Below are 52500 nucleotides of genomic sequence, written 5' to 3'. Positions count from 1 at the left end.
GTTAGACAGATAGATAGATAAGGATGCTGACGTTCGTATCTCATCATTTCCCCATCTATTAGTCGACACAGCCGTTAGATGATAGTGATGCTCATCATCCCATACCGTCCAGAATTACATTACATTCATCAGAGTTCTTCGGAAAAAAAGGAGAATTACCTTATGCCTTAGTAGTCAACATTCAGAGAGCAATATCATACTTCTCAAAGGTAATCCTGTTTCATCGTGGTTTCAAGTCAAACTTCGTCTTTGTAACGTCGAATGTGTCAGTTCTATTTTCCTGATTCATTTCTTCGACAGTTTCTACGGTGGAGCAAGATTTTGGTGGTGGTTGTCGTCGTCTTCGTGGTGGTTGTCGTCGTCTTGTCTTCGAGCCATCTTGAAGTTCACCGTAGGACCTCGAGAGGCTGCTCCAACTTCCTCCCACAATGGCAGACTAAGCTTTCCGTCGGCGTTCAGGGGTGTCGGGCGTGTGTGTGTGTGTGTGGGTTGGGTAGACCAGCGGGAGATGCCAGTCACATGCGATACTTTAGCCAGAACTTCTGCTGCGGCAGGAAGTTCCTCCTCTTCCTCCTCCTCCTCCTCCTCCTCCTTAACAGCTGGGAATGACAACGAAGCCTTGGAGAGGGAGGGAGGGAGTGGAAGGGGCGCTTTAGCTTCGGCTGGCTTTCGCTTGGCGCTTGAGGATAAACAGAGGTGCGTGGTAGAATAAGAAGAACCCTTAAGCCTGTCTCTATCTCCTTCTGTTTTATCTTTTTTGTGGAGGTTTGAATAAAACTGGGTCTTGGACGCCTGATACATCTTTTGTGTAGCTAGAGGTCATTTTCGACACAATGCTCTTTCTTATAGACCTGTCTTGCCATGCGTGAGCTGGAGTTTTGTTTGTTGGGATGTTTGGACCACTGTGCTATGAAACATACCCATCTCTACCCTCTCAGATAGTGACTCTCTCTTTTCACACATTACTGAATGCGCCCAGGGCCCACCCTTGGCCTCACGCCAGTTCTCATGGTTCCATTCGCTGCCGTGTCCACTCCCAGGCATCGAAAGCACTCAACTACCTCCAAATTCTCTCCACGCAAACTCACACCTCAATTAACTCTCTCTCTCTCTCTCTCTCTCTCTCTCTCTCTCTCTCTCTCTCTCTCTCTCTCTCTCTCTCTCTCTCTCTCTCTCTCTCTCTCTCTCTCTCTCTCTCTCACCTGCTAAACATGATTATATAGCTTTTATTCACATTTATTCTCAGCTTTCTCCTTTCACACAGACACATACGTCCAAACTCAGAAACCAGCTTCTACAGTTTCTCACTCGAAGTGCCCATCAGTGCTGTGTCATCAGCAAACGTTGATTGAATCTTCCCCCTGGCCTCCTAACCACGAGCCCCCCCCCCTTCCCCCCCCCACCCCCGGCAGTTTTGCTCCTCTCTTCAAAATCCAAACGTTCACCACCCTCACCACCCAATCCATATACAGATTAAACAGCCATGGTGACATCGCACACCCAATTGCCGCTGACCCATCTTTACCTGCAAGTACTAACCAACCTGTCTTCTCCACTGCTTCCAGTAGCTATCCTCCCACACCATGTACTCGTAACACCGTTTACAAAGCATCTCCATCAGCCCACTCGTATCCTTTACATCCATACACGCTACATGCAAGTTCTTTTGTTTTTTCAATATTTTTCACACAAACTCTGCAAAGAAGACATTTCACCCAAACCCACACGCGCAGGAAATGGCAAATGTGTAGGAAAAAAATTACATATATATGTATATATATATATATATATTACCTAGACCTTTTTGATATGGAAGTCAATATCATAGACTATTCACCTAAATTATAATTTCCCTTTTCACATATTCGCGGACATAAATTCATCCACATCATTAAACCAGCGCTTGTTGCTCTTTCCTTCAACATTTTAAAACAATGGACATATTGTATATGGTTTACAATGGTTATGTTTATGCTTAAGGTGAGAAACAATTTTACAAACACTATGTAAAGCAGCTTGAAAACACCTGAGATGTTATTTTGTTTTACTTTTTGTGGTCGTGGTGTTTCGTACCTCCATTTCTCCCATTATATTTGTTGATGCAACTCCACGCTGCATAACCCAACCAGACTCTCTCTCTCTCTCTCTCTCTCTCTCTCTCTCTCTCTCTCTCTCTCTCTCTCTCTCTCTCTCTCTCTCTCTCCCACATCTCCATACGCGCGCCTCGCATTTAAAATGAAAATGCAATCGTCTTACGCGCCCGCCTTCTGGTAGATTCTAAAAATGCAAATGCTCTCCTCGCTATCTGATGAAAGGTATTTCAGACCCGGGGAAAATATGACTCGATCTTCAAACCATTAAGAATATCATTGCAAGCAGAAAAAGAGGAAGAATAGCGATGATCTTAGATTGAGTAAAGATATTATCCACTCAAGACCCTTTCTTCGATATATATATATATATATATATATATATATATATATATATATATATATATATATATATATATATATATATATATTTATCTTATTTATTTATTTTGCTTTGTCGCTGTCTCCCGCGTTTGCGAGGTAGCGCAAGGAAACAGACGAAAGAAATGGTCCAACCCACCCTCATACACACACGTCCACACACGCAAATATACATACCTATACATCACAATGTACACATATATATACACACACAGACACATACATATATACCCATGCACACAATTCACACTGTCTGCCTTTATTCATTCCCATCGCCACCTCACCACACATGGAATACCATCCCCCTCCCCCCTCATGTGTGCGGGGTAGCGCTAGGAAAAGACAACAAAGGCCTCATTCGTTCACACTCAATCTCTAGCTGTCATGCAATAATGCCAGAAACCACAGCTCCCTTTCCACATCCAGGCCCCACAAAACTTTCCATGGTTTACCGCAGACGCTTCACATGCCCTGGTTCAATCCATTGACAACATGTCGAACCCGGTATATCACATCGTTCCAATTCACTCTATTCCTTGCACGCCTTTCACCCTCCTGCATGTTCAGGCCCCGATCGCTCAATATCTCTTTCACTCCATCCTTCCACTTCCAATTTGGTCTCACACTTCTCCTCGTTCTCTCCACCTCTGACACATATATCCTCTTTGTCAATCTTTCCTCACTCATTCTCTCCATGTGACCAAACCATCTCAATACACCCTCTTCTGCCCTCGCAACCACATTCTTTTCATTACCACACATCTCTCTTACCCTTCCATTACTTACTTGATCAAACCACCTCACACCACATATTGTCAACAAACATCTCATTTCCAACACGTCCACCCTCCTTCGCACAACCATATCTATAGCAGACGCCTCGCAAACATACAACATTGTTATATAACAATGACTCACTTCCCAAGCCCTCTCATCCACAACAGACTGCATACTTGCCCCTCACTCGAAAACTCTTGCATTCACCTCCCTAACAACCCCATCCATAAACAAATTAAACAACCATGGAGACATCACGCACCCCTGCCGCAAACCGATATTTACTGAGAACCAATCACTTTCCTCTCTTCCTACACGTACACATGCCTTACATCCTCGATAAAAACGTTTCACTGCTTCCAGCAACTTGCCTCCCACACCATATACTCTTAATATCTTCCACAAAGCATATCTATCAACTCTATCATATGCCTTCTCCAGATCCATAAATGCTACATACAAATCCATTTGCTTTTCTAAGTATTTCTCACATACATTCTTCAAAGTAAACGCCCGATTCACACATCCTCTACCACTTCTGAAACCACACTGCTCTTCCCCAATCTGATGCTCTGTACATGCCTTCACCCTCTCAATCAATACCCTCCCATATAATTTACCAGGAATACTCAACAAACTTAACCTCTGTAATTTGAACACTTACTTTTATCCCCTTTGCCTTTGTACAATGGCACTATGCACGCATTCCGCCAATCCTCAGGCACCTCACCATGAGTCATACATACATTAAATAACCTTACCAACCAGTCAACAATACAGTCACCCCCTTTTCTAATAAATTCCACTGCAATACCATCCAAACCCGCTGCCTTGCCGGCTTTCATCTTCCGCAAAGCTTTTACTACCTCTTCTCTGTTTACCAAATCATTTTCCCTTACCCTCTCACTTTGCACACCACCTCGACCAAAACACCCAGTAACATCCACTCTATCATCAAACACATTCAACAAAGCTTCAAAATACTCACTCCATCTCCTTCTGACATCACCACTACTTGTTATCACCTCCCAATTAGCCCCCTTCACCGATGTTCCCATTTGTTCTCTTGTCTTGCGCACTTTATTTACCTCCTTCCAAAACATCTTTTTATTCTTCCTAAAAGTTAATGATACTTTCCCATCCCAACTCTCATTTGCCCTCTTTTTCACCTCTTGCACCTTTACATATATATATATATATATATATATATATATATATATATATATATATATATATATATATATATATATATATATATATATATATATATATATATATATATATATGTATATATATATATATATATATATATATATATATCTTGTCAACAGTGTCTATTTGTTTCCATGCTCATGAATATTAAGAGTCTCGATGGGCGGCACGCGAGACATTTACATCTTTTATATAAATGTATAAGGTGGTATGTATGAAAGTATAGGGATGTGCGTGTGTGTATATATGATGAATATTCAGAATATATATATTCTCATGGGAACGATTCTGGTAAGATATTTGAGACGCGAGCAAACAAACAATTCAGTTAATCTCTATATGTTTCAGGAAAGAGCGAGAAAGAGAGTAAGAGAGAGTATCATAGACGATATATATATATATATATATATATATATATATATATATATATATATATATATATATATATATATATATATATATATATATATATATATATATATATATATATATATATATATATATATATATATATATATGTTTGCATACTTTCCCATAACTTGGCTATGGGGAAATCTATCTCCAACCGAAGCTAATCTCGAGACATAAGGTGAGGATACAGACGGCATGGAAGCTATCTCTAACCCACACTCCTCCATTTCCCCGACGGCTGGCGGAAAAGTGAATTCGGAAGGACCATTCCTTGCTGGAGTACATCAGCCATGGATTTTAAACTGCGGGGAAAAAATGGGGGATAAAAAAAAAAAGAGGAAGAAATGCTCATAGGCCATTGGCCATTGTCTATGGTATATTACCTCACTACACTAATCTATATTACAGTGTGATGTACTGAACTACACTACAATGCTCTGTTACACTGTCTTCTATTACATTGTACTCTTTGTTACTCGCTGTACAACACTGCATTACACTGCACTACAGTATACTGCACTGCACTGAGCTGCTCTGTACTCTATACGACACTGTCCTTTGCTAAATCACTCTATACCAAACTAATTCATGCAACAGAGCAATACACTATTCTAAACTACCCTGCTCTACACCACACCGTACTAAACTGTGTTACACTGTGAGGACACGTGTTCGCATAGTCATGTTTCTTTTTTCACTCGTTCTTTTCGTTTAGTTACCCATTTCGGAGGAAAGAACTAAATGCAACTGGTTTTTTGAGGTTATTTCTAGTATTTGCGTGAACACCATTAACCTGCAACTTGTGCCTGCGTTCAGCTGTTCTATTTGGAGTGAACCATTTTATTTCCCCCTACGTTTGTATTATATGTTTTAACCTTTCGATGTATTCCATCTGTTCTTGTGACAGTATCGCCTCGTATTGTGGAGAAAGTCTTCATGGTCTATGCTGTATATATGGCCTATGAGAAAAGATAAACCCAACCTGGTGTATTATAACACAATGAGAGAAACTGGATAACAGAAGACCCATTGGCCAAGTCTACAACCAGACTGTCTGTTTATAACTCTCATCTGTTGCCTATTTGTGTTCCAAGTGGATGAGGTAAAGATCGAGTAGTGAGAAGCTCTTTCCCCCCTATCCTCCACTTCATCCAGCAACAGCAGCCGGTAGGGAAAAGAATAGGGACAAAAATGCGTTTGTGAAGTACGCCTGTGTAGAAGGTGAGTGGAAAGAACGAAAGGGGAAAATCCTCTTCCATTATCCCGCACACTGCTACACTACAGTGTGTCCTTAGAGTGTGAAATGAGGAAAAGGAATAATTGTATATGTATTCTTTATATTTTTTCCTTGTATTCATTCATAGGATATGTAAGCTACCCCCAGGGAATTGCTTAACCAGTTCTCCAAGGTATTTATGGTCTTGGTGTCAACATTGTTTAAGTAATAATTTCTTCCAGATGTTTAACGCATCTCACTGCAAAAAGAAACATTTTTTTTTTCCACGGCAGTCTTCCATCTCTTTGTTTTCAATTTTATTCCATTTGTCTTATTCCATTTTATTCCATTCGTCTTATTCCATTTTATTCTCTTTGTTTCATAGAAATCTTCGTCATTAACTTTATGGAATTTATTAGAATTTTGGAGCCTTGTATCAAGTCACCACAAACACTATGTTTCATAGGAGAAAAGAGATTTAATCGCACGTCAGAAAATCTTTGAGCTGGGATGAGTTTTGTTGCCAGACTTTGTACTTGTTCCAGTTTTTTCAACCAATTTTTTTTTTTTCATGGAGACTAGGAATGGACTGCACTATGGTCATACTTAGGTGTGAAGATCATCTGAAAGCAGCTTTATGGTCTATTTTTGTCCAAGTTCAAGTATATTTCTCCATATTTTGCTGTAGCTATTCCCATGAGGTAGAAAAGGAGAAGAAGGAGAGGTATATGTATGTAGACGTGTGTCTGTGTGTGATACTGTGTATACACATCTATGTGCACCATACGGAGGGAGGGAGTGTGAAGAGTTTCACATGCGTGGGGGGGCCCCAATCTCTTGAACATTTTCTTCGAGTCATACATCTTGGATTCATACACGGCGTCTGCAGGAGCCATGTCCTCTCTCTCTCTCTCTCTCTCTCTCTCTCTCTCTCTCTCTCTCTCTCTCTCTCTCTCTCTCTCTCTCTCTCTCTCTCTCTCTCTCTCTCTCTCTCCCCTTGCCCATCTCTGTGCAGTCGTCTGTTATCTTCTTCCCTATCTCTCTCTCTGTGTGTGTCTGTGCATGTGTTAACCAGCGTGACAAAACTCATAAATACTATGTTTTGTTTATATACATACATATACATATACACATTCATGAAAGAGCTTGATTATTTAGCTATTTACATGCAAATGCATATTTGGGTGTGCCTTTGCATGCATAATGCGCTCGCCTGCGCGAGCACACTGTTCCTCCGTCATCAAAACAGTTCGGAAATATGTCTTCTTTTTTTTTTTCACATGGGTTTGTTTTCCTAGTTGAATATATATATATATATATATATATATATATATATATATATATATATATATATATATATATATATATATATATATATATATATATATATATATATATATATATATATATATATATCCTAGCCTTGCCAAGGTACTCATTTTATCAACCAACCCCTCGGGGTGGATGAACAACTGGGTTGACTGTGGACCGATTTACGCAATCAGGATTCGAACCTATGCTCTCAACCCTGGGCGGCCCGTGAATGCGTCATGGTCAGGAACGCTAACTTATGATGTAAGTTCCACACTAAGGGCTATCAATACACCTGCTACACTCAGCAGATGTTGCAACACCTGTTCTCCGACTGAATGAGAATTTCGACACCTGTACAAGGAGGAGGAGAAGGAGGAGGAGGAGGCGTGGGTGTGATGATCCTCTTTTCATAACTCCATTTTCGCCTTTTTCCAGGTAGCGTCAGGAACGGCATAGGAATGGCTTTCTTCGCCCAACATCCCCTGTTGCTGAGGGGGGTCCCAGAAGAGCGCTGGCGATCTCGTGTGACACCATCAGCTCTTACATTTCTCTCTCTCTCTCTCTCTCTCTCTCTCTCTCTCTCTCTCTCTCTCTCTCTCTCTCTCTCTCTCTCTCTCTCTCTCTCTCTCTCTCTCTCTCTCTCTCTCTCTCTCTCTCTCTCTCTCACCTTTACCCTGTGAAGGGCAGTCACACGTCACGCCACGGGTCGTCACACCACACACACACACACCCCCGCCCCCTCCCTGACGTAGATGATATAAATGCAGATGACCTGACCTGACCTGACCCCTGGGGGCGGAGTGGATCCTTTGAGCATCTGACATTAGAGGAGCTTCGTCACCTTTGGCCATCTGCCGGACCAACGACCGTACCTGCCGGGGGAAGGGGTTAATGACCGCCCTCAAGACATCGTCCTCAAGACATCGTCCTCAAGACGTCGACCTCAAGACATCGACATTATGACGTCGTCCTCAAGACATCGACCTCAAGACATCGTCCTCAAGACATCGACCTCAAGACATCGACATCATGACGTCGTCCTCAAGACATCGTCCTCAAGACATCGTTCTCAAGACATCGACATCATGACGTCGTCCTCAAGACATCGTCCTCAAGACATCGTCCTCAAGACATCGTCCTCAAGACATCGACCTCAAGACACCGTCCTCAAGACATCGTCCTCAAGACATCGTCCTCAAGACACCGTCCTCAAGACATCGACCTCAAGACACCGTCCTCAAGACATCGTCCTCAAGACACCGTCCTCAAGACATCGTCCTCAAGACATCGTCCTCAAGACATCGTCCTCAAAACGGCGCATATTCGGCCTAACTGTTCATCATGATTGCCTTCTGGTGGGATAGCATTTTATACATACGTTCCAAAACAGACGCTTATAACGTCATTCCCATTCATATACCACGCCATAAAAAGCCTTAAGTTCACGTCATCTGGAGAGGATGATCTAACAGTAATTAATAATAATAAAGACGGACAATTAATTTAAACCCCCATAATTCATCTTAAACTCCATCATTCATCGATATTCATCGATTCTTCGTAAACAAATAAACAAAACATCTCCTTAACACCGAAGGGATATGATGGTAGGAATCATCTTTACTTTTTTTTTTTTCCTTGGCATCGAAACGATAATGTGCGATATAGTGAGGGCCAATGTGTTTTTTTTTTCTTTATGTACGGTTCATTTTGTTAACAGCTGATCACTGTTTCCCCCCTCCTCTCTCTCTCTCTCTCTCTCTCTCTCTCTTCTCTCTCTGGACGTCAAAGGTTCTCAGAGTTCTCTTCCGGCCCCCCCCCTCTCATTATTTGCTTCAGATGATCAGTACGTGTTTATAATTGACCTGTCATCTGGAGGGGGGGGGTAGGGGGTGGGTAGGGGGTAAGGGGGGGGGGGCCTTTGTAATCCCATTCTCGTTAGAAATGTTTTCAGAAATGCCAATAATCGCCCAATACTAGGGTCTCGGGGTCTCTGGTCTCTCTCTCTCTCTCTCTCTCTCTCTCTCTCTCTCTGAGCCCCCCCCCAAAAAAAAAGATTTAGTCATGCTACAGCCTGGTGGGGGGGCCCCCGGCCTGGCCACGCCGCCCCCTCCATCACCCCACTCCCTGTGGCGCTACTCTACCCTCCGCCCCTCTCTAACCTACGAGGTGTGAGATGGAGAGTTCTCGTTTGATCTCGTGAAGGAAATGAAGGAAATAATAATCCACCCCCCCTCAACCCTCCCCCCCCCTCTACCCGCCTACCCTCTACTTGGTGGAAAAAGGATCAGCATTACTTATTACGCCGCTTTGAACTCCGCCCTATTTGGTTTTCGGGTGCTGAGGTTACGCCAAGTTTATAATAACTATTTTTACGGACCAGATTTCATTACACTTTTCATGTAATATCTGTCTCTGGGCCATTCTTCGTCTGTTTCCTGGCGCCACCTCGCTGACGCGGGAGACGGCGACCAAGAATGATGATGATAATCTATTGTTTTCTAACATAGAAATAGTATTTGGCACCACAATTGTCACCTTAATGACAACGCCCTGACCTGGTAGCAAGGGGACAGCCCTATGACCTCCCCTGACCTAACAGTCCTCGAGGGATGTGTTTGGTGGCCCATCCCTTACATGCGCCTGGAGCAGTTATCCCTCACACCTACACTCCATGTCGGCGATAGCAGGAGGAAAAGCTGCCTCTCTGATTACAGATAAGCTGACCTATTCTATAAAGAAGTGGCTGGAGAAGCCAGATGCTTGCGACATTCGGCTTCAACGTGTCTAATTTCCTTTGGGAATGAATAGCTTACCCCCCTCACAGACCTGACCTCACCGCCTCTTACACACACACACACGGGTATATCACCACAACAAACTCCAGAGGGAGCCTGGCTCTCGTGGGGTGGCCGTGTGGGATAACAAGGCCCTAGTGCTTTGGTCCCTCACCACCGAAGGGTTACCCTAGAGCATAGGGTTCGCACCTCCTCAGTTGTAGGGAGGTTTGATCTCAAACAACAACACCTGCAGCAATTCGGTCAGGCAGATGGCTTACCACTAGACAAGTGTACCATTCCAGTACCTGAAGTCTTGGCCATGTAACTCCAGGCTCATCAAGCCGCCCTTAGGGCGTCTCCTCCGTCAGTAGATGTCCCATCGTGACTCCTGACGTTTTCATCTTCCTCGCAGGGTTCCTTGTGGTGCCTCATCTCCGACGACGTCCACCTTCAGCAGGTCTCGATAGGAAGTCCACACCTCCTACAGGAGTTCCACGTTGACTCGGCAGCAGCCACGCACTTCTCCCACGTATTCCTGCTTCATCTGACGCCTCGTACCATCACCAGCACCACAGGACCCCCTGCCAAGCCTACCTCGTATTGTTCGACCCTAGCTTACTTTACCTCTTCCTCACACCTTACCTGCACCTCGTGTGGCTCGCTGTTCTCTCTTCCCTCACCTGGGATGTCGTATTCAATAAAGCAGTGTTGTTGTTATTGTTGTTAACGTTTCCGTGCCCCTCTCTCTCTCTCTCTCTCTCTCTCTCTCTCTCTCTCTCTCTCTCTCTCTCTCTCTCTCTCTCACTTCTACAGGTGCGAGAAATCTTACCGGAACAGTCGTTAACCTGGTGACGACCCCCCTGGAGAACTGAGATAGAGAGGGAGTGAGAGAGAGACACTTGGACACGTCTTAATAGCAGTGCTATGGTTAGCCTTCCTTGACCTCCTGCCGTCATTGTCCTTCTTTCCCTCCACCACCCGGCCAGCGTCGTCCCACACCTGTCTATCTTCTTGTGTCCACCAGGGCCAGCCGGCCGGCCACTCCTGCACCTCCAGGTGATCCTGTCTCCATCAGCCAACACGGGTCGTCTCGATGCAACAACGTCTTCATCCAGTGTGGTGATGTTGGACAAACACCCTCCCTCTCCTACACCATGGAAGTCACCGAACCTGTGTGTGTGTGTGGCTTGCATAGACGAAGTCACTCTCCTCCAGCAGGTGGATCACCGACGACACCATCACCTACACCCTCACCGTGATCTCGCGGGGGCGTGGAGGGGCGCCGCCTCCATCAGAAACCCCTGGACTTTGGACAGTCGCACCGTGATCCTGAACCCCACAGACGACCAACAGATATCCTCAGACAATGAAAGCCACACCTTCCTTCCTGCAGGTTGCCAGGAACCTACAGAGGGATCAACGCCTCGCGAAGCTCTGATAGTGGGGGAGGGCCATAGGACGCCATCTCAGCTCCTCCGCCACATGGAGAGAGGCTGGAGGAACCTCTCGTCAGCCCTTATCCTCCAGACACACTGGGGATTTTGGCAATTTTTTTTTTCTACATCGTTTAACTCAGCACACAGATAGATAGATAGATAGATAGATAGATAGATAGATAAATAGACAAATAGATGGTTAGATAGACAGATAGATAGATAGGAAGATAAATAGATAGATAGGTGGATAGATAGATAGATAGATAGAAGATAGATAGACAGACAGATGGATAGATAGATAGATAGATAGATAGACAGATGGATAGATAGATAGCTAGATAGATACATAGAAGATAGATAGATAGACAGATGGATAGATAGATAGCTAGATAGATAGATAAATAGATGATTCAAAACTTCTTATAGAAACAAATCCTTCGATATTCATGGCTTCAAAATGTTCTTCCGGTAAAGTAAATAGAGACAGATAGCATCACCAAGACCCTGCAAAATGGCCTCGTAGCCCAAATAACGTGGGCTTGGCTCCTTCTTGCCCACCCCGAGGGTATCGTCGTCAGTTTTCTTCCGCCAGTAAGAACGACCATCCTACCTTGTCTGTGTCAGTAATTGGTCTCTAAATACTCCAGCCCTATTTCGCGTAGTGCTGAACTACAAAGGAAAGGCAGAATTGGGTACTATTGGGCTTCGTTAACTGTGGAAATTATTCGTTATTTGTACTGTGGGTTTTTTTTTTTAAATGATAACTAAATCATTCGACTTTCAATATCAACTGAGTTATGCGTATTCTGATTTGAGCTAAATTTTTTTTTCAGCTTTGTTGGATTATCTAACTTTTCATAACAGCTTTGTTATCTTTCATAGCTTTCAATAACAGTTTGATGATCCAGGCTTCAATGATAACTAGATTTATTATTTTGCTTTAGTAACAGCTGTATTACTTAGCTTACAGCGACAGTTGGATAAGACAGCTATCAATGACAGATGGATTATTTAGCTTTCACTAGCAGCTATATCATTAAGCTTTCAACACTGCTTGGATGATTTAACTTTCAGTTGAATGCTGGATGATTTAGCTCTCGGTTAAATGTAAGATTAACTAGCTTTCAATTAAAAGAAATTTGGAGCATTTAGCTTTCACTGCTAATGGCTGAATTATGTTTTGAGTGAATATTTCTCATCTTACAAGTGATCGCAAAGTATTGACTACGATGTATATGATTCCCTTATATAAATGGCCTCTACGATTATATCTAGCTTCATCAAGTGATCATTATACAACGAGCCCCTTGAATGAGAGGCCATCCCAAGTGCGTACTCATTTACATCAGTGATTACTGCACACACACATCATTTCCTTCAGTCCACAGCCCTCAGAATTTTCAGTGGTACCGGGGGAGCAACGTATACAAACGGTGGTTCAGTGGTACCGGGGGAGCAACGTAAACAAATGGTGGTTCAGTGGTACCAGGGGAGCAACGTATACAAACGGTGGTTCAGTGGTACCAGGGGAGCAACGTATACAAACGGTGGTTCAGTGGTACCGGGGGAGCAACATAAACAAATGGTGGTTCAGTGGTACCGGAAGAGCAACATAAACAAATGGTGGTTCAGTGGTACCAGGGGAGCAACGTATACAAACGGTGGTTCAGTGGTACCAGGGGAGCTACATAAACACATGGTGGTTCAGTGGTACCGGGGGAGCAACGTATACAAACGGTGGTTCAGTGGTACCGGGGGAGCAACGTATACAAACGGTGGTTCAGTGGTACCAGGGGAGCTACATAAACAAATGGTGGTTCAGTGGTACCAGGGGAGCTACATAAACACATGGTGGTTCAGTGGTACTGGGGGAACAACGTAAACAAATGGTGGTTTCTTTCCCTTTCAACGGGCTCCACAGAGTAAATGCGACCAAACGTACCCATCTACAGACGCGTGTGCATGTTTGTGATACTTGGGATGGTGGTAGCATTTGTCCCACAGTGGAGGCATGTGTCCCACGGCGGAGGCATGTGTCCCACGGCAGAGGCATGTGTCCCACGGCAAAGGCATGTGTCAACACCTGACCATAATGAACGCACGTGACGGCCTGCAACGCTGAGTCATTTGTAACCTGCACCCCGTAAAAAAAAATTTTTGGGGGTCTCCGCTATATTTTTTCCCTCCATTTTTGCTCTCTCTCTCTCTCTCTCTCTCTCTCTCTCTCTCTCTCTCTCTCTCTCTCTCTCTCTCTCTCTCTCTATCTCTCACTACAAATAATTGAGGGAAGATGTGGGCTTCTCGAGGGAGTTCCATTGAAACCTTTGTGTATATCTCAGGGACCTCAGTCAACGTACCTAAGTATGAGGAATATATGTCTCGTATCAGCTTACTTACTTCATAGGCTAAGTATGTGGGTGTTACCGGACTCTGGCTGCTTGACGTCACATCGCGAGTGATGTTCTATTACTATATCATTACTATACGATCCCAGGACCCTTTGAACAGTGTTCAGGGACTTCTGCGGCTGTAAAGGTACGCTGCACTCAGTAGCAGGAGCAGGGTGGACATCCATGTAAATATATATATATATATATATATATATATATATATATATATATATATATATATATATATATATATATATTATCTTACCATAGCAAACACGATATTCACTGAGGCACAACAGACATGAAAAAGATGAATAAGGCTATCGCTGGGTTTGAAATATGAATAATAAGCTGATTACCGGGAGTGATTACTGGTGTGGAGGGAGAGCCCCCCTCCCCCCGCCCCCCCCAACTCTCACATCAGTGAGGGAGGGAGGGAAGGGGGGAATTAAAAAATGGTAATTGACAAACGCTTTTTGTTGTTGCTGATTAGCGCGTTAGGTCTTTATATTCCACAGTCAGAGAGCTTCAGCCGGAGGCTCAGTTATACGTAATGTATGTATGCACATATGAGTATATATATATATATATATATATATATATATATATATATATATATATATATATATATATATATTATATATATATTATATATATATATGTATATGTATATGTAAGTACGCGTATAAGCACATACATACACATACAGATATGTAAACAACATAATCCAAAGGAACTGTTTTTGCTGTGAACCTTGGCATCACTTCACGGCTGCGCTGCACTCAGTAGCAGGGAGAGGATGGACTCCTTTGAAGTGAGAAGTCCTATCACGATATTGTGTCTTATTTTGTCAAATGTAATCGCAAACAGGCGTAGTCCGGTAGCACCATAAACACGTACATTTATTTGTACATGTAGATATACACGTACGTAAACATACAGTGGCTAGTGATACTACCCACCAAGGGCCAGGGTTCGAGTCCCGGACTGGGCAGGCAGTGGCAACCGGCCCACAGCCAACCCAGTTGTTCATCCTTCGCTTCAGGGAGGCCGGTCGGTGTTTGGGGAGCCTAGCTTACGTAAGCTGTGGGGGGGGTGTAGAGTTTGGTGTCACAATTCTCTCTCTCTCTCTCTCTCTCTCTCTCTCTCTCTCTCTCTCTCTCTCTCTCTCTCTCTCTCTCTCTCTCTCTCTCTCTCTCTCTCTTTCGGGACCAGCTCTACGCTTCATCCTCGAAGTTACGTAGTCTCTATGTATATGTTTGACATTCCTAACTACACATCGCAGCCTTGTAGCAGCTGACGAAAAAGCTCCTCCAACCATACCAAATCTTGTATTGAATCGCCATCTATGTTTCAGATTCCTAACTATAACCAGAGACGAAACTTTCCACCCATGAGAAAGGTCCCTTCTATAACACCATCTATTGCTGAAATATGGAACTACAACTGGACACGAGTGATTACATATATATATATATATATATATATATATATATATATGTGTGTGTGTGTGTGTGTGTGTGTGTGTGTGTGTGTGTGTGTGTGTGTGTGTGTATACTACAACGCCATCTATGACTGAAATTTTCAAACACGAGACACGAAACTTTTCATCAGTATTAAGCTTCTAACACAACTATACCCATAGAAGAAATTCTGAACTAAACCCAGACGAGAAACTCTCTATTCAATTCAAGCATGTAATATAACACCATCTAAATAACTGAGGTTGCAAACTACGACCAGAGGCGAAACTCTTCGATCATGGGAAACATGTTGATAAGCGTCTACTGCAATGCCATCTATGATTGTAATTCCAAACTATAACCAAACGCGTTCCTTCCTGACTATAATAAACTTCTACTACAGCAGCATCTATGAGTGACGTTCGTAAATACAATCAGATTCGAATCTCTCCCACCCAAATAAGGCTTCTAATACGACGCCATCTATGTTTTAGATTCCAAACAGCGACCAGAAACGAAACTCGTTAACCATATTATACGTCAGAGTTCGATACTGCCCTCCCCTGAGGGGACTGCTGTCCAACACAGAGCATTAAAACTTTATGAAGCGAAGACTCTGATGGCGCGGAACCTTCTGTGTACAAACGCTGAGATACGAGACTTATAATGGGCAGAGGAAAATGATATTAGATATTTCGAAAGAGACGTTGTTAGATAGATAGATAGATAGATAGATAGACAGATTACGAGAAGAATAGATGGATAGATAGATAGATAGATGGTGGATAGCTAAATAGATAGGTAGATAGACTGCCAGGTAAGTAGGTAAGCAGAGCACGAGACCAGCTGACAAAGACTTAACTATAAGCAGATAGATCGATACACAAGCGGACAGATAGATAAACGGATAGGCAGAGAAAGATCATACACAGATGATGTCCACTGTTTCTGTCCACTGTTTTTGTCCACTGTTTCTGTCCACTGTTTCTGTCCACTGTTTCTGTCCACTGTTTTTGTCCACTGTTTCTGTCCACTGTTTTTGTCCACTGTTTCTGTCCACTGTTTCTGTCCACTGTTTCTGTCCACTGTTTCTGTCCACTGTTTTTCTCAACTGTCTGTCTTTCCCCAAGATAAGTCCTACAGACATTAATTTGCTGATTAAGATTGATATGATAGATAATAATTTCCCTTTTGTCAGTGTTATTGTTGTTAATTTTCATTGTTCTCGTATCCATTTGCCACATAAGCCTGGTAGTGTTCCTATCTCCTTTAAGGACTGAACAAACACAACAACAAATACTGATTTTTGTTGTTTCCATCTGTTCTTATGTTCAGTTATTATTCTCTGATGGTGTTCCTCATCCCTATCTCTTCATTTATCGCGTTTATTGGCTGCTCATTAGTCTCCTTAATCACTCCCAGCTGCTATTAGTATCATTACTGATTATCATTTATCACTCCTTGCTATCATTATTATTATCATTATCATTATTAGTAGTAGCAGTATTAGTAATAGTAGTAGTAGTAGTAGTAGTAGTAGTAGTAGTAGTAGTAGTAGTAGTAGTAGTATTGTTATTACCATAATTTATCATTATTATTATTATTATTATTATTATTATTATTATTATTATTATTATTATTATTATTATCATTATTATTATTATTATTATTATTATTATTATTATTATTATTATTACTATTATTATTATTATTATTATTATTATTATTATTATTATTATTATTAATATTATTATTATTATTATTATTATTATTATTATTATTATTATTATTATTATTATTATCATTATTATTATTATTATTATTATTATTATTATTATTATCATTATTATTATTATTATTATTATTATTATCATTATTATTATTATTATTATTATTATCATTATTATTATTATTATTATTATTATTATTATTATTATTATTATTATCATTATTATTATTATTATTATTATTATCATTATTATTATTATTATCATTATTGTTATCATTATTGTTATCATTATAATCGTCATTATTCATAACTCATTACAATGGTAATCTATCACCTCCTGTTGTCTTCTTTATCATAATTATCATTATCAGTTATCCCAACTATTATCATCATCCTCATCATTATTAATCACTATCTATTACCTCCTACAATATTATCATTGTCATTATCATTATTCATTACCCCTCTCCTATCATCATTATCATTATTTATCATCATTTATCATGACCTTCTTATCATCGCCTTTCTTTATTTGAGCGGACTGTGCTGTGATGTGCTGAAGTAGAGACCGTTCTCGTACTGTGATGTGCTGAAGTAGAGACCGTTCTCGTACTGTGATGTGCTGAAGTAGAGACCGTTCTCGTACTGTGATGTGCTGAAGTAGAGACCGTTCTCGTATTGTGATGTGCTGAAGTAGAGACCGTTCTCGTACTGTGATGTGCTGAAGTAGAGACCGTTCTCGTATTGTGATGTGCTGAAGTAGAGACCGTTCTCGTATTGTGATGTGCTGAAGTAGAGACCGTTCTCGTATTGATCCGGCTCGTGATGAAGTGGGCGGCTTCGAAGGGAAAGCAATATGAGAATATAAAGAAATTCTCCTACGTCGACAAACAAGGCCCATTGGGCACATAACAGCAAATGGACAGTCATTCCCCTCCCACCATTCCATCAGGTAATGGAAGTGAGGGCATTACCTGAGGGAGAGAGAGAGAGAGAGAGAGAGAGAGAGAGAGAGAGAGAGAGAGAGAGAGAGAGAGAGAGAGAGAGAGAGAGAGAGAGAGAGAGAGAGAGAGAGAGAGAAGCTGTCGTACCGGATGAGGCGGAATTCAGACAGGACATAACAGTCCAAGGTACTAGTAGTAGTAGTAGTAGTAATAGTAGTAGTAGTAGTAGTAGTAGTAGTAGTAGCAGTAGTAGTAGTAGTAGTAGTAGCAGTAGTAGTAGTAGTAGTAATGGGTCTAAAAGTTTCAATACCAGCGTCTGGACAACAGCTGCACAGCAGTAACAGCAGACGGTCAAAGCAAAATGATTCAGCAACCACAACAGCTCTACCAACACACACACACACACACACACACACACACACACACACACACACACACACATAAAAAACGGGCAGCAGTTGCTGATGACCTGAATCACCATCCGTAAATAAATAAATAAATAAATAAAAAAGACAAGAGATATAAACGCCAATACACAAGACCATCAAAACTTCCAGTCAGCTGATCAAGGTAAACAAGCTCTTACGTCACAGCTGAGATCCATCAGCTGATCGAGGTAAACAAACCCATACGTCACGGAGAAGACCTCACCTATGACCGTGGGTCCATTTTGGATACTCTAATCTGTGACGTTAATTGCTCTTTGTCGATCCTTATTGGGCCGAAGATGGGGGAGATGAATGGCTTTCCCCCTAAGGGTATAGTTGTGATTGGAAATGGATTAGTAGAAAGTGGGTTTCCTAGGTGAGGGGGGAGGGGAGGTTTTAGGAGGAAATTGACGATTGATGTGTCCTGGGGTAGAGAGAGAGGGATGGATTCGAAGGGAAACATCACGTGGAAAAGGTGAGGTGTGGTATATGTGGGAGAGGACGAGGATGTGTGGACACACGATGGGAAAGAGGGATGCTCTCTGGACCTCCAGGTCGAGGGAAAACCCCCAGCTGGACAACACCAGTGACGTCGACTGGTGATCACCAGTGACGTCAAGAGATGATCACCAGTGACGTCAACATTGGATCACCGGTGACGTCAAGAGAGCCTCGAGGACGACCACAGGGCGGACTCATACGCCCAGTGATGTCACAAGTGGCAACAAGAAGGCAGACTGGGAGTGTAAGATTCATCGACCATGGCGGTTGAAAGAAGAAAGAACAAGGCAAGAAAGAAGAAAGAACAAGGCAGAAAGGAAAGAATGAAGAGATTACTGACAGCCCTCAAAAACCTGACTTTTTAGAGGTCGAAAGGTGATGGGAAAGACTTCCCAGAGGTGACAGGTGGCTTGCTTTCTCAACTCCACCGCTTCAGGAAGGAGGAAGAGTATCATAACGGTCAAGCCACGTATGGCACGGCCGGTTCCCACACCAAACCTATGGGAAGCAGCAGCAGCAGAAGCAGCCAGACGTGTGCCACATGTTCATCATACCTTAGTGGCAGACAGCTCACACGAGAGCGGTGTCCAAGATGATGCCTGTAGAACACAGAGTTTCAGGAAAACAGGGAACGCCACTTGTGTGGCAGAGGAAACAGGGATGGTTGAAGAGACGAGATAATCAATGATCTGTTCATATCTACTGTAACTAAAAGACAAGTGGAAGAAGACACGAAACATGTGGGAACTCAAAGACGTAGTGGAGGGTATGATGTTCCCAGAAATGACTATATCATCAGGGAGGTGAACTCTGGTGTTTTGAACAGATGGAAACGAGTGAGATGTTAAAAGATAAAGGTGAAGGACACTGAGTTCATGCAACACTGCAAGCTGGTTACTGCATCACCATCCGGAGATGTTGCACTGGGTCGAAACAAAAAAAAAAGGAATTTTATGTACAGTGCAAGAATGAGAACATAGAGTAGGAAGGGGAGTAGAAGACTGTAGAAAGTGGAGCAATAGAACAGGTGTGAATAAAGAAAGCAGGTTGAAGAAAAGGTTAGTTGTGGAATGAGATGTTGTAAGAGTACAAAGGAGAGGGGGGGAACAAGTTGTGGCGAGAGTCAAAAGTATTTACCCTCTGTAGGAATGGGAGTCAACCAGGAAAATACAAGGACATGATAGATACCCATCAATAGAAAGCATACGTGAGGCTATAAGAAAAATGGAAGAAAACGTACATACAGAGTACAAGTATAGGAGCTGCGCATAACAATACAACTGTAATGACATCGTAACACAGAGGAGTGGGAAAGACATGAAAATGGACGTAACCCACGATTAGCTTGTGATGCTTGTTGCTTGTAGTATGTCTGGTGGATTGGAGGTCGGTTGTTCAATGCTTGTCGGATTATTCCAATTTGTATACACTTCTCTTGCACACTGAAACCCAACTAGCGATTCTTTTCATAAAGAAAGTCTTTTAATTTAGAGTTACCCCGGAAGGGAAAAGCACGTAACTAAACAAAGAAAATGTATTTTGACGGTAGACCTAGTGAATACTCCATTCATCTGTAATTCTAATTTGCACTTCAATATATATATATATATATATATATATATATATATATATATATATATATATATATATATATATATATATATATATATATATATATATATATATATATATATATATATATATATATATATATATATATATATCATACTTTGTCGCTGTCTCCCGCGTTAGCGAAGTAACGAAGGAAATAGACGAAAGAACGACCCAACCTACCTACATACACACGTATATACATACACGTCCACACACGCACATATACATACCTATACATCTCAACGTATACATATATAACACACAGACATATACATAAACACACATATACATAATTCATTTTCGTCGCCACCCCGCCACTCATGAAATGAAAACCCCCTCCCCCCGCAGGTGCGCGAGGTAGTGCTAGGAAAGGACAACAAAGGCCCCATTCGTTCACACTCAGTCTCCAGATGTTACGTAATAATGCACCGAAACCACAGCTCCCTTTCCACATCCAGGCCCCACAAATTTTTCCATGGTTTACCCCAGACGCTTAGTATATAGCTGTTAAGGGTTTGGGGATGTGTACATATGTATATAGTTAAGGGTTTGGGGATGTGTACATATGTTATTAAAGGTTTAGGATGTGTAGATGATAATCTTTAAATGACACAAAACTAAAAAGGGGAGGAAAAGTACATTTGATAAGAAAGAAACTTAAAAAGGAAATACTATTAAAGGAGACTAGATAGCTACTTAAGTTTATGAATAATAGACCAGTTTTCTTTTGTTTTATCTTCTTTGGGTTGATCTTATTTCACACTTCTTTTGATCACATATTCCTTTTCCTAATCTGTAGTTGTGTGGCTTTTAAAGCTCCTCATCTACACTTTACTATGTCATATACCGTATCTTATGATACTATATGTAGATGAAATACTTCAGTTACGTCCTTTTCTTTTCTTTCGGGGTAACTCTAAATCAAAAGTCTTCCTTCAATGGAAAGTATTGGTTGTTGGATGTGAAATTGCAAGAGAGGTGTATAATGATGGAATAGACACTTAGGACGGTCAAGGATTAGGATATTCAAATGAAACTATCCAAAGGACATTAGGATAGTAATTTTCTTTTCGAAGTTGATCAGGTTGGCAATGGTGTTCTATAGAACTGGAATTTCTACTCTAATTTCAATTAACAGTGATCAGGGTTTTGTGTGTGAGGCGGTGTCTTTGCTTTATGAGGTGTGTGTAACCATGGGCAGAAGAAATCTAGGTTATATTTCTTGGTCCTTGTGTTGTATGTATCTCACTGGTTTAGTTGGAGATGCTGGTGAACTGTGAGACTTTAGGGTCTAAGGATGGTGTGGCTCGTCTGCTTTTTTTTTTTTCTTTTTTTTATATAACTTGGGTTTTTCTTCTGATATACTGTGGTCGTGTTGTTTACATGGGTTAGATTGGGTAGGGGGGGTGTGGTTTTTATCAGTATGGGTAAGTGATCAGGGAGGGTAGTTCGTGCCGCTTGCTTGTGTTGTTGTATGGCTCTATGACGAGGTCGCGTGAGACTTGGAGGTGGTGGGTTGTGTGTCTGGTTGGTTGGTTGACGCTGTCTCCTAATACATCCTCTCACAAAACAATAGAATTCCCTATGGAACAGTTCTTTCCCCACTTCTCTTTTCTCTCTCTCTCTCTATCTCTCTCTACACGAGCTCACATTACCTCAGGCAAACCACAACAACATGAAGGACATTTCGTAGTCAGACAACCTCACAATCACATCACAACATCCTGACACCACAGTAGTAGCATCAAAACATGCAGCGCTACATGACACACCTAAAACAATGGCTCAGCCCGAACAGAATAACTACTGCCTCACCACAAATGTCATCAGTCACTTTTAACCCCAGACAAGGAAAGACTCCAGCTCACTCCCTCGAGAAAATGAACACTGGGGCGACACTTTCACTGCCAAGACGATAACAGACTTGACTCCAAGACAACACCAATAGTCGAAGAAGGAGGAAGAGTTGATTTTTCCCAGTCCTCCCTGATATCACTTATCAAGCTAGATCTTAAATAGATTATCTCCATTATTATTATTATTATTATTATTATCATTATTGTTATTATTATCATTATTGTTATTATCATTATTGTTATTATTATTATTATTATTATTATCATTATTATTATTATTGATTAAGACGAAGACAATCCTCCAGTGATAATTTCCTAATTATCTAAATATATAATTCACTTATGTTAAACATTTCTTTAATTTCATAGTTATCAAAATACTAGTTGTAACCCTGATTACAACCCAACACCTTAATTACTGCCATATACCCAACTACAACTCATGCTCTGACCTCTGCCAGACACCCTTGCTTAAACACAACACTGTAACTACTGCCAGACACTCTAGCTACAACAACAATCCTAACTACTATATGAGACCCTAGTCACAACCCAGAACTCTAAGTATTGCCAGACAACCCATAGCTACAGCACATGACTCGAAATACTGCTTCCACACACCATTACTACAACACAACATCCTAACTACTGCCAGACACCCTTACTACAACACAACACCCTAACTACTGCCTGACACCCTTACTATAACACAACACTTTAACTACTGCCACACACCCTTACTACAACACAATACCCTAACTACTGCCAGACACCCTTACTACAACACAACATACTAACTACTGCCACACACCCTTACTACAACATAACATCCTAACTACAGCCAGACACCCTTCCTACAAAACAACACCATAACTACTACCAAACAACCTAGTTACAACCTAACACCCTGGTTACAACAAAGCATCCTAAACATTGTCAGATATCCTACCTACAACACAACACCCTACCTAATGCCAGACACCCTAGCTACAACACAACCCAACTAATGTCAGACACCATAGCTACAACAGAGCCCCTTAACTACTGCCAGGAACCATACTTACATTCCAAAACATAACTACTATCAGACACCCGTAACTAGAACCCAACACCCTACATGTTGACACACACCCTGGCCACAACACAACCCAACAACCTCACTTCTGCCAGACATTACTACCGCCAGACTCCCAAACTACAAGCTAACACCCTTCGCCAACAGACTGTAGATGTTGGTAGATATCTCGTTCTAAATGAGGAAGGAAGACGTAAAGGTTTGAAGAGTGTCGACAGTCAAATCGAAAACCTTCAGCAAGACCTTCGACAGGAGAAGGAAAAGAATGATCAGCTTCACCAAGAGCTTGAACAAGAGAGGGAAAAGAATAAGCGTTTTCATCAAAGATTAGAAAAAATGAATATCATTCAACAAGAAAACGAACAGAAGGTAAGCGACTATCTTGCACAGTTTGAAAAAGAGAAGGAAAAGAATGGCCATCTTCTCCTTGAGCTTCAGAAAGCAAAGGAAAAAGATGAACATCTTCAGAAAAGGTTAGAAGAAATGAATGTCCTTCAACAAGAAAACGAACAGAAGGTAAACGAAAATCGTATACTGTTCCAACAAGAGAAAGAAAAGAATGGCCATCTTCTCCTAGAGCTTCAACAAGAGAAGGGAAAAAATAAGCATCTCCTCCAAACAATGGAAGAGGTGCATATCCTTCAGCGAGAAAGCGATCAGGTGATAAACAAATATCTTGTGCGGTATAAGAAGGAAAGCGAATTGACTCGTAAAAGGTTTGACGTGGTTCACCGAGCAATTAGTGAGCTTAGAGATGCCGTTAAAAGGATTCGATTTCTTTCGATTAAAGTGATGTGTGACTTTGAGGTGCCCCAGCACCTCAATTTTATCAACCATGGGGTTCAACATTATTCATATCTCTCTTATATCTTAAATTCAACAAGCTATATCAGAGTTCTTAAGCAACAATACATTTAAGACCATATTGCAATTTGGACTCTTCTATGGCTTCGATTCTTTCAAAGTTTCCCCTGAAGGTCCTGCCCTACTGATTCTCTGTATCTACACAACATAGTACTAGTCGTATCCATTGTCAGTTTTCGATACCAGTTTGTTTCTAGTAACAACTATCTTCACTATTCATTACGTATATTCACAAATAAGATTATATATATATATATATATATATATATATATATATATTATATATTATATATATAATTCCCTGGGGATAGGGGAGAAAGAATACTTCCCACGTATTCCCTGCGTGTCGTAGAAGGCGACTAAAAGGGAAGGGAGCGGGGGGCTGGAAATCCTCCCCTCTCGTTTTTTTTTTTTTTTTTGTTTTTTTTTAATTTTCCAAAAGAAGGAACAGAGAAGAGGGCCAGGTGAGGATATTCCCTCAAAGGCCCAGTCCTCTATTCTTAACGCTACCTCGCTATCGCGGGAAATAGCGAATAGTATGAAAAAAAAAAAAAAAAAAATATATAATCTTATTTGTGCTATAGCTATGGATTGTCTGGCAATAGTTAGGTTGCTGGGTTGTGACTAGGGTGTCTTATAGTAGTTAGGATTGTTGTTGTAGCTAGGGTGTCTGGCAGTAGTTACAGTGTTGTGTTTAAGCAAGGGTGTCTGGCAGAGGTCAGAGCCGGATGACGTCATTAAAGAAAGGTCATAGTATTCTCTCTCTCTCTCTCTCTCTCTCTTTCTCTCTCTAACTTTATAAGGGGTGGCAGGCACCCCTTGTCCTGGGTGGCTGTCTGAAACCACTGAAGGATGATGAATGACCCACAACAGGTGATTTATGCTGTTTAAACGGAACCAGTTTCCATTTTCCTTTTAGGTACGAAGAAAAAAAAATCACACAGAGGCTGACTTTAAATGAAATATAAAGAAGTTAATGAAAGGGAAAATGGAGAGATAAGGGAATGTAACTATTTCTTTTGGAGGAAGTGAATATCTGTTTTTTGAAATGTGTCAGGTCAGAGTTGACGGGTAGGACATGAGAAAAAGAGACACTTCCAAAGCTTCGACATGTAATGAAAGAAAGAGTTATTCACTACAGCTCACCCTTGAGTTGCCAACAGCCACACAGGCAATCATGTGATGAAGCAGCTTGCCCAGTACTGCGTGGCCTAGCTGGTGGAGGTGGGGGCACACAAGCAGACAGCTCTCTGAAGCAAAAGGAAAAATGATGGGACAGAAGAGGGAAAATATAGTAGCTCTGTGGCTCACCTCGTCCTCACGATGATGATGATGATGCCCATCCGGTAATAAATTGTGAATATAGTTGTTCCTAGAAACAAAATGGAATCGAAAATTGACAGTGGATACTACTAGGAATATATTGTGTAGATACAGAGAATCATAAGTGCAGTACCTTCAAGGGAAACTTTGAAAGAATCGAAGCTATGGAAAAGTCCAAATTGCAATATGGTTTTGAATGTATTGTTGCTTAAGAACTATGATATTGCTTGTTGAATTTAAGATATAAGAGAGATATGAATAATGTTGAACCCCATGGTTGATAAAATTGAGGTGCTGGGGCACCTCAAAGTCACACATCACTTTAATCGAAAGAAATCAAATTGACGACTTCTCTCAGCCTCTGGCTTATAGACCTTCAACCTGGCCTTTTCCTTCCTTCTTTAGAACGAGATTTCTAAGCTCTTCAATATCTTGGCGAAGCAAGTTAAAGTCTCGATGAACCTTCTCTTTTTCCTCCTTTTGCCGCACAAGATATTTGTTTATCATCTGATCGTTTTCTTGCTGAAGGATATGTATCTCCTCTATTGTTTGGAGGAGATGCTTATTTTTTCCCTTCTCTTGTTGAAGCTCTAGGAGAAGATGGCCATTCTTTTCTTTCTCTTGTTGAAACACTTGGAGAAGATTGCCATTCTTTTCTTTCTCCTGTTGAAGCTCTTGGAAAAGATGATCATTCTTTTCCTTCTCCTGTCCAAGTTCTTGCTGAAGGGAGTTTTCGATTTGACTGTCGGCACCCTGTGAGGGATGGGACTTCAAATCTTTACGAGTTTCTTCCTTCTCGGCAATACCTTTTCCAAGCTCCAATATCTCATGGCGAAGCAAGTTAAGCTCTTGACGAGTCTTTTCGTCTTGCTCTTTATGCTGCACAAGATATTTGTTTATTATCTGATCGTTTTCTTGCTGAAGGCTATGTACCTCTTCTATTGTTTGGAGGAGATGCTTATTTTTTTCCTTCTCTTGTTGAAGCTCTAGGAGAAGATGGCCATTCTTTTCTTTCTCTTGTTGGAACAGTATACGATTTTCGTTAACCTTCTGTTCGTTTTCTTGTTGAAGGTCATTCATTTCTTCTAACCTTTTCTGAAGATGGTCATCTTTTTCCTTTGCTTTTTGAAGCTCTAGTAGAAGATGGCCATTCTTTTCCGTCTCTTTTTCAAACTGTGCAAGATAGTCGTTTACCTTCTGTTCGTTTTCTTGTTGAAGGCCATTCATTTCTTCTAACCTTTTCTGAAGATGTTCCTCCTTTTCCTTTGCTTTCTGAAGCTCAAGGAGAAGATGGCCATTCTTTTCCTTCTCTTTTTCAAACTGTGCAAGATAGTCGCTTACCTTCTGTTCGTTTTCTTGTTGAATGATATTCATTTTTTCTAATCTTTGATGAAAACGCTTATTCTTTTCCCTCTCTTGTTCAAGCTCTTGGTGAAGCTGATCATTCTTTTCCTTCTCCTGTCGAAGGTCTTGCTGAAGGTTTTCGATTTGACTGTCGACACTCTTCAAACCTTTACGTCTTCCTTCCTCATTTAGAACGAGATATCTACCAACCTCTACAGTCTGATGGCGAAGGGAGTCAAACTCTTGTTGAGTCTTTTCTTCTTTTTCTTTTTGCCAAGCAAGATACTTGTACACCCTGTTTTCGTTTTCTTGATAAAGGGAAATTACTTCTTGAAGGTGATTTTCTATCCTGTCCTTCTCAACTGTAAGTTCCTTATTTCTTTGCCGCAACTCTCCATTCTCTCTAACGAGAGACTCTACTCGTTTTAAATAACTACGAGTGAGATCGACTTGAGATTTGCCGCCGGTAACTGGGACTGGAGCATCGTCAGCCATCTCTTGGAGTGGAGTCTCGCTAGTCTCTTGAACGGCAGGGAAGCTGTTTCTGAGACGACGTCGAGTGTGGTCAATCGCGGCGAGCGTGTGCCCAGGAGAGAGCCAAAGTTCGCGTGAGGAGGAGGAGGGCCCTTCGGATACCATTGAGTGGGAAGCCTTGGACCAGACGCGCTCCCCGACGGACAAGCAAGATAGGATGGCGATCAGGAAGAACACTAACGTTGCTTTTATGTGCATGATTATTGAATTTGATTTGTTTGGCAAGATAGACCAAGTCGGTTTTCGTAAAGAGATGCAAAAAATGGATGTCCTTTAGCTAGAAATATTTGGAGTCGATCGATAGCTGGCAGCAGTTGAGATGTGGGAGGGTGTGTGGCAATAGTTGGGATGCACGGCAGTAACCAGGGTGGTGTGTTTTGGTCGAGTGTTGGGTAGTAGTAGTTGGGGTATCTGGTAGTGGCCAGGGTATGGGGTATGTGGCAGTATTTGGAGTGTCGGGTTGTAGATGAGGTGTGTGGATGAAACTAGGTCGATGTGTGACAGTAAATGGCTTGGTAACTGGCGGTAGTTGGGATGCGTATCATTAGCTAGGGTGATGTGGGGCAGTAGTTAGGTTGCTGGGATGTAGTTATGTTGTCTGGTTGTCGTTAGGGTGTCGGGTATTAGCTAGGATGTCTGGCAGGAGATAGAGTGTTTGGATGTAGTGGGGGTTTCTGACAATAGTTAGGGTTTTGAGTTACAGCTAGGGTGTCTGGCAGTATTTAAGGTGTTAGCTTGTAGATTGGGAGTCTGGCGGTAGTAATGTCTGGCAGAAGTGAGGTTGTTGGGTTGTGTTGTGGCCAGGGTGTGTGTCAACATGTAGGGTGTTGGGTTGTAGTTACGGGTGTCTGATAGTAGTTATGTTTTGGAATGTAAGTATGGTTCCTGGCAGTAGTTAAGGGGCTCTGTTGTAGCTATGGTGTCTGACATTAGTTGGGTTGTGTTGTAGCTAGGGTGTCTGACATTAGGTAGGGTGTTGTGTTGTAGGTAGGATATCTGACAATATTTAGGATGCTTTGTTGTAACCAGGGTTTTAGGTTGTAACTAGGGTATTTGGTAGTAGTTATGGTGTTGTGTTGTAGGAAGGGTGTCTGGCTGTAGTTAAGGTGTTGTATTATAGGAAGGGTGTCTGGCAGTAGTTAGGATGCTGTGTTGTAGAAAAAGTGTCTGGCAGTAGTTAGGGTTTTGTGTTGTAGTAAGCGTGTCTGGCAGTAGTTAGGATGTTGTTTTGCATTAAGAGTGTCTGGCAGTAGTTAGGATGCTGTGTTGTAGAAAAGGTGTCTGGCAGTAGTTAGGATGTTGTGTTGTAGTAAGGGTGTCTGGCAGTAGTTAGGATGTTGTGTTGTAGTAAGGGTGTCTGGCAGTGGTTAGGATGTTTTGTTGTAGTAAGGGTGTCTGGCAGTAGTTAGGATGTTGTGTTGTAGTAAGGGTGTCTGGCAGTAGTTAGGATGTTGTAATGCATTAAGGGTGTCAGGCAGTAGTTAGGATGTTTTGTATTAAGGGTGTCTGGCAGTAGTTAGGATGTTGTGTTGTAGTAAGGGTGTCAGATGGTAGTTAGGATGTTGTTTTGCATTAAGGGTGTCTGGCAGTAGTTAGGATGCTGTGTTGTAGTAAGGTTGTCCAGCAGTGGTTAGGTTGTTGTGTTGTAGGAAGGATGTCAGGCAGTAGTTAGGATGTTGTGTTGTAGTAAGGGTGTCTGGCAGTAGTTAGGATGTTGTTTTGTATCAAGGGTGCCAGGCATTAGCTAGGGTGTTGTTTTGTATTAAGAGTGTCTGGCAGTAGTTAGGGTGTTGTGTTGTAGTAAGGGTGTCAGGCAGTAGTTAGGATGTTGTTTTGTATTAAGGGTGCCAGGCAGCAGTTAGGATGTTGTGTTGTAGTAAGGGTGTCAGGCAGTAGTTAGGATGTCCTTTTTCAGCATATAAATCTACAAGCTCTTCACCATTTCCATTTACAGCACTGAACACCCCATGTATACCAATTATTCCCTCAACTGCCACATTACTCACCTTTGCATTCAAATTCTTGTTCTTATTCTTATTCTTATTATTATCATTATTATCATTATTATTACTATTATTATTATCATTATTATTATTATTATGATCATTATCATTATTATTATTATTATTATTATTATTATTATTATTGTTATTATTATTATTATTATTATCATCATTATTATCATTATTTATCATTATTACTATTATTACTATTTATATTATCATAATTTATTATTATTATTATTATTATTATTATTATTATTATCATTATTATTATTATTATTATTATGGATTAAGAAGAAGACATTAGTCTTCCAGTGATAATTTCATAATTATTTGATTATATAATTCATTTATGTTGAACATTGCTTTAATTTCATAGTTATCAAAATACTCAAAACCCTAAATACTGACATACCCCATTGTTACTAACTGACCCCCTAATAACTGCAAAACGCCCTAGTTACAACCCAACACCTAAATTACTGCCATATACCCAACTACAACTCATGCTCTGACCTCTGCCAGACACCCTTGCTTAAACACAACACTGTAACTACTGCCAGAAACCCTAGCTACAACAACAATCCTAACTACTATATGAGACCCTAGTCACAACCCAGAACCCTAAGTATTGCCAGACAACCCATAGCTACAGCACATCACTCGAAATACTGCTTCCACACACCATTACTACAACACAACATCCTAACTACTGCCAGACACCCTTACTACAACAAAACATCCTAACTACTGCCAGACACCTTTGATACAACACAACATCCTAACTACTGCCAGACACCTTTGATACAACACAACATCCTAACTACTGCCAGACACCCTTACTACAACACAACACCCTAACTACTGCCAGACACCCTTATTACAACACAACACTTTAACTACTGCCAGACACCCTTACTACAACACAACATCCTAACTACTGCCACAAACCATTACTACAACACAACACTTTAACTACTGCCAGACACTCTTACTAAAACACTACACCCTAACTAGTGCCAGACACCCTTACTACAACACTACACCCTAACTACTGCCACACACCATTACTACAACACAACACTTTAACTACTGCCAGACACCCTTACTAAAACACTACACACAAACTAGTGCCAGACACCCTTAATACAACACAACACCCTTAATACAACACAACACCCTTACCACAACACAACATCCTAACTACTGTCAGACACCCTTATTACAACACTACACCTTAACTAGTGCCACACACCATTACTACAACACAAAACTTTAACTACTGCCAGACTCCCTTGCTACAACACAACATCTTAACTATTGCCAGATACCCTTACTACATCACACTATCCTCAATACTGACAGAAACACTTATTACAGCAAAACATCCCAACTACTGTCTGACGACCTTTCTACAACAAAACATACTAACCACTGCCAGACAACCTTACTACAACACAACATCCTAACTACTGCCAGACACCCTTACTACAACACAACGTCTCAACTACTGCCAGACACCCTTACTACAACACAACGTCTTAACTACTGCCACACACCCTTAATACAACACAACAACCTAAATACTACCAGACACCCTTACTACAACACAATACCCTAACTAATACCAGACACCTTTTCTACAACACAGCATCCTAGCTACTGCCAGACACCCTTCCTATAATACAACACCTTAACTACAGCCAGACACCCTTCCTACAACACAACACCATAACTACTACCAAACACCCTAGTTACAACCTAACACCCTGGTTACAACAAAGCATCCTAAATATTGTCAGATATCCTACCTACAACACAACACCCTACCTAATGCTAGACACCCTAGCTACAACACAATCCAACTAATGTCAGACACCATAGCTACAACAGAGCCCCTTAACTACTGCCAGGAACCATACTTACATTCCAAAACATAACTACTATCAGACACCCGTAACTAGAACCCAACACCCTACATGTTGACACACACCCTGGCCACAACACAACCCAACAACCTCACTTCTGCCAGACATTACTACCACCAGACTCCCAATCTACAAGCCAACACGTTAAATACTGCCATACACAATAGCTGTAACTCAAAACCCTAACTATTGTCAGAAACACTCACTACATCCAAACACTCTACCTCCTGCCAGACATCCTAGCTAATACCCGACACCCTAACGACAACCAGACAACATGACTACATCCCAGCAACCTAACTACTGCCCCACATCACCCTAGTTAATGATACGCATCCCAACTACCGCCAGTTACCAAGTCATTTACTGCCACACATCGACCTAGTTTCATCCACACACCTCATCTACAACCCGACACTCCAAATACTGCCACATACCCCATACCCTGGCCACTACCAGATACCCCAACTACTACTACCCAACACTCGACCAAAACACACCACCCTGGTTACTGCCGTGCATCCCAACTATTGCCACACACCCTCCCACATCTCAACTGCTGCCAGCTATCGATCGACTCCAAATATTTCTAGCTAAAGGACATCCATTTTTTGCATCTCTTTACGAAAACCGACTTGGTCTATCTTGCCAAACAAATCAAATTCAATAATCATGCACATAAAAGCAACGTTAGTGTTCTTCCTGATCGCCATCCTATCTTGCTTGTCCGTCGGGGAGCGCGTCTGGTTCAAGGCTTCCCACTCAATGGTATCCGAAGGGCCCTCCTCCTCCTCACGCGAACTTTGGCTCTCTCCTGGGCACACGCTCGCCGCGATTGACCACACTCGACGTCGTCTCAGAAACAGCTTCCCTGCCGTTCAAGAGACTAGCGAGACTCCAGTCCAAGAGATGGCTGACGATGCTCCAGTCCCAGTTACCGGCGGCAAATCTCAAGTCGATCTCACTCGTAGTTATTTAAAACGAGTAGAGTCTCTCGTTAGAGAGAATGGAGAGTTACGGCAAAGAAATAAGGAACTTACAGTTGAGAAGGACAGGATAGAAAATCACCTTCAAGAAGTAATTTCTCTTTATCAAGAAAACGAAAACAGGGTGTACAAGTATCTTGCTTGGCAAAAAGAAAAAGAAGAAAAGACTCAACAAGAGTTTGACTCCCTTCGCCATCAGACTGTAGAGGTTGGTAGATATCTCGTTCTAAATGAGGAAGGAAGACGTAAAGGTTTGAAGAGTGTCGACAGTCAAATCGAAAACCTTCAGCAAGACCTTCGACAGGAGAAGGAAAAGAATGATCAGCTTCACCAAGAGCTTGAACAAGAGAGGGAAAAGAATAAGCGTTTTCATCAAAGATTAGAAAAAATGAATATCATTCAACAAGAAAACGAACAGAAGGTAAGCGACTATCTTGCACAGTTTGAAAAAGAGAAGGAAAAGAATGGCCATCTTCACCTTGAGCTTCAGAAAGCAAAGGAAAAGGAGGAACATCTTCAGAAAAGGTTAGAAGAAATGAATGTCCTTCAACAAGAAAACGAACAGAAGGTAAGCGACTATCTTGCACAGTTTGAAAAAGAGAAGGAAAAGAATGGCCATCTTCTCCTTGAGCTTCAAAAAGCAAAGGAAAAGGAGGAACATCTTCAGAGAAGGTTAGAAGAAATGAATGGCCTTCAACAAGAAAACGAACAGAAGGTAAGCGACTATCTTGCACAGTTTGAAAAAGAGAAGGAAAAGAATGGCCATCTTCTACTAGAGCTTCAAAGAGCAAAGGAAAAAGATGACCATCTTCAGAAAAGGTTAGAAGAAATGAATGGCCTTCAACAAGAAAACGAACAGAAGGTAAACGAAAATCGTATACTGTTCCAACAAGAGAAAGAAAAGAATGGCCATCTTCTCCTAGAGCTTCAACAAGAGAAGGAAAAAAGTAAGCATCTCCTCCAAACAATAGAAGAGGTACATATCCTTCAGCAAGAAAACGATCAGATAATAAACAAATATCTTGTGCAGCATAAAGAGCAAGACGAAAAGACTCGTCAAGAGCTTAACTTGCTTCGCCATGAGATATTGGAGCTTGGAAAAGGTATTGCCGAGAAGGAAGAAACTCGTAAAGATTTGAAGTCCCATCCCTCACAGGGTGCCGACAGTCAAATCGAAAACTCCCTTCAGCAAGAACTTGGACAGGAGAAGGAAAAGAATGATCATCTTTTCCAAGAGCTTCAACAGGAGAAAGAAAAGAATGGCCATCTTCTCCAAGTGTTTCAACAAGAGAAAGAAAAGAATGGCCATCTTCTCCTAGAGCTTCAACAAGAGAAGGGAAAAAATAAGCATCTCCTCCAAACAATAGAAGAGATACATATCCTTCAGCAAGAAAACGATCAGATGATAAACAAATATCTTGTGCGGCAAAAGGAGGAAAAAGAGAAGGTTCATCGAGACTTTAACTTGCTTCGCCAAGATATTGGAGAGCTTAGAAATCTCATTCTAAAGAAGGAAGGAAAAGGCTAGGTTGAAGGTCTATAAGCCAGAGGCTGAGAGAAGTCGCAAATTTGATTTCTTTCGATTAAAGTGATGTGTGACTTTGAGGTGCCCCAGCACCTCAATTTTATCAACCATGGGGTTCAACATTATTCATATCTCTCTTATATCTTAAATTCAACAAGCTATATCATAGTTCTTAAGCAACAATACATTTAAGACCATATTGCAATTTGGACTCTTCTATGGCTTCGATTCTTTCAAAGTTTCCCCTGAAGGTCCTGCCCTACTGATTCTCTGTATCTACACAACACAGTACTAGTCGTATCCATTGACAGTTTTCAATGTAAGAGTAAAACTTGGAACAAGAAGCAGTTCTTTCCCCACACCTCTTCTCTCTCTCTCTTTCTCTCTCTCTCTCTACACGAGCTCACATTACCTCAGGCAAACCACAACAACATGAAGGACATTTCGTAGTCAGACAACCTCACAATCACATCACAACATCCTGACACCACAGTAGCAGCATCAAAACATGCAGCGCTACATGACACACCTAGAACAATTGCTCAACCCGAACAGAATAACTACTGCCTCACCACAAAAGTCATTAGTCACTTTTAACCCCAGACAAGGAAAGACTCCAGCTCGCTCCTTCCATCCACCTGGAATGGACGGTCAAAAACACACCAATTATTCTAGGCATTACACATGTATTTAGGGAAGCAGTGATAGTTTGTGCAAATGATGCTTGTGGCATGAGAAGCGTGGGGGAGGTGGGGAGATTAGAAAGGGTAGTGAGTGGTGGGATGAAGAAGTAAGATTATTAGTGAAAGAGAAGAGAGAGGCATTTAGACAATTTTTGCAGCGAAATAATGCAAATGACTCGGAGATGTATAAAAGAAAGAGGCAGGAGGTCAAGAGAAAAGTGCAAGAGGTGAAAAAGAGGGCAAAAGAGTTGGGCTGAGAGAGTATCATTGAATTTTAGGGAGAATAAAAAGATGTTTTGGAAGGAGGTAAATAAAGTGCGTAAGACAAGGGAACAAATGGGAACATCAGTAAAGGGGGATAATGGGGAGGTGAAAACAAGTAGTGGTGATGTGAGGAGATGGAGTGAGTATTTTGAAGGTTTGTTGACTGTGTTAATGATAATTTGGCAGATATAAGGTGTTTTAGTCGACGTGGTCTGGAAAGTGAGAGGGTTAGGGAGAATGATTACTAAAAGCTTTGCGGAAGATGAAAGCCGGCAAGGCAGCGGGTTTTGATGATATTGCAGTGGAATTAATTAAAAAAAAGGGGGTGACTGTATTGTTGACTAGTTGGTAGGGTTATTTAATGCATGTATGACTCATGGTGAGGTGCCTGAGGATTGGCGGAATGCTTGCATAGTGCCATTGTATAAAGGCAAAGGGGATAAAAGTGAACGCTCAAATTACAGAGGTATAACTGTGTTGAGTATTCCTGGGAAATTATATGAGAGGGTATTGACTGAGAGGGTGAAGCCATATATACAGAGTATCAGATTGGGGAAGAGCAGTGTGGTTTCAGAAGTGGTAGAGGATGTGTGGATCAGGTGTTTGTTTTGAAGAATGTATGTGATTAATACTTAGAAAAGCAAATGGATTTGTATGCAGCATTTATGGATCCGGAGAAGGCATATGATAGAGTTGATAGAGATGCTCTGTGGAAGGTATTAAGAACATATGGTGTGGGAGGCAAGTTGTTAGGAGTGAAAAGTTTTTATCGAGGATGTAAGGCATGTGTACGTGTAGGAAGAGAGGAAAGTGATTGGTTTTCAATGAATGTCGGTTTGCGGCAATGGTGCGTGATGTCTCCATGGTTGTTTAATTTGTTTATGGATGGGGTTGTTAGGGAGGTGAATGCAAGAGTTTTGGAAAGAGGGGCAAGTATGCAGTCTGTTGTGGATGAGAGAGCTTGGGAAGTGAGTTAGTTGTTGTTCGCTGATGATACAACGCTAGTGGCTGATTCATGTGAGAAACTGCAGAAGTTAGTGACTGAGTATGGTAAAGTATGTGAAAGAAGAAAGCTGAGAGTAAATGTGAGACAGAGCAAGGTTATTAGGTACAGTAGGGTTGAGGGACGTCAAGTGGGAGGTAAGTTCGAATGGAGAAAAACTGGAGGAAGTGAAGTGTTTTAGATATCTAGGAGTGGATTTGGCAGGGGATGGAACCATGGAAGCGGAATTGAATCATAGGGTGGGGGAGGGGGTGAAAGTTCGGGAAGTGTTGAAGAATGTGTGGAAGTCAAGAACGTTATCTTGGAAAGCAAAAATGAGTATGTTTAACGGAATAGTTGTTCCAACAATGTTATATGGTTGCGAGGCGTGGGCTATAGAGTTGTGCGGAGGAGGGTGGATGTGCTGGAAATGAGATGTTTGAAGACAATATGTAGTGTGAGTTGGATTGATCGAGTAAGTAATGAAAGGATAAGAGAGATGTGTGGTAATAAAAGAGTGTGGTTGAGAGAGCAGAAGAGGGTGTATTGAAATGTTTTGGTCACATGGAGAGAATGAGTAAGGAAAGATTGACCAAGAGGATATATGTGTCAGAGGTGGAGGGAACGAGGAGAAGTGGGAGACCAAATTGGAGGTGGAAAGATGGAGTGAAAAAGATTTTGAGTAATCGGGGCCTGAACATGCAGGAGGATGAAAGGCGTGCAAGGCATAGAGTAAATTGGAACGATGTGGTATACCGGGGTTGACGTGCTGTCAGTGGATTGAACCAGGGCATGTGAAGCGTCTGGGGTAAACCATGGAAAGTTGTGTGGGGCCTGGATGTGGAAAGGGGGCTGTGGTTTTAGTGGATTATACATGACAGCTAGAGACTGAGTGTGAACGAATGTGGCCTTTGTTGTCTTTTTCTATCGCTACCTTCCGCACATGCGGGGGGAGGGGGTTGTCATTTCCTATGTGGCGGGTTGGCGACAGGAATGAATAAGGGCAGACAGTTTGAATTATGTACATGTGTATATATATTTATGTCTGTGTGTGTATATATGTATATGTTGAGATGTATAGGTATGTATATGTGCGTGTGTGGACTTGTGTGTATATACATATGTATGTAGGTGGGTTTGGCCATTTTTTCGTCCATTTCCTTGTGCTACCTCGCTAATGCAGGAGCCAGCGACAAAGTATAATATATATATATATATATATATATCTTTTCTTTCTTTCATACTATTCGCCATTTCCCGCGTTAGCGAGGTAGCGTTAAGAACAGAGGACCTGACTTTTGAGGGAATATCCTCAACTGGCCCCCTTCTCTGTTTCGTGTCTTCTACCACTTGTCTTTTTGCCAGAACTGATATGAAAAGATCATTGGTTATCTCGTTTCTTCAACCATCCCTGTTTCCTCTGCCACACAAGTGGCGTTCCCTGTTTTCCTGAGACTCTGTGTTCTACAGGCATCATCTTGGACACCGCTCTCGTGTGAGCTGTCTGCCACTAAGGTATGATGAACCTCTGGCACACGTCTGGCTGCTTCTGCTGCTGCTGCTTCCCATAGGTTTGGTGTGGGAACCGGACGTGCCATACCTGGCTTGACCGTTATGATATTCTTTCGCACTTGTGCACATATCTTATCCTTCTTTCCCTTACACCCATTTCTTCTTCTTTCCTCCTTTACTCTCCACACTGTTTTGCCTCTTTCTTCCCATTTTCCTCCTCAATAGATAATAATAATGATAATAATAATAATAATAATAAAGATAATAATAATAATAATAACAATGATAATACTAAGAATAAGAATAAGAATAATAATAATACTAATGATAATAATGATGATAATGATAATGATAATAATAATAATAACTACTGCCAGACACCCTTAATACAATACAACATCCTAACTACCACCTGACACCCTTACTACAACACAACATCCTAACTACTACCAGACAGCCTTACTACAACACAACATCCTAACTACTGCCAGACATCCTTAATACAAAACAACATCCTGACTAATGCCAGATACCCTTATTACAATAAACATCCTAACTACTGCCTGACTCCCGTAATAAAAAACAACATCCTAACTAATGCCACACACCATTAATACAAAACAACATCCTAACTACTGCCAGACACCCTTAATACAACATAACAACCTAACTACTGCCAGACACCCTTAATACAAAACAACATCCTAACTAATGCCACACACCATTAATACAAAACAACATCCTAACTACTGCCAGACACCCTTAATACAACATAACAACCTAACTACTGCCAGACACCCTTAATACAAAACAACATCCGAACTACTGCATGGCACTCTTAATAAAAAACAACATCCTAACTACTGTCTGGCATCCTTAATACAAAACAACATCCTAACTACTGCCAGACACCCTTAATACAAAACAACATCTTAACTACTGCCAGACACCCTTAACACAAAACATCCTAACTACTGCCAGACACCCTTAATACAAAACAACATCCTAACTACTGCCAGACACCCTTAATACAAAACAACATCCTAACTACTGTCTGGCATCCTTAATACAAAACAACATCCTAACTACTGCCAGACACCCTTAATACAAAACAACATCCTAACTACTGCCAGACACTCTTAATGCAAAACAACATCATAGCTACTTCCTGACACCCTTAATACAAAACAACATCCTAACTACTGCCAGACACCCTTAACACAAAACATCCTAACTACTGCCAGACACCCTTACTACAACACAACATCCTAACTACTGCCAGACACTCTTAATACAAAAAAACATCCTAACTACTGCCAGACACCCTTACTACAACACAATACCCTAACTACTGCCAGACACCCTTAATACAAAACAACATCCTAACTACTGCCAGACACCCTTAACACAAAACATCCTAACTACTGCCAGACACCTTTACTACAACACAGCATCCTAACTACTGCCAGACACCCTTCCTATAACACAACACCTTAACTACAGCCAGACACCCTTCCTACAACACAACACCTTAACTACTAACAAACACCCTAGTTACAACCTAACACCCTGGTTACAACAAAGCATCCTAAATATTGTCAGATATCCTACCTACAACACAACACCCTACCTAATGCCAGACACCCTAGCTACAACACAACCCAACTAATGTCAGACACCATAGCTACAACAGAGCCCCTTAACTACTGCCAGGAACCATACTTACATTCCAAAACATAACTACTATCAGACACCCGTAACTAGAACCCAACACCCTACCTGTTGACACACACCCTGGCCACAACACAACCCAACAACCTCACTTCTGCCAGACATTACTACCGCCAGACTCCCAATCTACAAGCCAACACGTTAAATACTGTCATACACAATAGCTGTAACTCAAAACCCTAACTATTGTCAGAAACACTCACTACATCCAAACACTCTACCTCCTGCCAGACATCCTAGCTAATACCCGACACCCTAACGACAACCAGACAACATGACTACATCCCAGCAACCTAACTACTGCCCCACATCACCCTAGTTAATGATACGCATCCCAACTACCGCCAGTTACCAAGCCATTTACTGCCACACATCGACCTAGTTTCATCCACACACCTCATCTACAACCCGACACTCCAAATACTGCCACATACCCCATACCCTGGCCACTACCAGATACCCCAACTACTACTACCCAACACTCGACCAAAACACACCACCCTGGTTACTGCCGTGCATCCCAACTATTGCCACACACCCTCCCACATCTCAACTGCTTCCAGCTATCGATCGACTCCAAATATTTCTAGCTAAAGGACATCCATTTTTTGCATCTCTTTACGAAAACCGACTTGGTCTATCTTGCCAAACAAATCAAATTCAATAATCATGCACATAAAAACAACGTTAGTGTTCTTCCTGATCGCCATCCTATCTTGCTTGTCCGTCGGGGAGCGCGTCTGGTCCAAGGCTTCCCACTCAATGGTATCCGAAGGGTCCTCCTCCTCCTCACGCGAACTTTGGCTCTCTCCTGGGCACACGCTCGCCGCGATTGACCACACTCGACGTCGTCTCAGAAACAGCTTCCCTGCCGTTCAAGAGACTAGCGAGACTCCAGTCCAAGAGATGGCTGACGATGCTCCAGTCCCAGTTACCGGCGGCAAATCTCAAGTCGATCTCACTCGTAGTTATTTAAAACGAGTAGAGTCTCTCGTTAGAGAGAATGGAGAGTTACGGCAAAGAAATAAGGAACTTACAGTTGAGAAGGACAGGATAGAAAATCACCTTCAAGAAGTAATTTCTCTTTATGAAGAAAACGAAAACAGGGTGTACAAGTATCTTGCTTGGCAAAAAGAAAAAGAAGAAAAGACTCAACAAGAGTTTGACTCCCTTCGCCATCAGACTGTAGAGGTTGGTAGATATCTCGTTCTAAATGAGGAAGGAAGACGTAAAGGTTTGAAGAGTGTCGACAGTCAAATCGAAAACCTTCAGCAAGACCTTCGACAGGAGAAGGAAAAGAATGATCAGCTTCACCAAGAGCTTGAACAAGAGAGGGAAAAGAATAAGCGTTTTCATCAAAGATTAGAAAAAATGAATATCATTCAACAAGAAAACGAACAGAAGGTAAGCGACTATCTTGCACAGTTTGAAAAAGAGAAGGAAAAGAATGGCCATCTTCACCTTGAGCTTCAGAAAGCAAAGGAAAAGGAGGAACATCTTCAGAGAAGGTTAGAAGAAATGAATGGCCTTCAACAAGAAAACGAACAGAAGGTAAGCGACTATCTTGCACAGTTTGAAAAAGAGAAGGAAAAGAATGGCCATCTTCTCCTTGAGCTTCAAAAAGCAAAGGAAAAGGAGGAACATCTTCAGAGAAGGTTAGAAGAAATGAATGGCCTTCAACAAGAAAACGAACAGAAGGTAAGCGACTATCTTGCACAGTTTGAAAAAGAGAAGGAAAAGAATGGCCATCTTCTACTAGAGCTTCAAAAAGCAAAGGAAAAAGATGACCATCTTCAGAAAAGGTTAGAAGAAATGAATGGCCTTCAACAAGAAAACGAACAGAAGGTAAACGAAAATCGTATACTGTTCCAACAAGAGAAAGAAAAGAATGGCCATCTTCTCCTAGAGCTTCAACAAGAGAAGGAAAAAAATAAGCATCTCCTCCAAACAATAGAAGAGGTACATAGCCTTCAGCAAGAAAACGATCAGATAATAAACAAATATCTTGTGCAGCATAAAGAGCAAGACGAAAAGACTCGTCAAGAGCTTAACTTGCTTCGCCATGAGATATTGGAGCTTGGAAAAGGTATTGCCGAGAAGGAAGAAACTCGTAAAGATTTGAAGTCCCATCCCTCACAGGGTGCCGACAGTCAAATCGAAAACTCCCTTCAGCAAGAACTTGGACAGGAGAAGGAAAAGAATGATCATCTTTTCCAAGAGCTTCAACAGGAGAAAGAAAAGAATGGCCATCTTCTCCAAGTGTTTCAACAAGAGAAAGAAAAGAATGGCCATCTTCTCCTAGAGCTTCAACAAGAGAAGGGAAAAAATAAGCATCTCCTCCAAACAATAGAAGAGATACATATCCTTCAGCAAGAAAACGATCAGATGATAAACAAATATCTTGTGCGGCAAAAGGAGGAAAAAGAGAAGGCTCATCGAGACTTTAACTTGCTTCGCCAAGATATTGAAGAGCTTAGAAATCTCGTTCTAAAGAAGGAAGGAAAAGGCCAGGTTGAAGGTCTATAAGCCAGAGGCTGAGAGAAGTCGCCAATTTGATTTCTTTCGATTAAAGTGATGTGTGACTTTGAGGTGCCCCAGCACCTCAATTTTATCAACCATGGGGTTCAACATTATTCATATCTCTCTAATATCTTAAATTCAACAAGCTATATCATAGTTCTTAAGCAACAATACATTCAAGACCATATTGCAATTTGGACTCTTCTATGGCTTCGATTCTTTCAAAGTTTCCCCTGAAGGTCCTGCCCTACTGATTCTCTGTATCTACACAACACAGTACTAGTCGTATCCATTGACAGTTTTCAATGTAAGAGTAAAACTTGGAACAAGAAGCAGTTCTTTCCCCACACCTCTTCTCTCTCTCTCTTTCTCTCTCTCTCTCTACACGAGCTCACATTACCTCAGGCAAACCACAACAACATGAAGGACATTTCGTAGTCAGACAACCTCACAATCACATCACAACATCCTGACACCACAGTAGCAGCATCAAAACATGCAGCGCTACATGACACACCTAGAACAATTGCTCAACCCGAACAGAATAACTACTGCCTCACCACAAAAGTCATTAGTCACTTTTAACCCCAGACAAGGAAAGACTCCAGCTCGCTCCTTCCATCCACCTGGAATGGACGGTCAAAAACACACCAATTATTCTAGGCATTACACATGTATTTAGGGAAGCAGTGATAGTTTGTGCAAATGATGCTTGTGGCATGAGAAGCGTGGGGGAGGTGGGGAGATTAGAAAGGGTAGTGAGTGGTGGGATGAAGAAGTAAGATTATTAGTGAAAGAGAAGAGAGAGGCATTTAGACAATTTTTGCAGCGAAATAATGCAAATGACTCGGAGATGTATAAAAGAAAGAGGCAGGAGGTCAAGAGAAAAGTGCAAGAGGTGAAAAAGAGGGCAAAAGAGTTGGGCTGAGAGAGTATCATTGAATTTTAGGGAGAATAAAAAGATGTTTTGGAAGGAGGTAAATAAAGTGCGTAAGACAAGGGAACAAATGGGAACATCAGTAAAGGGGGATAATGGGGAGGTGAAAACAAGTAGTGGTGATGTGAGGAGATGGAGTGAGTATTTTGAAGGTTTGTTGACTGTGTTAATGATAATTTGGCAGATATAAGGTCTGGAAAGTGAGAGGGTTAGGGAGAATGATTACTAAAAGCTTTGCGGAAGATGAAAGCCGGCAAGGCAGCGGGTTTTGATGATATTGCAGTGGAATTCATTAAAAAAAAGGGGGTGACTGTATTGTTGACTAGTTGGTAGGGTTATTTAATGTATGTATGACTCATGGTGAGGTGCCTGAGGATTGGCGGAATGCTTGCATAGTGCCATTGTATAAAGGCAAAGGGGATAAAAGTGAACGCTCAAATTACAGAGGTATAACTGTGTTGAGTATTCCTGGGAAATTATATGAGAGGGTATTGACTGAGAGGGTGAAGCCATATATACAGAGTATCAGATTGGGGAAGAGCAGTGTGGTTTCAGAAGTGGTAGAGGATGTGTGGATCAGGTGTTTGCTTTGAAGAATGTATGTGATTAATACTTAGAAAAGCAAATGGATTTGTATGTAGCATTTATGGATCCGGAGAAGGCATATGATAGAGTTGATAGAGATGCTCTGTGGAAGGTATTAAGAACATATGGTGTGGGAGGCAAGTTGTTAGAAGGAGTGAAAAGTTTTTATCGAGGATGTAAGGCATGTGTACGTGTAGGAAGAGAGGAAAGTGATTGGTTTTCAATGAATGTCGGTTTGCGGCAATGGTGCGTGATGTCTCCATGGTTGTTTAATTTGTTTATGGATGGGGTTGTTAGGGAGGTGAATGCAAGAGTTTTGGAAAGAGGGGCAAGTATGCAGTCTGTTGTGGATGAGAGAGCTTGGGAAGTGAGTTAGTTGTTGTTCGCTGATGATACAACGCTAGTGGCTGATTCATGTGAGAAACTGCAGAAGTTAGTGACTGAGTATGGTAAAGTATGTGAAAGAAGAAAGCTGAGAGTAAATGTGAAACAGAGCAAGGTTATTAGGTACAGTAGGGTTGAGGGACGTCAAGAGGGAGGTAAGTTCGAATGGAGAAAAACTGGAGGAAGTGAAGTGTTTTAGATATCTAGGAGTGGATTTGGCAGGGGATGGAACCATGGAAGCGGAATTGAATCATAGGGTGGGGGAGGGGGCGAAAGTTCGGGAAGTGTTGAAGAATGTGTGGAAGTCGAGAACGTTATCTTGGAAAGCAAAAATGAGTATGTTTAAAGGAATAGTTGTTCCAACAATGTTATATGGTTGCGAGGCGTGGGCTATAGAGTTGTGCGGAGGAGGGTGGATGTGCTGGAAATGAGATGTTTGAAGACAATAAGTAGTGTGAGGTGGATTGATCGAGTAAGTAATGAAAGGATAAGAGAGATGTGTGGTAGTAAAAGAGTGTGGTTGAGAGAGCAGAAGAGGGTGTATTGAAATGTTTTGGTCACATGGAGAGAATGAGTAAGGAAAGATTGACCAAGAGGATATATGTGTCAGAGGTGGAGGGAACGAGGAGAAGTGGGAGACCAAATTGGAGGTGGAAAGATGGAGTGAAAAAGATTTTGAGTAATCGGGGCCTGAACATGCAGGAGGATGAAAGGCGTGCAAGGCATAGAGTAAATTGGAACGATGTGGTATACCGGGGTTGACGTGCTGTCAATGGATTGAACCAGGGCATGTGAAGCGTCTGGGGTAAACCATGGAAAGTTGTGTGGGGCCTGGATGTGGAAAGGGGGCTGTGGTTTTAGTGGATTATACATGACAGCTAGAGACTGAGTGTGAACGAATGTGGCCTTTGTTGTCTTTTTCTATCGCTACCTTCCGCACATGCGGGGGGAGGGGGTTGTCATTTCCTGTGTGGCGGGTTGGCGACAGGAATGAATAAGGGCAGACAGTTTGAATTATGTACATGTGTATATATATTTATGTCTGTGTGTGTATATATGTATATGTTGAGATGTATAGGTATGTATATGTGCGTGTGTGGACTTGTGTGTATATACATATGTATGTAGGTGGGTTTGGCCATTTTTTCGTCCATTTCCTTGTGCTACCTCGCTAATGCAGGAGCCAGCGACAAAGTATAATATATATATATATATCTTTCTTTCATACTATTCGCCATTTCCCGCGTTAGCGAGGTAGCGTTAAGAACAGAGGACCTGACTTTTGAGGGAATATCCTCAACTGGCCCCCTTCTCTGTTTCGTGTCTTCTACCACTTGTCTTTTTGCCAGAACTGATATGAAAAGATCATTGGTTATCTCGTCTCTTCAACCATCCCTGTTTCCTCTGCCACACAAGTGGCGTTCCCTGTTTTCCTGAGACTCTGTGTTCTACAGGCATCATCTTGGACACCGCTCTCGTGTGAGCTGTCTGCCACTAAGGTATGATGAACCTCTGGCACACGTCTGGCTGCTTCTGCTGCTGCTGCTTCCCATAGGTTTGGTGTGGGAACCGGACGTCCCATACCTGGCTTGACCGTTATGATATTCTTTCGCACTTGTGCACATATCTTATCCTTCTTTCCCTTACACCCATTTCTTCTTCTTTCCTCCTTTACTCTCCACACTGTTTTGCCTCTTTCTTCCCACTTTTCCTCCTCAATCGATCGTACAATCATGGCACCCACATCCACAGTGCCTTAATCACACATGAGCCCCTCACTGTCTTGTGCAGACCCACCTCACTCACCAGGCCACACTGTTGGCAAATACAGACCACATGACACAACTGTCACTCTGTTTGTGACATGGGACATACTTGACACTATACGTCATGCGAGCGTGACAATCCTATAGCCACAAGCCTGTGTCATGTGAAGTGTCAAAGAGGGAAAATTGTCTTCTTCTTAGCGGGATTGGCTTCACAATCAATAAACACACACACACACACACACACACACACATATATATATATATATTATTCGTCATTTCCCGCGTTAGCAAGGTAGCGTTCAAGAACAGAGGAATGAACCTTACAGGGAATATCCTCACTTGGTCCCCTTCTCTGTTACTTCTTTTGGAAAAGTAAAACGAGAGGGGAGGATTTCCCGCCCCCCGCTCCCTCCCCTTTTAGTCGCCTTCTACGACACGCAAGGCAATACGTGGGAAGTATTCTTTCTCCCCTTTTCCTTACGCTAAGTCGCTTTCACGGGAAATAGCGAATACATATGAAAAAGAAATGAAATGAAATTCATATACATATGTTAGGTCAAAAATGGAGAATTAGTGGAATACTTTTATACTTCGGTTGATGACACGTTTAATTCATTAGTTTATTGAGACATATCTATCATCATATGATATGCCATATATCTGTGGCATATCGCTATGATCCTCCCAACCAACAATTCTAATTTTTAAACTGCAAATGAAACTACCTCAACTGTAAGCATCTTTTATTCTTACAAATATGAATAATCTCACAGAATCTTTAGCTTAACAAAGGAAACACGTCAAGAAAATGATAAGTAATGTTTGAATAGATAAATAAATAACATGATATGAATTTACCGTATAATATGGTATATATATATATATATATATATATATATATATATATATATATATATATATATAATATATATGATCATCACACATGTACGTGATGATAGCATGAAGGCGAAATCGCACTTCAGTCGTGCCCAGGGGCAGCACCTTCCACAGCCCTTCGGAAGTAAGTTAAGGACGCCCCAGCGATGACCATCATCCTCTCATATATCTCTGCATGACTGGGCACAGGTTAAGGACTGGGAACTTGGGGAGAGGGATGTCTACACTCCCCCAGTCCCCGAGCAGGACGCGAGACTCCCGCAGGACCTGAGCCGCTCCCTCCCACACCCTCCCGAAGGACCAGTCGCCCAGAGAGGACAAGATGCCAAATGCTCGAGGCATTCGAGGATGACCTCGACCCCGGCGATGACTCCGGTCCTCGTCGTCGTTGTCTCGAGCGCCGACCCACGACGACCTTCGTCGACGAATGATTCTCCTTCCACCTCTTCCTCCTCCTCCACCCCTTCTTCCTCCTCCTCCTCCTCCTCCTCCTCGTCCTCTTCCTGCCTGTCTTCCCCCTTGTCTTTCTTCTCCTCCATCTCCCCCATCCTCTCCATCTCCCCCATCCCCTCCTCCATCTCCTCCATCCCCTCCATCTCCCCCATCCCCTCCATCTCCCCCATCCCCTCCATCTCCTCCAGCTCCCCCAGCCCCTCCAGCTCCTCCATCCCCTCCCTCTTGCTCTTGATCCTGATCCTGACCTTGGCCCTGATCCTGCCCCTGGTCCTGATCCTGATCCTGCCCCTGATCTTGATCCTGATCCTGGTCTTGATCTTGATCCTGGTCTTGATCTTGATCCTGACCTTGTCCTTGATCCTGACCTTGGTCTTGCCCTTGATCCTGGTCCTGACCTTGATTCTGGGTCTGGTCACCCCCCTGAGTACCTACCCGGATGTCGTTGTTGTTGACAATGTTGAAGACGACCGTGTCGTTGCCACTCTTGGCGTGGTGGTCGTAGGAGAAACGGTCCTCGGGGCAAAAGGATGCCATCAGGAGGTAGAAGAGGAGCTGCGACAGGAGAGCCAGGGCTGCCACAGACAACACCGTGTACCCGTCCAGACAGAGGCCACCACCATGGTTGCCGTTGTACAACTTGAGACAGAAGTCGTCGCTCCGGTCGTGGTCGTCTTCGTAGTACCCGTAGCTCCCCGGCTGGTTGTCGTACCTGGTTTGGAAGAGACGTGTTTAATTTTTCGTTAGACGCGGGTGAGCGGAGACTGCTACTTAATGGAGGGTAGAAGATATGGTTAGCTAGCTAGTTAGCTCTCTCTCTCTCTCTCTCTCTCTCTCTCAATGGCAAAGTAAACTGTAGCATCATCATTCGAGGCATTGCTGACCCTGGTAGATGTGTCAAACCTCCACTACCGTGGACGTGACATAGATCGACGTCCTTGTTCTCCTGGCATGACACCCTGGGTTCGCTCCACGACCGAGGGCCCTGGCCGAGAGCTCAAAACCCGTGGTGTCTCCAGCGCTCGCGAGCGGTTGGACGAGGATCGCTCGATGCTCCTGGATCTGGTGGACCCAGAGGAGAGTTCCAGGGAGGACACACAGCTAAGGAACTATTGTCTGGCCCCGACCACCTGCAGGAGGCATATCTTTACTCTCCACACTCCCCGGGCCATCCCCCTACCTGGCCTGGCCAGCAGACACCACCAACCACCAGTGAGTGGTGGTGTCCATCCCATCCCCTGGGCGGTCACACACACACACACCGAAGCAGATGGGAGGTGCTTGAAGGCGTCAACAACCGTGACTGAGGTCGTGGACGAACGTGCTCGTCTTGGGAGACTCTGACGACACAGTTCACCCTTGAGACTGGCCGCGAAGTCCTTCATTAACGGCGTAATCATAACCTTGAGCTAGTGTGTGTGTGTGTGTGTGTGTGGGTCAGACCTATCCGGCAGAGCTTCGCTGATCTTGAGACATTAAGGGGTAATCAGTAGTTCACTGATTAACAGACTAACGAGCAAATAGGGTCAATCAAAACCTATAATATTGGAAAGTTGAGTTTCCAATATCGTACGGCTTAATGGAAGGGATCATCCCATTTGACCTATATATTATAGAGGTCTTTATAAGGCATCTCCCTATAGGATGTCTCCCTACTGAAGCCATATATCATAGAGGGCTATATAAAGTGTCTCCCTACTGAACCCATATATTATAGAGGGCTATATAAGGTGTCTCCCTACTGAGGCTATATATTTTAGAGTGCTATATAAAGTGTTTCCCTACTGAACCCATATATCATAGAGGGCTATATAAAGTGTGTCCCTACTGAGGCCATATATTATAGAGGGCTATATAAAGTGTGTCCCTACTGAGGCCATATATTATAGAGGGCTATATAAAGTGTGTCCCTACTGAACCCATATATTATAGAGGGCTATATAAGGTGTCTCCCTACTGAGGCTATATATTTTAGAGTGCTATATAAAGTGTTTCCCTACTGACTGAACCCATATATTATACAGAACTATATAAGGTGTCTCCCTACTGAACCCATATATCATAGAGAGCTATATAAAGTGTCTCCCTACTGAACCCATATATCATAGAGGGCTATATAAAGTGTGTCCCTACTGAGGCCATATATTATAGAGGGCTATATAAAGTGTGTCCCTACTGAGGCCATATATTATAGAGGGCTATATAAAGTGTGTCCCTACTGAGGCCATATATTATAGAGGGCTATATAAAGTATGTCCCTACTGAGGCCATATATTATAGACAGCTATATAAAGTGTCTCCCTACTGAGGCCATATATCATAGAGAGCTATATAAAGTGTCTCCCTACTGAACCTATATATTATAGAGGGCTATATAAAGTGTCTCCCTACTGAGGCCATATATTATAGAGGGCTATATAAGGTGTCTCCCAACTGAATCCATATATTATAGAGGGCTATATAAGGTGTCGTCTCCCTACCCTCCATAGTCGTGTTGATGGTAGTAGTAGTAAGAGTCATCATGAGGGACGACCTCGCCCATTCTGTCCTCGTGTTTTGTGCCAAATTTGTCGAAGAAGAAGCCAAAGATAGAGTCGAAGATGGTTGTGTCGAGGTGGTCATAGAGATCCTTAAGCATGTCGCCCAAACTGTGGGTCGAGTTGTGTAGCACTGTATAGTCGTTCTCTTGGTTCTCGTAAGGGTCGTTGTGGCCGAGGCCGTAGTACTGGTCGTGGAGGTCGTCGCTGTGATGCAGTCGTGGGTACGACCCCGTGAATCTGGGCGTGGCGTGGAGGCCAGCCACGCCCACCAAGAGGACGGAGGCCACGCCCACCACCGCCATCTTCCGCGCCATCTGTAAACAACATGAGACATACAATGACTGCCAGCGAGCGATATCATAACCGTTTTCTTTACCATTCTTTTACATACTGTTCTCGTTTACCATAAAACCTTCATTTACAACACCTCTAACTGTTATTTACAGTAAGGGGTTTTATGTTCCTTTCTCATTTGTATCATTGGGGAAAACCTTCCAATATATTCGCTCAGAAAAAGGAAAAAGGAGGAGGGAAATGGCATGAATATATATATATATATATATATATATATATATATATATATATATATATATATATATATATAGATAGATAGATAGATAGATAGATAGATAGATAGATAGATAGATAGATAGATAGATATACCATTTCCCAGATCAGCGAGGTAGCATCAAGAATAGATGACTGAGCCTAATAGGGAGAAAATCCTTAATACTTCGACTTGACTCCGGGACAAAAGAGAAAAAAAATGGGTCATGATGACCTGAACCTAAATGAAAAAGGTGTATGGGAAAGAATTAACCTCAAACATTTCTTCTTTTTCATCATCATCATCTTCTTCCTCTTCTTCTTCTTCGCCTTCTTCTTCTTCTTCTTCTTCGCCTTCTTCTTCTTCTTCTTCTTCTTCTTCTATTCTTCTTCTTCTTTTATTCTTTTTCTCCTTCTTCTATTCTTCTTCTTCTTCTTCTTCTTCGCCTTCTTCTTCTTCTTCTTCTTCTTCTATTCTTCTTCTATTCTTCTTCTTTTATTCTTCTTCTTCTTCTTCTTCTTCTTCTTCTTCTTCTATTCTTCTTCTTCTTCTTCTTCTTCTTCTTCTTCTTCTTCTTTCATTTCTTCAACGGATAACGCCAGAGGACGAAATGGGTAATGCGAAATCCATCGCCATTAAGAGCGACTTTCCTTCTGAGCGTTAGGGGATGAAAGCAGGTGAAAGATGAAAGCAGAAATGCGATTACGAATGGACGTTGATCAACCAGTTACCAGATGAGTCTAGCGTTTCATTGCGACCTGAGGGAAGAGTTTCCGATAGATTGTCAATGGGAAAGATGGAACACGGGAGGGAAGGGAGGTATATATCGAGAAAGCTCAAAAGATAGATAGGATAGAGAGGTCACACAAACATATAACTTCACGTACTTTGGCCTCTGTGTGTTTTCTGTTTTCCCATTTTTTTTTTTTCCATCTGCTATATTCAATGGTTATAAACCCATTTTCTCTATTTCATCCCCATAAACTCATCTCTATTCTAGCATTATTACTCCCATTTACTTTATTCCTTCATTATCATCCCATCTCCTTCTCTATTCATTACTATGAAAATTGATAATGATAACAATGATAATATCGATAATAATAATAATAATAATGATAATAATTATAATGATAATAATAATAATAGTAATAATAATAATAATGATAATAATAATAATAATAATAATAATAATAATAATAATAATAATAATGATAACAACAATAATGATAATAATGACAATAATGATAATAATAATGATAACAATAATAATGATGATAATAATAATAATAACAATAATAACAAAAGTTATAATAGATAGATTATAATAGACAGACCAAGTGATAGTAATGCTAATGATGATATTGATAGTAATAATAACAATAATAATAATAATGATAATGATAATCAGACGTGACAGAATTTGGTGTACCACAAGGATCAGTCTTGGGACCAGTTCTCTTTCTCATACATATCAGAGACACTGATAACAATGGGCTACTTTACAACATATGGAAATCCGCAGATGAGCTTGGAGATGAATCTATGAATGAGAGTGAACGTACGCAGCTTCGAACGAACATAGACAATTTGATGGACTGGATTCATAGGTGACAAAAATGAATTATACCATCATTGAGTGGAAAATGTTACTCATCGTTGGTAAACATGATGGGGAGGTCTACAGTTGTAAATGAAGAATAGATTTGGGTGTAGTAACCTCAAGTGACTTAAAGCCAGGGGATGCATAGGAGGGCAAAAAAAAAAAATCTTGGGGTCATAGATGATAAGGATTTTGAAATGTAAGTCTGAAAGAAATCATTTTTTTTTTTCTTTTTTTACATGTCACTTTTACGTCGCCAGTTTGAAGACTTGTGTTCTCTTTTGGTCACCTAACTCGAAAAGGAAAACAACGTAGACAGAATGGATGTAGTGCAGCATCGAGCAACCAAGATGATACCCAGATAGGGACACGAACCCCCTATGAGAACCGACCAAACGACGTGGATCCCATTACCTCAGAAAAGAGACGGTCAAGACGTGATCTGATACAGGGATTCAATAGCATTGAAAACACTTCGGTAATCTTGATATTCGCGGCTTCTTCCGTGTCTGACTTCACTTGGAGTAACAGATACAAAATCGTGGCCAAATGTTTTGCCTCAGATGAGATGTCAAAAGCATTGTTAACTTACGGAATGATTTAACGAGTAGAGTAGTTAGAAGGGTGAGATCAAGTTCAAGAATGATTTTAGTAAACCTTTCGCTTCGACTTCACAACTGACACCATTTGTGCCTCCTTAATGCCATGCAAAGCTTGCCCGTTGTCTCCTTGAAACATCTGTGTGCTTTTCCACACCTGCCATCACAACAAACATGTGAGTTTCAGGCATCTTCCTCGATCACGAACAGACTCGAAAGTACTCGCTAATCTGTTGGACGCCGAACTAATTAGTCATTTTCTTTGTATCCCATTCTAACCCCACGGACGCAAGGCTTAAATTACTTAATTAGTGTAGAACTAGTTAATTAGTGTAGACCAATTCTCAGTTCCTTTATCATCCTTCAATAC

The 52500-nt window shown here is 41.8% G+C and overlaps 1 protein-coding gene across 1 annotated transcript; it reads left to right on the top strand.

Moving 5' to 3' along the window:
• Positions 1-32267: 32267 nt before the first annotated feature.
• LOC139746544 (uncharacterized) lies at positions 32268-41953 on the top strand. The gene is made up of 3 exons (XM_071657895.1): positions 32268-34122; positions 37524-37548; positions 39893-41953. The coding sequence occupies exons 1-3, from the start codon at positions 32286-32288 to the stop codon at positions 41820-41822; spliced, it is 3792 nt and encodes a 1263-aa protein (XP_071513996.1). The 5' UTR covers positions 32268-32285; the 3' UTR covers positions 41823-41953.
• The last annotated feature ends 10547 nt before the right edge of the window (positions 41954-52500 follow it).

Source organism: Panulirus ornatus, chromosome 65, assembly GCF_036320965.1.
Source record: "Panulirus ornatus isolate Po-2019 chromosome 65, ASM3632096v1, whole genome shotgun sequence".
Lineage (NCBI taxonomy): Eukaryota > Metazoa > Arthropoda > Malacostraca > Decapoda > Palinuridae > Panulirus > Panulirus ornatus.
The sequence above is the reverse complement of the archived record's forward strand: the minus strand, read 5'-3'. Positions and strand labels throughout refer to the sequence as shown.

Coding starts and splice junctions, on each gene's coding strand:
- LOC139746544 (XM_071657895.1), top strand. CDS start 32,286: ATGCACATAAAAGCAACGTTAGTGTTCTTCCTGATCGCCATCCTATCT. Junction 34,123..37,523: donor TCTAAAGAAGGAAGGAAAAG/GCTAGGTTGAAG, acceptor TGTGTTCTACAG/GCATCATCTTGGACACCGCT. Junction 37,549..39,892: donor ATCTTGGACACCGCTCTCGT/GTGAGCTGTCTG, acceptor TTCTAGCTAAAG/GACATCCATTTTTTGCATCT.